Source organism: Telmatherina bonti (assembly GCF_933228915.1).
Source record: "Telmatherina bonti genome assembly, chromosome: 24".
NCBI lineage: Eukaryota > Metazoa > Chordata > Actinopteri > Atheriniformes > Telmatherinidae > Telmatherina > Telmatherina bonti.
In genome coordinates, this window is record NC_136633.1 from 11,385,481 (window position 1) to 11,454,373 (window position 68,893).

Sequence of the window (68,893 nt, forward strand, 5' to 3'; positions counted from 1 at the left end):
CATTTTGCCGTGTTTCTGCTTTGTGCTGCAAACTGAAAACCCAAGAACTGCTAGCTTTCCGCTTCTCCATTGCTGAACCGAGAGTTCTCCGGGTCAGAGCCACAAAAGGCATCTGCAGCCTGCAGCGGTTTGGGAAAGCACGCTCTGACTGCAAAATTAGGGCAGTGTGTACATGTGACAGCAGTGAAATGACGATGTGTGTGCACGTGAGCAAGAACAGAGCTGCAGCAGCACAAAAACAAAACAAAACAAACAGAAAACATGAAACAGATTTGATGGGAAGAACCAGACGCCCTCTGGGTCCTCAGTCGTGCAGACACTGTATGAGTTAAAGCTTACAAAGAAACTTCAATACAAAGCAGAAAGAAAATATAAATTTTCTTTATTCAGAAATGAAGAAACTCGTTAAAACAGTTTGCTTTCTCTGATTGTGTTCACTTGAATTCAGTTTGCATCAGTGTGCGTGCCGATAACAGAGGTCACAAGAGACGGACAGGATTGGATTAATGAAAGGTTGTTTCAGATCTGCCATTTTGACAAGTTTCTCATGTTTATTTCTTCTGAATGAACGAAACATTCAGAGGTTAAAAATGTTCATTTAGAGGCTCGGCTCATCTGCCAGATCCATGATCTCAGTCAAAACCCTGGAGTATCACAGATCCTGTGAGAGATAAGCACAAATCAAAGCACAGATCACAAGGAGCGCATCAGAAACAGCTGGAGGAGCATTTGACAGTAACTGGAAACGGGTCAGATTGAGTTTAAAAGAAGAATTTCACACAGGATGGATCTCTAAAAGATGGACAGGTTCCCCAATCTGAGAAAAACTAAAATGTTCTTCACCCTAGAACATCTGAAGATCCCACTATCTACAGTGTATATTATAATTAAAAGATTCATAGAATCTGAAGGAATCTCTGTGTGCATGGGAGGCAGCTGAAAAACTCATTTGAATTAAAATAAATTGAACATAACTGATAGAATTAGACTTAATTGTATTGAATATAATTGAACTGAATTCATGCGGTATTTAACTAGAGATGGAGATTTTATCAACTGTTAGCAGTTTTAATGGCTCAAAAATATTCAGTAACAAGATTCGTTTAACAAGTCAACAAACTAAAATGACAAAAAATATGTAATAAAACATGCCGACAGATGTTTCCTGTTTTATTTTCTAGTTTTTCCTGTTTAGTTCTCTTGGTTCTTGTTTAGCTTTATTGTTTTCCTGTTGATTCAGTTCACCTGGGTTCATTTAGTAGATTTGTTTCACCCGTGTCTTGTTGTGTTCAGTGTATTTATGCCTTTTGTTTCTGTTCGGTTTTGGGCGGATCGTTGTGTTAGTTAGTCCTGAGTCCCTGTGTTAAAATAAATCAGTCAAAAAACCTGCATCCCTGCATTTGGGTCCACACCTTCACCCCCCACGTCGCCGGCGTGACATTAACAGTGACAGATATATATGTGCACAGTTTTTCACATCTATGTACATGTCTGTGCACATAGAACAGCTTGTGGAGCAACATGGCTTTTGTGTCTTCTGACATTTTCCAGAAGAGTGAAGAAGAGTAATGATATGATGAAGTCAAAGGAAATCTGTGTTCTCGCTTATGATGGAGGACCAGGAGAGCCTGCAGGTGTTGCATTACATTATATATTCATACATTTTGTAGAAAACTCTTATTTCTTCAGCTCAGATCTGTGCATCTTGATGTGATAAGTGTGTATGTGAGTGGGTGGAACACAGCATATTAACGTCTAATGGTGGAACACAAAAACCCACTTCGTCTTCTTTCTAGTGATGTGTGAACTGGCTTCATTTAAACTGTGAGTACTTCATGATTCACCTGCAAATGATCATGACACCCTCAATCCATCTTCAAAAAGCACTTGTTCTGTTTTTCTGCTGCTATAAAGCCTCAAACACCAAACATCAGGTTATTACTCGCCCACACTTATCAACCACCAGCAGCCTTTATCAGGCATCTGAGAGGCGACGATATTAACTGTTAAAACACCTCAGATGTTGGGATTTGTGCACAAGTTGAATGTGAATATTTAAAAGGTGTGTGTTTGCGCAAATAAATTTAGTTTAGTTATTTTCTGCATGATGGTCCTCATCAGTTCTTAGAGACAGGCAAATACAGTCGGTCACCATTCATTAAACAAACATTAAAGGCCTTTTTATGTGCTTCCAGGCAGACGGGTGAACAGTTTTTTCCATCTGTTTTGTTGGTTAATCTTGTAATTTGGTCTGTTTTCAAGAAGCTATCAGTCACTTGATGACTGTCCCTTTAAAACGGAGCAATACCACCAGAAATCATGGTAGCAGTGTTGAGTTATAGAGCTGAAACACAACCAGTGAAAGGAAAAAGAAAACATAGAAGAAGAAGAGGAAAAAAAGAAAAGACAGAAACCACTAAAATAAAATATGCAAAGAAAGTTGACAACAGCAAAAAACTTTGAAGGGGCGCTATGATGCTATTTCTATTTTAATCACAGTTTGAGTTTTCCAGAGCTTACTACGATCGGTTTCCATGGTGATGGAAACTATTGGTTTTATAGCGTTTTTTTTTTTTAACTTTAAAATTGTACTGATGTCCTGGTGGAGGGACTCAGTGATTGGTCATCTACTCAAGGTTGTGCACAATCACGAGAAAGCCACGCCCACCTTTACTGTTCAGTATAACTACTCCTAGCAGTTGACCAATCAGATGCAGCCCGTAAGAAATAGGGCGGAGCTTTCTCCGATGGCTTGTTTCTGACAGAGGCTGATCTACGAGGATCAATACAAAATGAATGAAGGGGTTTGTGAAAAATGGTTGATTATTTCTTGACATTCTGGACTTGCATAATGAAATAAATTAGACTGAAATGTGCAAAATAAAGCCACTTTTAGGTTTATTGTACTATTCCTTCTGGTGTTTACGGATGGTTGTAAACTGCTTAATAATGGTGCTTTATGGCTACCAACTGGTGTCAAAATGCAAAGTGAACTCCAAACTCTCCACTGCCCCCTAGTGGATGAGCTGACTCTGAGATCCACTCCAATCCTCTCTTTTTAGCTATTTAAAGTGTTCTCAATGGTGTCTAAATTGTGATTATAAATATTTTAGCTAACGTTTGCACAGAAGACACTTCCCACCCCAGTCAGGGAGAGCTGGCTCTTTATGCTAGCTCCTCATGCTTGGGAATTTTAAGAGGGAAAGTAGCTAGGTGCTGATATATAAAGAAAGGGAGGAAATACATTAGAAATGGTCTTGGCGAAGCAACTGTTGCTATCCATCATCCTCAGAAGGGTTATACAGTCATTTCAAAACTATTTGGACTCCACAGGACCTGGACACCTTACAGTCATTAAAGAAACCACAAACTCCTCTGGATGCCAAAGTATCTTCGAGCCAAATGTCTGACAGCTAAAGGTTAGCTAAGTTGCCTCATGCTAGAGGTCAAAGACCACAACCACAGCAGCTGATCTTTAGCAGAATGTTTGAAAAAGATAAGAATCAAGGTGTTTTGTTGATCCGGTCCAAGTCAACTTCAATGAACTGAAGCAACACTGGAAAGAGAAGTGGAGCAAAATCCTTCCACAACCATGTGAGAAACTGATGATGTTCATTTGAAGTTGCATTTACTTGTCTTTCCACCTGGTAACGAGCAGATAAAAAGATCTAATTCACCCAATCATGATGTTTCTAAAAGATAGTTAATATAGTCAGCAAATATGTAGTTCCACTTACCAAAGACATCATCTGTACAAAAACTCCTCATGGTGGCCGTCGCTCTGCATGAGGATGCAGTTGTGCTCATTAAAAGTCACAAAACAGATTCATCTCTTTCATCCAGCATGAAATGTTTTGACTTTCTTTGAATGTGTGGCCATGTCACTGTGATTTAATAAATGGAATAAAGAAAACCCAGAAATATCTGCAGAGCTTTCAGCCAGCAGTTATTAACTTTAGTGGATTTTTTTTTTTTTTTAAAGGAAAGAAAAAGAAATCAAGCATGTCTAAGTTTACCACCAACATTTATCAGGTTCAAAGAAGTCATGCTGATGAAGCTGGATCCTGACAAGAAATCAGAGTTGTCATTTATGATAGAGAAAACAAGTGGTTCCATTTGATCCAAAGTGGGGCATTACATTCATTACAGACATGCTGTTAGTATCCTAACTAAGAAATCTGGTACAGTTGTAAACTGTTGTAAGATGCTTGATGCAAATGCATCATTTAATAATACTAATAAACCTACTAGCTGATTAAAACTAGTTGTATTGTGACATTTGCTCCGACACTGATGCTACAATTTTGTCTAAAATAACTGACAGACCTTTGGAAGAACACAGTCTTACCATCCATATCTTTCCTCCTCACAGTTCTGGTACATTTTATGCAACACGTGAAGCTGCAGGATTCATCTAACTGTGACAGACTGGCCGGCTGAGCTTCATCTGCATGAAACAAATGATCTGCAGCAGAAACAGGGCTGCTGTATTATCCTCTATCCTTGAGAAAAATGTAATGAACAAACAATGGTTCATGTATGTACATGTAAATGAATAGAAGAATTGTTTAAACCCTTCAGCATGGCCAACCAGTCAGTCCTGCAGCTCTGTGATGAGCTCAGCTCATGCTGCCATGCAGTAAAGGTCTGGTAACTTGCTTTTTTTCTCAATTAGTTATGGAAACACTTTAAAGATCCACTCTATCATTTTTCATATTTTTATTAGCTGGGTTGACAGGGGTTAACTAACTGGGTGCACACATAGTTAACTTGTTTTGTCACCTTGTTAATTTGCTTTGCTTTACTTTCCTTTTAAGTTGCCAGTTCCTGTTTGGAATTCCCAAGCCTGCCAAAGAAAAGAGTCCTGGCTGGACTGGCGCTCCTTAACACTCTGGGGACGCCGGCATCGTCGGCGATGCCAGGGACCATGTTGTGTTTAATCGAGCATAGCCTTCAAACCATAAAAGATAGAAACTTACTTTTTTTCCCCTCTTAATCGGGAGACTCCGGTATTTCAGACGGTAGTTCCGGCATCACTGTAGCCCATTCATAGGTGATACAGTGTTGTGTCAAAATAGGTGTTCCAATCAGAGCCTTTGTCTTTGGCGCATGACACGTGTTTGTCCAATCAGAGCCTCCAAACAGTGTCAATCACTATGCATCGCGGTCATTAGCAGTCGGATAGCTGCCTTCTGTATTTATAAGGCCGATAAATTAAATTATGAAAACAACAGCTTTTACGCACGCATACCATACGTAATTGCTCAAACAAACATTTGCATTACTCAAGAAGTTTATTTCAACATAAACGACACGACGGCATCGTAACAGATGTATAACTTGGTAACAGATACAGTGTGTGCAGCGGAAAGCTGCTGTACTTCAGTACCTTTAGTCATGCTTCAAAATGATAATACTCTTTATTTCAAGCAATGGAGCCTCATTTACAGTTTATGATATTTCAATTTTTAAAAAAAAAAAAAAAAAAAAGGTATAGGACATTATGGGGCATTGAAAGGTGGTGTTTATTAGCATTTAAAAGTCAGGCGAGGTTTATTTCTCGAAAATACCCTTGGTCCCCAGAGGGTTAAATCAGGCTGAGGTCTACTTAGGCAGTACCATCTATTTTTAGGAGGGGTTTAGGTTCTTCTATTGATTGTTTGTCAGTTGTGTTTTGCATTATTTAGAAATCTCAGATTGTTTAGTTTATTGTCTCAACAGGTTACATGTAACACTATATTAAGTTTATGTTATAGCTGGTATAGAGTATTGTATTGTCTCCTCCCTCGTGTGTCAAAATGGCCTGATCAGCCAGCGTATATATGTGTCCCTTATATATGTGTCGGTTGGGTAGGTCAGTTAGTGTTTGAGTTCCTAATGTTAATGCCTATGTTGTGGTTTGTTTTCTTTGACCCCTTTTATGGACCCAAAGTTACTGCACTAAAAGATTTATTTAGATATTTTTGTGAAATAAATGTAGACATGTTTTTTTTAAATAATTCCTCCTCTGGTTTATTTCGGCTCGGTTCCTTACACGCTCTAAAGAACAAACATGAAACGATCTTGCAGAATAGTTACCATGAAAACCAGCTCTGAAGCCAGCGTGTCTATGTGGGACCAATAAAGGTTAAATTTGGGTAGCAGAAAAGGGTTCCATGTGGGTTTGCCCGTATGGGTTTTAAGACTGGGTTTCAGCTGGGGTCCAACTTTAGGCTCATACAGCTAGCACACATGAAGTCCATGATGAGAATCTCCCGTTCCACCACATCCCAAAGCTGCTCTGCTGGATGTAGATCTGGTGACTGTGGAGGCCGTTGGAGGACAGTGAACTCATCGTCATGGTGGAGATGATGGGAGCTTTGTGACATGGTGCATCATCCTGCTGGAAGTTTCCATCAGAAGATGCTACACTGTGCTCAGAAAGGGATGGACATGGTCAGCAGCAGGTGATTAAACCATGTCCCATTGGTACCAAGGCTGACAACATACTTGCTTTTTAATTGTGCATTGTGTGTTTTTCATGGTTGCTTTTGCATTTTAAAAATATTTTATGTGTATGCCTTCAGAAATTAATGCTACCCCTTTGAGTAACCAGTAAGGGCAGTGCAGAGACCAGTTTGACTTGATCTGGAAGGTCACAGGGTCAATAGCCGCAAAAATGGTGGAAAATTTTGAAGACAAGACTGAGCATGCTTGGTTTAGGGTTTAGGGTCCTTACCTTACTGCCTGTAGCTGCTGTGTCTTTTATCTACAATGACCTCAGATAATAACCTCTTATAGCTATGTTTATTGTTATGATTACACCCTACATATCCTACAAATCTGATCTGAGTTCTCTAATGTGTGTCGTTGTAGAACAATATGTTTTTAACCAGAATTTATAGGTTTATTTCATAAAAATCAAATGACTTTGTTTTTCTTGATGGAAAGTGTGATTAGCAGGGATCAATCTGAGTGAGATTCAGACATGTTTCTTCATTTGAAGCTACTGTGCATGTGATTACCATCCTCTGAATGTGCCTCCATACTCCCACAGCTATTTCCCACAGTCCATCTGCTCACCACATCCGCTAATAAAGAGAACTGCACATGAAGTGTGGAGTGTTACTTTCATTTATCTCTGTGTTTTCTCAGAGCATCGGGGCTTTTAGTGCACAATAAAAAAAAAAAGAAGAAAATAAAAACGGAGATCAAATAAGGACATAAACCTTTATTTCTTAGTTAATTTAAAGTGCAAAAAGTTTACAATTTAATGAGGATCGACTGAATAGTTAGATGATTTTAATTGTTTCGAAACAGGATTTTAAAAAGCCGATGATGCAGTGGAACGAACAGACACCACCTAATGAATAAACCAACAACAGTTGCTGCGGGAGATGTGAGGATCTGCACAGATCAATGAATCCATGGTTGTTATCAGCTCTGTGGCTCACTCTGCTGGTCAATGACACGGAATAGCCGAAGGCTGCATATACCGAGGCGTGCACGACTCGGTGCCTTTGTTGTTCCAGCTCTGAGCAGAAGCCGCTACTCCTCTGCATCACCTGGAGGACATGCAAATGATGAGCAGAGCTTTGTACCGCAGCGATATATTGATGAGGAATGAATGCAGAGTGACAGAGGTTGGCATTCATTCACATTGGGTTACCTTGATCCAAGCTGCAGCTGGTTTAATTATCAGCCTGCATGTGCAGTGGGAGGATGAGTCATTTCTGTGTCTGACTTCTGATCTCAGATTCTTTTCAGCGCTGATGGCAGAGTTAATCATCTCTGGCAGCATCTTCTACAACAACGCCTGGATAATGTCACTGTATGGATTATTTATCGTAGCTGAGAGGCTTTGCTGATTTTTTTCCCCTTGAATAACCACAACACTTTAAATCCAGTTTTCTTTTAATACACAACACACACTATGGGCCAGATCTACTAAGATCCTAATTTCCATGTGTAGTACTTTGCAATCTAGAAACGTGTGCATGGGGCTGAACTATGTTTTGGAGGTGATTTACTGAGACTGATTGTGTAAAATAAAATAAAACAGGATCATGAGAAATATGTTTTGGTGATTATTTCCTCATTCATCCTATAATGGTCACCCATAGGGTGAGAAACACACTCTCCTGTCTCCTTGTTTTGTTTCAATGTCTCCTTCTTGTGATAATAATCACACAGCCATTTGCACAATTACACACACAGACTGTTTGCACATCTTTGGAAACACGTTAAATATAGACGTAGTTTCTAATAGCTCTCAGGTTTGACCGATCACATTGCAGGTGCCAAATTAATACATTTGCATTTTCTCTTCTTAAAACGCAAAATATCTTGTGAACGTGTATATTGTAGAGGTAGGAAAATAAAATCGAGAAATATCAGGATTTTTTGCTTCACAATTTTAAATAGATTTTTTTTTTTTGTTAAAAATGAATTTTAAAATGTAAATAGATTTTTAAATCCTGAAAAAACAATAAAAATGTCAAAAATGTTATGATATAAAATTTTTGACATTTTTATTGTTTTTATTTATCTTTTTACTTGTCCTCCTGGGCATTATAGCAGCAGAATGATGGTCTGGCTACTGTGTTTTTTCCCGAAATGAAATCAAGAAAAATGACGAGCAAAACAAAGCTTTGTACATTTTTTTGTTTGGTTTTAGTTTACAAAAATTAGCAATATCAAGTAATCATGACAATCACAATCTAAATCAAATCAGCACCCAAAAAATCGGAATAGAATCGAATCGGGACGAAAGCATATTGTCACAGCCCTAGTATATTGCATATTCATTGCAGCAGATGTACTAAAAGGATGCAGATTTGCCATTTTGCTGCTTTGAAAGACACAACCCTCAGTTCATGCTGTTAGGAAATAGGTTTGTGCATTTTTTGCATGTCCAATGAGTTTGCATACATTTTAGTAAAAACAAACCTTTAGTAGATTCAGTCCTACATGTACTACGTATGTACTATGTGTACTTTTGCTAATTTTCTCAGTGAAAAAATTCAGTGTCTTTGATGTGTCCTCTGAGTTCCCTCAACCCAGTAAAAGTTACTTTACTGTTCAAATTTGTCTCATCTCTTGCTCTGTGACTTTCTCTCATTTCGTTCTTCTTTTATTAATGACTATCATCTTGTGGTTCTTTGCGGAATCAGCCATGGTGTGCGTTCAAAGCAAGCGGCAACCTCCGGCGGTTAAAAGTGAAGCCTATGCGGAAGTACATAAAACTGCAGTTCCCCCTTCATCCACTAGGGGCTGCAAAACAGAGCAAATCCCCATAGACTCCCATGTTAAAAAGACAGACTTCACAGCAGAAATAAACATGTTTACAGCCTGGTTCAAAAATCCATTTTCAGTTTAATAGGTCAGGTTTACCTTCATGACAACTGTGGGGGGAGTGAATTTTTTTCTAACTTGCCCGTTTAAAAGTGATTTAATATCGAAGTTCTGCATATTTATGGGTGTGTCCTTTTGATTGACAGCTACCCTGCTTCTAGGTTCTCCTGCTTCAAGTCAGGAGAACGTAGAACAACCGCAGTTTTAAGACGGTTAGTAACGTGACTTAGCTTTAGCCAGCTTACCTACATTAGCTGGTTAGCTCCTGTTATCTCCGGGTTAGCTCGGTTAGCTCTTAGCTACAGAAAGCTCGGAGTTCGCTCAATGTCAATCATCCACCATGACGCTCACAGCCCCCCTCTTCGTTCCACCTCTTTGCCCATATTTGTATTTTCCGGGTGAGACGACGCGCATGATGCGGCCAAGATGGCGATGGTAGGTACCGCCCATCAAGCTTCAGTTCAGCTCTTCAGAAACCTACGGGTGACATCACGGAGGCTCCGTCAATCTCTTTATATACAGTCTATGGTTCAAAGCGACCAGTGTGTTGATATCCAGTTGCTAGCATGTCAGGCGATGCATAAAACAAAACTCAGCAGTAAAGTGATCCAACGTCTCTTCAGCAAAAGATGTGAAGTGCAGTTTCTCAGCCTCAGGACATCGCTGGGCAATAAGAACTCAAGGAATGAACATAATAAATGTCACCAACAAGCAAGCCAAAAAAACTTTCTTTAAGGTCAGAAAGTTACATCGTGAGACTTTAACACTGCGTATCATATTTGTCACGAAGTGTCTGTGACATTTTGCTTCACTCTATTGTAAAAACTCTCCTCAAAACCCTGTTTTATATCATCTAAGGGTTCTCCTATGCCCTCTGGTGGATACGTATTGCACTACAGTAATTCTGACATGTACTGTAAAAAAAAACAACAAAAAAAAAATACTATACATATATAAGTGCAAACCAAAGGTTTGGACACACTCATCCTTTAAACGCCTCTGAAATTTCATTGGCCACCATATTTCTGATTGGTAGCTTGTTAGGTTTTTAAACATGGAAACCTGGGGGTATGTTACCTTTTTGGGCTGAGCCTGACTGGTCGCAGTCTAGTGTGCTACACAAAAATGTTACAGGAGAAAAAAAAAACACATCTGCCTTCCATACGACAACTTATCTGTTATTTTCTAGACTTAGGCTTTGTCCGTGCACCATGAGGACGGCTATAGATTGGACTGGACTGCATGCCACCTGAATGCTAAATGCAGACAGTGATGAAGAGGAGAGGAAAATGGAGAGTGTGAAGATGTGATCAGAGGCTGAAAACCTCATTTGTGAAAAATGAAAGGTGTTGAAGGGTTACATATCCTAATGATGAATGAAGTCAAGGTAAAGATACTGAAGGTAAAGAAATGGATGATGATGATAAATGGTGATGAGGAGGAGGGGAGGAAAAGGAGGATACTGGTAATTACAGTGAAATGTCACATTGTCAGTGTGCTGCCAAGAAAAATGTCAAATCAGTGGTTACAGACGTTTCTTCAAATGTCACTTAAAGAGGAAAAACTGGGGAAAGGCTGAATGTGATATTTACACTGAACAGTTAAAGGACATCATACGTGCCTCAGTTTCATCCCCATAAAAAATAATCTTGCACATTATAATTTATTCTTGTAGTTATTTCTTTTTTTTTTTTTTTATTTTAAACATGAAAGTATGTGTACATTTAGAAGAGGGAGGGGGACAGAAGAGCCAACATGGGTTTACACAACTTTAAGGTGGGACAGAGTGTCATTATATTATATTATATTATATTATATTATATTATATTATATTATATTATATTATATTATATTATATTATATTATATTATTAAATTAAATGAGAAAAAGAAAAATATTATTTAAATTATTTTAAAAATATTATATTACATTATATTATATTATATTATATCTTTTTTATGAATGAATGCTCTTCTGATATTCATCACTGTGATGGGGTCTTGATTTACATTTTATTAACAAATTACAACATTAAAATATTTTACCATGTATGCTTTCACTGACTCCAGTTAACTCTGCATTATTTTTGTGCTTTTAAGAATTTTCACAGTTCATATTCACATATTAGCGTTCCCTTAAATACATTTTTTTGGTACTCGCGATGACCTAATGATCAAATCAAATCAAATCAAACTTTATTTGTATATCACTTTTCATACAAAAGCATACCAAAGTGCTTAACATTAAAAAAATTAAAAACAGTTTCACATTTTTAAAAGAAATGGGGTTGGCAACTGCGGTCGTCGAGGGCTACAGAGTTTCCCTGCTGCAACACACCTGCCTCATATCGAAGGGTAATTAGCAGACTTGTGCAGAGCTTGAGTCAGCTAATTGTCTGATGTGTGTCAGGTGTGTTGGAACGGGGAACTATGGACAAAGATGTCATGGTCTGGTTTAGTTTTACAGTCCTGTGATGTTCAGTTCTGGTTTCCTGTTTTATTCTGAAAGTCCCCCCCCCTTATATATTATATCCTGCTTTATTTTCTTTTTATTAGTTCACCTGTTTTGATTTTGTCATTCACTTCACGGGTTCCTCATTAGTCCCTCAGTCTATTTGTTTTCTTTGGTGTTCATGTTATTTGACTTTTCATCAAAACCTTTGTTTTGCACCCGTCTGCCTCCTTCTGTCTCCATCCTACGTTTTGGGTCCACTTCCTCCTGAAGCCATGACAGAAAACTTGCTGATTTAACATCCAGTGTGTAGCTCTATTTCTATACTGTGACATGTCCCAGAGGAAAGCACCACCTGAGTTTCTTCTTTTTGCTTTCAACTGAGCGTCATTGTCACAATCTGCTCATACAGTCAGTGTACCGACACAAAGTCTACGCCTCAGCTGAACAATACCATGTTTTCTGTATTCCTTTCATGTTCTTGTTAGCACTTAAAGTTAATTCATTTTGGTGGCTAACCATCTCAGATTTCCCATCAGAATGGTTGGAAAATAACGGTTTAAATCCTTCCTGTACTCTCTGGCTTGTTGCTGCTCTGTATCCTCTTTGCTTCCTCTCCAACTCTCATTGGGTTTGGTGTTATTTCATTGATTCATTTGCTTTAATCTTAATCAACTGATCCCACTGGTAAACAACTTTTCTGTCGCAGAAAGACCTTGAAAAGAAGAGGAACCACTTAAGTAGCACAGCGTGAAAAGATATCTTTAAAGAAAATAGCTTGAGAGTGGATAAAGCTGGAAGTTAAAGCCTGCGAATAGAGGATGGGTCAGACAACTTAAAACCTTAAATAAACCTGACATACATCTCTACGGACTGGAAGACATGGTACCACCTGGTTACAGCAACGTACCGAAACAGGGATGATTTATTTCCTGCAGGTTTTAGGCGTTTCCCCACTTCAACACACCAGACTGGAAATTCAAGTGTATTCTATTGAATTTTTACATCATTATTTCACTTTTAGTCTCTTTTTCATTCAATATTGCTGCTATAACTTGGTGTTTTCTCCATCTTGGATCAATAAAGTACGTCTGATTCTGATTCAAATAACACAGAAGCTTGTACATGTGCAAAGAGGTCTGCACATGTTTCAACACCAAATTTAATTGAAGTTAAAAATCATTTTTGTACATTTTCTCTACAGGTTTACAGGAGGCAAGAGAGACTTCACAGCTCAGACAAAATATAACAATAAATGAAGACAATCGGTATTTACAGAATTTACAGAGTTTAGAGGAGCTATTTAAATCTAAATCAATATAAGGAAAGTATTTCAAACTACACAGAAGCTACAATTCAGCCACACAAACATGGATTTTGTGTGTTTGCATGAGGTTTAAATGACACGACAGAAGCAGCACAGAGAGGAAATTATACTAAACTACATGGATGATCAGATGCACCATAATTACATATTCCTCATAAACATGAGACTGGAAAAGGTTTTCTTCGTTGTTACTTCTGTTTTGTTGACTTTATTGTTTCTGCAGTGGGTTTTATGTGAAACAACCAGTGAACACCTACGCTATGAAACGTTGCTGGATGAAATGAGAGGCTGCAGTCGTCGGTGGCAACCACCGCTCTGTGGATTCTCCACCATCATGAGCTCAGGAGGCTCGGATCATGCAGGCTGCAAGGTTTTGTTTTGGGACTCAGTGCCTCTTAGAACTGCTTGATGTGATGACGTTTCCACAGTCTGATCCCTGAAATAAAGGAGATGAAAATGATGTTTTATGGGATTGTTTTCAGTGAGAAAGGGAATACCTCGTGGTGTGTGGGATTTATTTCTGTTTCGGTGAGTCGTGCTCCTTTCTTTGTAAGTTTCCTCCTCGGGTTTATTGTGTTCTAGTTACCTAGTTAGTGTTTATTCTCTCGTGTTTTCACTTAATCTGACTTCCTGTCACACCTTGTTTCTTTTCTACTTATTCCTTCAGTGTTTATGTTCCATGTTACTGCTTGGCAAACTGGTTTACAGTCAAACAAATGCTTGCGGATTTGTTAAAGATCTGGGAAGTGAGGAGAGCAGTTGCTGGAGCTTTATGAGAGGAATGTTGTCCCGTTCTGGTCTGATGCAGGATTCTAGCTGCTCTACAGTCCTGGATCTTGAGTCTGGATTTCTGCTCTCATGATGCTCCAGATGTTTTGTACTGGTAAAATACTACATTTGTTTAACCTGCATTTCTGGATTTCAGGGTGAAATGAACCTCTGTCCATCTTTACTTTGGAGAGACTCTGCCTCTCTGAAATGTCCCTTTCATACCACTCATGTTGCTGACAAGTTGCTTTTTATTTGTATTAATTATCTTTCCAGCCTGGAAAGGCTGTTCTAACTTTTTACTCGTGTTGCTTCCATCAGATTCAAAATAAGCTCATATTTTCCATTAAATGATAAAATGTCTCAGCTTCAACATCTGATGTTATGTTCTGCTGTTGGAAACATGAACTGAGGAGAGTTGCTGCTGTTTCTGCTGATATTTTACACAACAAAGTCTTCAGAAACTGGAGTTGTATAATTTTGTTTTCACACTGCCCAGCAGTAGGGTCAGATAATTTTTTTGTTGCAGTTACTTCAGGCTGTCTTTGCCTGTCTTTCGTGTCTTTTTTTAAATATAGAGATTAAATATGATTAATTATTATTATGATTATCAAAAATTATTATGATTATATATTATATGAAATTATTAAATATTAAATTAACTAAATATGTAAGTGAAATAAAATAAAAATGAACACAATACAGTTTTCAATAACTAACTTGTTTAATTACACTTATTTTTTATTGGTATTTTTATTCGTTCAAGGACACTTAAACTCCATATATTTTGTTTACTTTATTTATGTGAGCATTAAAATATATAAATGTATCATTAAATAAATAATAACACCATTATGATATAAATGTGTCATTAAATAAATGAGTTAATCATTAATAAATATTTTATATTAATATGTTTTTTATATTATAACAGCTCTGCATAGATGACTAAATGACCATGTGGAAAATAAAATAATTATTCTTTTCTTTCATTCTAATGATCATTTTGACACATTTTTGATCCAAACCAGTTTTAAGAGTGTTACTGCTGAGTTTCTCCATCAATAGTGGTCATGAGCAAATAAACATCTGAAATCAACAAGTACAGAATAAACTTTAAATATGAGTATTTGGAAGCTTTGAAAACATCAGCCTGGTTTATTACTTGGCTTTGGGATGCTTTGGTATCCAGGAGTCTGAAAGGTCCTGCTGGCTGCTGGACCTTCGCCTTCTGTTGTGATGACACGGACCTCCAGCCGGTACACGCTGGCAGGACTGAGGCCCGACACCTCCAACACATAAGAATCCTGAAAGAGACCAAACAGAGTTTGCAGCGATGCCGCAGAGTAAACAGGATTTAAAAATGCCTCCTTCCCATCCATTAATTCCTTTTGGCTGATGTATCCTGTAGTCTTTAGCCTAGCTTAGCTTAGCTTTCCCATCAAAACTTAACCTCAATGATTCAAAGTGATCTCAGCTATGCTCAGAGGTGCTAACCGGCGGCAGGATCTGGGACTGCGAGATGAGGCTGTGGGGCAGCTTGCTGCTGCTGCGGCGGCTGGTGGGGATGACCTCCATCCATGTCACCTGGTAACCAGTCAGCTGCTGGCTGGGTGGGGTCATGGACAAATCCCAACTAAAATTGGCCGACACGTTACCGGCCCGGATCTGGAAGGAGGCTGTGAGGTTGGCAGCCTTCGCTAGGACCGTCTGAGACAAAATGGCTGAAAAGAAGCACGAAAGGTGAATTTACTTAATATCAGAGAACAAACTGTCCCCATTGCCTTCAAAAGAAGCCAAAACCCAGAAGTCTGGCATCTCACCTGTTTCTCCAGGACATGTGATGGGTTTTGGGCTCTTGGCCTGGATGGTGGCGCAGGAAGGAGTGATGAAGGTGGTGCTTTCTGCAAGAGTATGACTCTTCTTGCTAACTGGCTGCAGAAGGACTTTATACTTACACGTGAAGAGCAAGCCCTGCAGGCTGATATAGTTCTCCTAAATCAGAAAGGAAGGGATCATGGCTAACCAGAATCCAAAATCATTTAATGTGTCTTCATGAAAAAACTATCTAACATTTATTGTCTTGTCCACTAACAAGATTAATAAATAGCATCTTTCCAATCCATGCTTGATATGTGCTGCAAAAGGCTGATGTTTTACCTGAGTTCTGGTCTTCTCCATGGGTTTGGTCTTGTTGTTTCCGCAAAGCTCTGGTCCCCACTGGACCCTATAGAATTCAACTGAAGGGTCTGTAAAAACAAGATACTGTCTTGTTGGAAGTTCCTTGGGTGTTAAATAGTGACAGGGCATCTTTACAAGCACCAATGATTGTTCTTTTTTGCCTGTGAGCACACCAGATCTCAGTTTGATCATCTCCGGTCTTTTAAACTGACCTTCACTCACCATCAACTTTATGAAGTTCACACGTTCATTACCAGTCAACACAAATATCTAATCAGCTAATCACATGGCAGCAACAATTTTCTCGTCAAACTTCAGGTCTCTTAGTTCCAACATGAAATGGTTTAAGCACCACAGCCTACACTAGTATTGTTGCTGACCATGTCCATCCCTTTATGAGCACAATGTAGCATCTTCTGATGGAATCTTCCAGCAGGATGATGCACCATGTCACAAAGCTCAAATCATTTACAACATGACGATGAGTTCACTGTCCTCCAACAGCCTCCACAGTCACCAGATCTACATACAATAGAGCAGCTTTGGGATTTGGTGAAACGGTAGATTCTAATCATGGACTTCATGTGTGCTAGCTGTACAGCCCTAAGTTGTACCCCAGCTAAAACCCAGTCTTGCCCATACGGGCAAACCCACATGGATGTGCAGAAACTGTGTGATGCTTCAAGTCAATATGGAGCAAAATCTCTGAGGAATGTTTCCAACACCTTGTTGAATGTCCTGAGGCAAAAAGGGTCCAACCTGGTACCAGCAAAGTGGTCATGACAAAACCTAAAAATGATGAGGCCATGAATTTGATTGCACACATTCCCTCTTTCTAAACTTTACAAATATAATTAAAAAATGAGGAAATATAATTCCTCTGAGTCAGTTTTCTTGGTGGACATGTACGTACCTGTACTGCTCTGCCAGTAAACATGAACCCGGAGCTGTCCGTCCTGGTAAAATGGGGTTCCCACATCCAGGATGTCACCAGTAGGAATCTTGGGAGCGGCACTGTTAACTTGAGAAGATACAAAAACAGAATATTGGCACACTATACATGAACCTTTTGGTTTGTAAATACAGTTGTGATGACTGTTTTTGTTCCCATGTTCTGATGCAATGTGGTGTCATACTATTTACATTTAGAGTGCGCTGAATGCTGCTCCATGGGGTAAATATATGTTTTTAACCCAACTCCACACTCACTCTTATCTTAGCTATTTTTAGGACTGTTCTTCTATGTTCTGATACTGTTCTTAGAACCTTTATGGAGCCACTCTCCCAGTTTGAAAGGCCATAGTCCTGAATCAATTACCTCTCGCACCATTGTTGCCTTCAATCTCCACACCTTTTCAACTTCTTGGGGTTTTTCCAGCTTCTCATGTTCTTTCCTCTTGAGGTTTCTGTCAATGAACATCTCTACTTCGATCACTGCTGGCTTCTTCTCTACCACCACAATGTTCGGTTGAGTAGTCACCCTCATTTCAGTAGTCTGGATCTTAAAATTCCACAGGATCTTTGCTCTGTCATTCTCCACAACTTTTGCTGGTTTTATATGTTGAACCCTGGACTGTCATCTCAAACTTAGTCCAGATGTTCCTCTTTGAGAGCTACTGTCCTGCAACTTTCAGATACACCCTTTTTCCAATACGCCTGAATAAAATTAGGTTGATACTGGCCTCTGTAGAGCTTGATGACGTGTAGGCTGTGGCTCAATTTAAGTCTATGAGTTTCAGACTGCTACTTTATTGGCTACATGTGTCACAGGGGCTCCAATCTCCAACCCATTTGGAAGGTGCTTCTGAATCCACCAGACACAGGAGGCACCTCATGGTGGATCCTTTACCGACTTGTTTCTCCCAGAATTCACTTTGTACAACATGACAATGAATTTGCAGCAACTGAGTGCTAAAGACTACCCATACATCCATCTTCTGCTGCTTATCTGGGGTCAAGTTGCAGGGGCAGCAGCCTAAGCAGGGATGTTCAGACTTCCCTCTCCCAGCCACATTTGCCAACTCTTCAGGGGGATCCCGATGCCTTTCCATGTCAGCTGAAAGATATAATCCCTCCAGCGTGTCCTGGGTCTTCCCTGGGGTCTCCTCCCAGAGGGACGTGCCTGGAACACCTCACCAGGGAGGCGTCCAGGAGGCATCCTGACCAGATGCCCAAGCCACTTCAACTGGCTCATCTCGATGTGGAGGAGCAGCAGCTCAACTCTGAGCACCTCCCGGATGACAGAGCTTCTCACCCTATCACTAAGGGAGAGCCCGGACACCCTGCAGAGGAAACTCATTTCAGCTGCCTGTATACGAGATCTCGTTCTTTCGGTCACGACCCACAGCTCATGACCATAGGTGAGGGTCGGAACGTAGATCGACTGGTAAATCGAGAGCTTCGCCTTCTGGCTCACCTCCTTCTTCACGACGACAGATCGGCGCAGATGCCGCACCGATCTGTCTGTCAATCTCACCCTCCATCCTTCCCTCACTTGTGAACAAGACCCAGAGATATTTAAACTCCTCCACTTGAGGCAGGACTTGAGTCCCGACCCGGATAGGGCAAACCCCCCCTATTCCGGCTGAGCACCATGGTCTCAAATTTGGAGCCGCCTCACACTCAGATGTAAACTGCTCAAGTGAGAACTGGAGATCATGGCCAGATGAAACCAACAGGACCACATCATCTGCAAAAAGCAGAGACACAATCCTGATGCCACCAAGCCGGATCCCCTCAACACCTCGGCTGCACCTAAAAGTTCTGTCCATATAAGTTATGAACAGAATCGGTGATAAAGGGCAGCCTTGGCGGAGTCCAACCCTCACCGGAAACAAATCCGACTTACTACAATGCGAACCAACATCTGACACCTGTCCAACTCCAATGCCCCCTCCAGGTTATAGAGCTGGTCCACTGTTCTGCGACCAGGACGAAAACCACACTGCACCTCCTCAATCCAAAATTCGACTATCCAGGGATCCCCAAATAGACCTTACCAGGGAGGTTGAGGAGTGTGATTCCCCTGCATTGGAACACTTCTTAAAAAGGGGGACCACCACCCCTGTCTGCCAGTCCAGAGGCACTGTCCCCAATGTCTACATGATGCTGCAGAGGCGTGTCAGTCAGGACAGCCCCGCAGCATCCAGAGCCTTAAGGAACTCCGGGCAGATCTCATCCACCCCTGGGGCCTTGCCACCAAGGAGCTTTTTAACCACCTCAGCAACTGCAACCCCAGAGATATAAGAGTCCACCCTGAGTCCCTCAGCTCTGCTTCCTCATTGGAAGACATGTTGGTATGATTGAGGAGGTCTTCAAAGTATTCCTTCCACTGACCCACAACGTCCCGAGTTGAGGTCAAACTGCTCCCCATCTCCACTGTACACAGTATTGACGGAGCACTGCTTCCCCCTCCTGAGCTGCCGGATGGTGGACTAGAATCGCCTCGAAGCCGTCTGGAAGTCTTTCTCCATGGCCTCACTGAAGTCCTCCCATGCCTGAGTTTTTGCCTTGGCGACAGCTGAAGTCACATGTCGATTAGCCTGTCGGTACCCATCAGTTGCCTCCAGAGTTCCACAGGCCAAGAAGGCCCTATAGGACTCCTTCTTTAGCTTGACGGTATCCCTCACTAATGGTGTCCACCAACGAGTTCTGGGATTACCGCCATGACAAGCACCAATGACCTTACAGCCACAGCTCTGGCTGGCCGCCAAACAATAGAGGCACGGAACACAGCCCATTCGGACTCAATGTCCCCCGCCTCACTCTGGACATGGTTGAAGCTCTGCTGAAGGTGGGAGTTGAAGCTCACTCTGACAGGAGACTCTGACAGACGCTCCCAGCAGACCCTCACAACACATTTGGACCTGCCATATCTGACAGGCTTCCTCCCCCACCATCTGATCCAACTCACCACCAGGTGGTGATTAGTTGACAGCTCTCCCCCCCTCTTCACCCGAGTGTCTAAGGCATGTGGCTGCAGGTCCCGGGGAGGGTGCCACTTTTAAATCTTGCTAGCTCCACAAACATTACCTACCCCAACTTTAAAGCTGCAGGATGGTAGCTCTCAAGAACTGGACTTGGACACCCCATTGTCCATTCTAGTCCATCCACCAGGTGATTGTATTCCGTGTATACCTTATCTGCCTGCATCTTACACCCTGCTACTATGTGCTGGACTGTTTCAGCTGCTCCACAGCTTTTAGTTGGGTTCCTGTCCAGTGTGGTACATCCCAGCCTCTGTCTTTTTGTATTCAGTCCCACTTGTCCCTAATTAGTGTCTTTATTAGACTAGCTCTGTCTAGATACTGTTAGGATTTCTTGGTGTCAGCTTCTTTTTTTAAAGGATTTTTTTTGGCTCTTGTGGCCTTTATTTTATAGGTGAACTGAAAAGGGGGTCGGAGAGAGTGGGGAATGACATGTAGCACTGCGGTGCTGTAGCATATGTGCATAGGGGAGCTACTCAAACAGTTAAACAACATGCCATCCTGATGTCAACTTCACCTTCGTTTCACCTTGGATGGTGACTCTGACACTCACTAGCACCTAGTCTTCCTCCTTGCTCTTAGTGTACAGTCTAAGGAGGCTGGGCTGAGAATGAACCCTTTTATGCATTGTGAAAAGCTTTATTGTCTTGCTGTAAGTGGCTTCATCTCCTGCTTTTGCCAGACGTTTGTACCAGATGGGCATCTGATGACTGATTGGACATACATGATGATTGCCTGGACTTGTAGGTACTTGGCTTTGGCCAACCTTTTTGGTGCCTTCTCATGATTGACACTAGATATATGTGGTCTCCCAAGGCATTTTAATTTGTCCTGAACATCTCTATGTTGCTTATTCTGGTAGCTCAACCCTTCCGTTATAAACATCTTGACCCTAGATGCTGAGTGGGTGTATTTTCCTCTTACTACCCTGTCACTGACAGTATACTTTGGATGGTTCAGTTAACTTGCATGGTTAGGACTCACCACGCTGCGTGTTGAAGTGGAGGACAGCTCTGGGACCTTTGAGCTGAGTTTGTCCCCAGTAGGACACAGCTTGGACCTCCACAGTGTAACTCCTGTTGGAGCGCATGCTGTCCAGATCCACTTGGTTCTGCAGGAACCCACATGTAGAGGTGAGAAGGCAGATTAAAACAAGTAAATAGCTGCAGTGTGTGTCCATTTTTACCTCTCTGACCATCTTCCTCCTCTTAGTCACAGATGAAGCAAAGGAATGTCCGACTGCTGTCCAGCTCCAGCTGACCTTGTAGTGATGGATGGGGACGTCCAGGTCATCAGGAATGTTCCAGCTGATCCTCGCTGACACGGCCCTGCCGGGTCCGAAGCTCATATTGGAAACTTTGATCTCAGTGGGAGCTGGAGGGTTGGATGGATCTGAGGACGAAGTATTGCATTTACAAACATGTCCTGTGATATTTGAAAAGAAAAAAATTTAAACAAATGTCTGACCTCTTTTGGAGTGTATGTGTCTGCTGGGCGTGGTGAAACCTCTGGTACCGTGGGTGTTGACAGCTGCTACTCTGAACTGGTACCACCGACCTGGCCGGATGTCAGACAGCTTCACTCCCTGCTCTGTGGTCTATATGATGGATCAGGGCACACACACAGTGAGATGTGAAACAAACATCTTTAAAGCTGATTTAGGTTCATATCTTTTATTCCCCACATGCGCCAAACAGCCCTCCAGTAGCTGCAGAGGACTAACCTGAGCAACCACCTGCCAGGAAGTGGCTGTGTCTTCGCTAGGCTGGATGCCAAAGTTCCACCTCCTCTGCAGGACGTACACCACCGGATCAGCTGAGATGTTGAAGCGGGAGGACCAGCGCACCTCCAGATGTCCAGACGAAACTTCCGCAAAGTCGAGCTCCTTCATCGGCTTTAGAGGAGCACCTGGATGGGAAACATTCTTTAATCAAACCATGAAAATGCAGCCAGCAAAAGCAAATCAGGGGATTTTTAAATAAAATTAATTGAAAGAATTAATTAATTTGTTTCGATGTATAATTTTTTAATTATTAATGTTATTTATTTATTTATTTAACCAACCATCCATCCATCAATTTATTCTAATCTTTTTAAAAACATTTTTACTTATATTATGTCTTTTTATCTAATTACTCTAGTGTCTTAATTTAAATTTGTGAATTCATCCATTACTTTATTAAAATGTCTTTCATACCTATTTATTTATTTGATAGTACTTGATTATTTTGTGCTCACCCAATGATTGCTGGGATAGGCTCCAGCTTTCCAGCAACCCTTAATGGGATGAAGCAGTTCAGAAAAGGCCTGACTGACTTGTCCTAAACAACTATATCCTATTCATTAATTTGTTTGACTAATATTTCATGTATTTGTTTAAATATCCTAATTGATCTTGCTATGTATTCATTTAAATTATCTTTTTCAACCATTCATTCATTCATTCATACATACATACATTCATTCATTCATTCATACATACATACATTCATTCATTCATTCTGTGTTGATGCTGTTGCTGCCCAAATTTGATTATCCTCTAATAATCATCCAGAATATTCATTAGACAAAATCAAGCTAAATAAAATATTAAAATAAAATAAATAAAACATTCATATGATGCTCTTGCTGTTCTGCTAAAAAGAACTGGTGACCCAACATATTTGTTGAATTTTTACAAAGTTCCTACATCCCTCTGAGAATTGACTCTCTGCAGGAGTTGTCAGCTCTGGCTGTATGAGCTCTGTCCCAGCTCAGTTGGCGTTCCCCATGGCGGTGCAGACTCCTCGCCAGGGTATGAAAAGGTAAAATGAGTTTCACTACATCCATCATGTGCAGAACCTGCAGCGATGCCTGTTTCTTCCTCAGCTTTGATCCCTTTTTCTGACAATGGAGACCTAAGTAGGCCAAGCTCCACCTGATTCAGCCTCACAGCAGAACAGCGTTCCTGCAGGACAGCTTTCAACACCTTAGACTTTCTCATTTATTTGAGAAAAACCTCAGGAGATTATATTTTTTTAGGCTCTTTGCAGTTTGCCTTTTGATTTAGTTTCTCCATCTCAGTTACTTGACGTGCAATTTTTGTTTTTCATTAGTTATACTTCTTGTAAACTGTTCATTTGAATGCCTCTTCAGCCTGTTTTCTTCAGATAGACTCTTTAAAAGTTGATTTTATGTTTAATCTGAAAAAAGTGAATTGCTTAAATGATACAGGAAACCTTTAAATTCACATAAATAGCCAGACTAAATATGGCCAAAAACGTATACAGCTCACAAAAAATAGAAATCAAAGAAAACAAATCTGCCAACTTACATCACCCCATAATTAGCATCTGCACAGTGTAGCATGGCGGTGGCAGCACCATAATGTGGGAATATTTTGTATTAGCAGGGAATGGGGTAATGGTTAGAACTGAGGGGATGATTGATCGAGCTAAATACAGGGAAATTACAGAAGAAAACCTGTTTGAGTCTTTTAGAGATTTAAGACTGGGATTGAGATACACCTTCCAGGAGACAATGACATGTTGCAAAGCTCAGACCTCAATCCAACTGGCAACCTGTCAGAACTTAAAGACTAGTGAACACCAGCCAGATCCATCCAGCTTGTTGAGGTATGGTCCAGTATGTTGAGGGCTGGATGAGCCGAGATCTATCTATCCATTTTCTGCTGCCTATTCGTGGGTACTGGGTCAGCTGTCTAAGCTGGGAAGCCCAGACTTCCCTCTACCCAGCCACGTCTCTAGCTCATCTTGAGGGATCCAGAGACATTCCCAGGTCAGCCAAGAAATGTAATCCCTACAGTGTGCCCTGGGTGTTCCCTGGGGTTTCCTCCCAGAGGGACATTCCTGGAACGCCTCAACAGGAAGAGAGCAGGAGAGCACGACCAGCTGGAAGCAACAGAACCACATCATCTGCAAAAATCCCAATGCCACAAAATCGGATTCCCTCAACACCTTGGCTGTGCCTTGAAATTCTTTTCATAAATGTTATGAATGGAATGATAAAGGGCAGCCTTGGCGGATTCTAACCCTCACTGGAAACAAATCCGACTTGTGGACCAAGCTCTGACACTTGTCGTACAGGGACCGGACATCTCGTACAAGGGGATCTGGTACCCCATACCCCGGAGTACCCGGCACAGGAGCCCCGGGGGGACGACCATGAATGGAAACAAATCCGACTTGCTGCCAGCAATGTGGACAAAGCTCTGACACCGCTCCTACCGCCCATACAAACGGGTCCGGCACAGGCCTTGTCCAAATCCTCAAAACGCATGTAGACTGCTTGGACAAACTCCCATACCCCTCCAGGACCATGAAGAGGGTATGGAGCCGAGATTATAGACAACATTTCTTAGAAATTAGGAATGCATAGTTTTGTGCTTAGGCCACTTTAGCTCTTCAGTTGAATTCTGTCTAATTGTGTCCAAACCTTTCCAGATGTTTTCCCAGCATGTCTGAGTTTGTTGCTTTGGTTCAACTTACCTTTGTAGAGGTCTTTAGGAGACTGGCAGGTGTGACCACAGCCGTTAGAGCAGCATTTCTTCAGGGCGGAGCATTCTCTGTCGTGATCACAACTCTCTACGCAGGCAGCCGCGAAGCCGCTGGCTTTCTCTGGAGGCGGACAGCTACCCTGCTTCTCTGCCAGGACCGACTTTAGGAACTCACAGCTGGTCACACACTCCCAGTGCTTCCTGGGAAACATCCGCTAGATGACGTGGAGACGGGAAATTAGATTCGAGGAAGGAAATTGAGACTTATTAACCTGCGGTGCACACATATATAAATAACACTGACACTTTAGCTGAACTTTTGTCTACCCACAAGTTGACAAGGTTTGTTAGGTTAGTTTGCATTACTGGTACGTTGCTGTTAATGTTTGTCTTACTTATGTTATGTCTTGTAAATGGGATCAGGGCTATAAATGATCATTATTAATTATCACCCAGCAAATATGGCTTCAAATTCATTTAGACAAAAAGTTAATGAAATTTTACTGTCCAGTTTGGCAGGTGATGAATGAAGCTAATCACAATTAATGTCATGATATGAAGTTTCAGGCGTTTTTCTCAGTTTTGGTTTCCTGTTTTATTTTGAAATTTTTCCTGTCCAGTCTCCTTGTTTCCTTTGTAGCCTCTGTTCATAGTTTTCACCTGGTCTCATTAGTTTAATTCACTAAACCTGTTTCTTGTTTGGTTTCACAGTATTTGTAGCCCTTTGTTTCAGTTGTTTGCTGGTTCATTGTCTGTTTGCCTTCAGTTCAGCTCAGATTTTGCGAACAAAACGTCTTTATTCAGCATTCCTGGCTCTGTTCCTGCTCTTGGGTCCTCACCTCTGCCACAACCCTGACAACAACTCTATTTTCAGCTCCATTTTATGCAGCACCATACATTGGCTTTAGTGTGTATGGTGTCATTCGGTGTATTCAGCTGAATGACGAGTGAAACCTAAAATTGCGTTTTTTTCATATCTTACTAGTTTTATTCAGGTTTTTGAGCCTTGGGTTTTAACAGCATCAATTTTTATATCAATTTGCCGTGTATTTTTTTATTTTTGTTTTTAAAAGGCTTAATTTTCATCTAAATCAATTTCTGCTATTTGTGTCTGTGTCAATATTGATGAAAAAGTACCAAAAATTAATGGTATCAAGTTGTAAGGAAAAATGATGGTATTGGCCATTCCTAATTTGTATTATATCATTATTTAAAAGAACAAAAAATACATTTTTCACAAAATAGTTAGGGGGTGATTTTTTTGTGGTGATTCTCCCCCTTACATCTGTATTGTTTTCCTTTATAAAAAAAAAACCAAAAAAAAAAAAAACCTTCTACTTCCATATCTTGATCAACGGAAGCACCAATCAAAATAATCAAATATTAGAAGGCCTTGGGTACACCGATACCTGATGCCGATTGGTGGCTAAAATAGCCATATTGGCGTGCATTAATCCACATTTTTCATTCCATTTTAAAACTGTTGATTATTTTTTGTTCACAAGCGAAGTAGGGATACTTGACATTTTTAATGGATTCAACAGAATCAATTGTTCCCACATTAAATGCAAATGTGGGAATTGTAGTCATCTTTCCAGAGAACAACCCCTCCCACCTCCTCCACAACACTTTGGACAACCTAAGGAGCAGCTTCAGCAACAGACTCCTGCAGCCCCGTTGCTCAAAGGAACGGTACAGGAAGTCACTCCTGCCATCTGCCTTTGGACTCTATAACTCATCTATATCTGTAACATCTCTGTCTCTATCTGCGCTCACATAACATCAATGCATCATCTACCCAACAAACCTGTTCAGTTCAGTTACATTGACTATTAATCTTATTTTTATCTTATGTAAATATACTTCCTACTATATGTGTGTATATAAAGGATCTATAGATATACTATATGTACAGTATTTATATTTCTGATGTTGATGCTGTTACTACAGTTCAATTTCCCTATGGGGATAAATCAAGTAAGTATCTTATCTTAACTTAACTTATGTAGCTGTTTGACTACCAGGGACAACAAATGTTTTTTGTTATTGTGCATTTGTAAGATAATTTATTATTAAATGTTTATTAGATTTTGAGTTGAGAAATTACTTCACACAGAGATAAATGGATAAAAAAAAATTTTTTTTAAAAGATTAATTAAAAAAAAAAGTTTATTAAGACATTTTTGCCATAATGGTGTCCAGAGCTGTCCAAAGTATAGTATAATATAAATGCTATCAAATCCATTTGGTTACTAATGCTGTACCCCATCCTCCTACTTTTTATTACATAGGGAAAAAAAATCTGTTGTTGGTTTTTTTTTTTTAAAAAAAAAGAAAAGAAAAGAAAAGAAAAGAAAAAAAAAGAAAGAAAGAAAATTTAAAAAATAAAATATTTAACCTGACATTTAAAGGGTTAAAATGTCTCAGTGTTTGGTATATATGAGCAGGTCTGAAGTTGTTTGAGTAATTTATTTGAAAAAGAAAAGTAGAAAAACATTAAAGTATAAGGATTTTATAGGACTGTACATTTTTGCCACAAAGATCATCAGGAAGTAGAAAACTAAAAGGGAGCACAAGAGTAGAAAAGTAATGCATGATAACGTACCTCACAGAGCTCTCTGCAGCTGCTTTTCCTCTTCATCTTCCAGGAATCTTTGCAGGGCTCCAGGCACTGTGAGAGTATGATAATATCATTAATTTGAATCATTTAGATGTTGAAGTTTATACATTTAAAAAAAATTACAGGAGCATTGACCAGAATTTTATTAAAACTTTTCAGTTCAAAGATTAGCGTCCTTGTTACATTCACAATCTGTAGGTTTTGCTTTACTTCCTGACTGATTTTGTGGAAGTTTCCCCTGCAGTGCAGAGATACTCAGTTTGAGCCAAGCAGCAACTTCTGGTGGTTTCTGCTGAAGTTCCAAAAACAGCAGTTCCCCGCTCCTCCACTAGGGGCTTCAAAACGGAGTCAATCCCACAGGGGCATCAAACTCCAGTCTTCGAGGGTCGGTGTTTGTTGTTTCCTTCTACCAACACAGCTGATTCAAATTAAATGGATCCAGCAGCTTCTTGTCAACCTAGTTATAAATTTTGGTCAGGTGTGTTGGAGCATGAAGACAACAAAAACCTGCAGGATATACTTTGCCCTCGAGGACTGGAGTTTGACACCTGTGCATAGAGTTGCATTTATTTCTGCTATAGAAAAAATAAACATGCTTACAGCCTGGCACAAAAATTTTTTTTTAGGTTTAATAGGTCAACCTTACCTTCATGAGACTAAATGCTTAGTGAGAGTGGGAAAAACTAATCGAAAAATCAAAAATCGGGATTTTTTTTTTCCTTCACAATTTTAAAATCGATTTTTTTTTTTTTTTTTTTTTTTTGTTAAAAATGATTTTTTTTCCAAATAAAAATTAATCTACTATAAAATTTATGTCATTTTTGTTGTTTCTATTGATCTTTTTATTGTCTTCTTGATCATTATAGCAGCAGAATGATGGTCTGGGTTCTGTGTTGTTTTTTCGTCGTTGAAATCAAGAAAAATGAAGAGTAAAAAAAATTTTGTTAATTTTTTTTGTTTTTAATCCACAAAAATCAGCAATATTGAAGAATAGTGAGAATCGCACTTTGAATCGAATCCGTACCCAAAAAATTGGAATCGAATCGAGACAGAAGCATATTGTCACAGCTTAACCACTTTTAGCAGTCAGTACACTCTAAATGGACATTTCCCATTAAACAAAGTGAATAGTTGCAAAGTGATATTGCAGCATAAGACTAAAAAGTTATAAAGGTAAAAAAGTCCTCGGCTTGTTTCTGGAGCATATCAAATATTAACAGCATGGATCCTCCAAAGTAACTGAAGTCCATGTGAGCACAGGCAGCTCAGGGGAGCCGGTCAACACTGATTGTAATTTCATGCTGTCGTGAGAAACAGTAGGGAGAAGAGGAACAAACAGCAGCATCACAAGGACACAGCAAGAAGCTTCAGGAACAGAAGACTTTAAACTTTTTAGAGACGAGTTGCTGCCATTATATTCAAACTGACCTCCTATTTGCCTTGAAATGATAAAACCTCTCAGGTTTAACATCTGATATGTTGTTTATGTTCTATTAAGAATAAAATATGAGTTTATTGGCTTTATAAATCATTGCATTTTATTTTTATTGACATGTTACTCACAGTTGTCCTCTACGAACTCATTCATGCCTCAAAAAGCACAGTCAGCTCATTCTGCATGTAAGAAAACCAATAGCTCTTTAAGCCTGCAATATTATTTTATGTTTTCAGACATGTTTCAGAGCTCCAGGTTTAACTGGCATATTTAACTGGGTGGGGTGGCGTTATTGGGGTGGGGTTGGTGGGCAGGTTTTGGGTGGCTGGTGTGGGTGTGAATGTGGGATGCAGAGGTTATCATTAAATGTCTGCATGTGAAAGTGAATGTGTGTATATATGAGTGTTTGCATTTGTGTTTGTGTGTTTTATAAGGATATTGGCACTCCCTTCTCTCAGGGGTTTGGTGAGTGGAGGCTATTTGGGGGCACTGGCTGCTGTCGCTTTGGGCTATGGGCTTGGTGGGGACTCAGTGGCCCTGCCCGGGGAGGGGTCCCCAGACATGGGATTGCCTACTGCTGCCAATTTAGACCTACTTAAATTGCTTCATCAAACTGCTTTAAAGTGAACAATAAACCAGCTAATATAAAAAGCAGGCACAGTTCGACCGCATCTCACATGCTGCTCTTTATCTCTTTATCGTACGGATGTGTGGTGTCAAAACAAGAGGTTACAAAATGACCCAGCTTTCCTCCTCCAAGATAAATGCGCGTTTTCCACAATGTCATTTATTAAGTGAAACCGTCTTGCACCTCACATCTTCGCGCCGGTGATTGAGAAATGGTGATGTTTCAGAGTAAAATGCATCCAAAGTGGACATGTCCAAGTGGATTTCGTCTTTTACTGGCGAAATCCACCGGATCTACTTTGGTTTTCAACAATGGATTTCCTGCCTCAACGATCCGCTCCGCTCTGGATTGACGACGTTTCAAAGCGACAAGCAGCAAAAAGCGGAAAGCAGCAGCAATTCAATTCAGTTCAATTCAACTTTATTTATATAGCGTCAAATCATGGCAATGCCATCTCACGACGCTTTACAGACAGAAAAAAAACAATGAAAGCCAATTCATAATAGCCTATATAAGTAAACCAACAGATTGAGTTGGAGGCTCCAACTCAATCTCCCATCCTGAGCAAGCACACTGGCGACAGTGGGAAGGAAAAAACTCCCTTTTAACAGGAAGGAAACCTCATGCAGAACCGGGCTCAAGGACAGGCAGCCATCTGCCTCTGTGTGGTGGGAAGCATTTCTGGGACGCTTCAGAAACACACCGCAGCGCACCTGGTAAAACCAGTCCTTTTTACTCGTATTGTTGCGATCACTTGCAAAGACGCAGCGCAGACGAAGCACGCAGTGACGTGCAGTGAGGTTCAAGGCTGGTGAGGCACTGACTTCTCAAGAGTCAGATTTACGATTTACAATTGTAAGAACTGGAAAAAACAGCACCTTTCCACACAGCCAGTCTTTTCGCTTGTACCACTCAGTTTGAAAAGAACGACTCTTTGACTCAGTTTGAAGCAAACCTTTTAGCTCCAGCATTGGTCTTCCATCGCATATCACCTTCTGTTTGAACTGGAAATCAAGTTTTGAGACATTTTTTAGTGTTGAAATATAATCCTCCATAATGAGATGGATCAGGCAGAGTATTAAATAGCCGCTTGCTTCAGCTTGGCGCCGACTTTCAGTTGCCTCTGCTGAAGACGCTGCAGCTAGAAAGCACCTGCCAGATCGCGTACGCCCCCTTGAGATGAGGCAGAGTACTGCGTTCCTCACCGGCTGACTTTTCTTTGCACTTTATTGTACGATCGGCAAGGATAACTCTCTCTCACATACATAAAAGACATTACACAGACTGTAGAAAGTCATGGTGTATAATTAATATTTATGTAAAGTTCATATTGGCAATAGGCCGAGGAACAGAAACGGGCATGCATCATTCTACCCAGTTTGTATTGGATTGCGCTTTCAGGCGTGAGGCACCGCTCGCCACTGCCTCACCCAGGGTTTCTGCCATGGGTGATAAGTCAAATATGGCAAATTTTTTTTGGAATAAAATGTCAGAAATATGTATGTAGTAATACTGGAAATGTATTTTAAATACAGATTAATGGAAAATATTAACATTAATTGTATGTATTTTGTCCGTTTTTAAATTCATGACAGGTGAGGCACTGCCTCACCTGCCTCTCCTGACCGCACGTCACTGGAAGCACGGCGCTTTGGCGTTCAGTTGTACCCAGGGTTAACTGACCCCATGCTTGGGAATTTATAAAGAGAAAGGCCTTCTAATATGAGCAGTAGAAAAAACAAAGTGGAAAACAGCAACCCACAGCAACGAATGTAGCAGGATGTCTCTCTTTGGTAAACTCACCAGCCATCGTTGGAAATAACTTTATCCGATGTTTTCCACCCGCCTGATGTATTTGTACATGCCCTTGTTAACCAGTAGAAGGTAACCAATCACCGAACCTTATCCCCCGGGACGTCACAAGGATTTCCAAGTAGAAAAAACTCAAACTCAAACATGCGTTTCGGTGATAAAAAACAGTGCCGTTCAAATGTTTGATGAGGATTCAACACTGTAACACTGTAGAAAGTTCAGAAAACTCCAAATACCATAATAGCACCCCTTTAAGCGTTTTTGCAGAGCTTATTACCAACATTTCTACTGCTTTACCTTATTTTCCAAAAAGGAAGCAAATGTGTTTACTCATTTATGAATTATTTTACTTCATCTCTATGCTCACACTGTCAACATTACACCCAGTCAGAGCCAGAAATATGAAACACTGCAGGTCAGTGAGGAAATGAGGAGGAAAAAGTTATTTTCACTTTCTTCTTGGTATGCTGTGAAAAATGTCTGAAAGCATGTCTGATCACCCTTTTCCAGTCCTGCCATCTCCAATCTTTCCAACTTGATCTCTACGAGTGGGCTCTTCCACTAATCCAGACTGACGTTCCCACTCTCACGCCTTTCCCCCCTGAGCCTCAGCGTCGGTTCGTTTTTTGCTCCATTTCATGCCTACATCAGAAATTACATCTCACTACACTGGAAATACATTTGACAAGTAGGAACTTTGTGATGAGGCAGAAATTGGAGGAAAGCACCTACTGGTAGCTGAGAAAAAAGAGATGTGGAAGGACGAATCAGCGCAAATCCTTTCAGTCCTCGTCCGTCCTCAACACCTCATCATAAGCAGAAACTTGTCCATTCATGGACGTACAAAAACATGTCCAAGAAATTCCTCAAAGTGCCTGAAATAAAGTTTTCCATTCTTTTTTTCTTGATTGTTTTAATAGAAGTCAGAGACTTTTACTGTTAATTCACAGCCTATATGACAGCAGTTATTTCAGCCTGTATATGCAGTTTAATCAATAAATGCTAGAAAAAGTAGCCGTAAAGGGTGAATTCTTCGGCAGATAATTGGATGCGGTTGAACTGACACTTTAAATAATGCAAGTAGACTTTGACACTGAAGTCAGATCAGACGATGTGACAGATGAAACGCCCAAAGCTCCATCTTGATCCCAGAGGAGCTTCTGCAAATAAAAACCAGTCTCTGATGATGCTGCAGATTGGATGAAGGAGCTTTGGTTTCAAAGGACACTGAGAAACTCTGATAACATTCATCACATCTACATTTTAAAGGAGACATATTCTACTCTTTTTTTTTTTTTCTCAAGCTGAAACACTTTCTTGTGATCATACATGATACAGTTTGTGAGACATTTCGTACTACTTTATGGTGGAAACTTCACTTAAAACCCTGTTTATACAATCCGATACTTGCCTTCTATCCCCTTATGCAGTGGTTCACAAACTGGGGGTAGGGAGATGCATCCAATGACGTGTAAATGCAAAAAAACTTTGCGATATATTCTTATATCTACACAAGCAGCGTTTCCATTACAGTTTTTCCACTAAATAAAAGTGGTATTTCTAAATTTTGACAAACAACAATTGCTACAATCAGGTGTTTCCACAGATGGCATTTTATGAGACATGCAGTCTATTCCAGGTAGCTAGGTAGCTACTTAGCCAGTTTTGCTATTTAGCCAGGTAGCCTGTTAGCTAAGTAGCCCGTTAGCCAGGTAGCCTATTAGCTAAGTAGCCTGTAAGCCAGGTAGCCTGTTAGCTAAGTAGCCTGTTAGCCAGGTAACATTGTTTCAGGGTTTTCCACTAGCTGTGGAGGATTTGCTATGGCTTTTCAAAGCCCTTCTTCTTTGTTTAGCTTTATTATTCATTCTAAAAATCTGCTTTATGCTTTTACTTGCTAACAGTGACGGTGGTTATATTACTCTGTTTACATTATTTGTTAAAAGAGTTTGATCTTCTTCTCCATCCATACATACTGCACCATCTTTACCTGAATTAAACTGGTCAGGTGACTCCCTACGTCATGCCCGGGGACACGTAAATGCAAAAGGAGTGTTGTTTCCATTAAGTTTTGTGATATAGCTATATATCAACATGTCTCGACAAATCACCTGATGATAGCATGAAGATGTTTTATTATTTATTTGAGACGTTTTTCAAAATGCAGATGTTTCCATAACCGTTTTTAATTGTGAAATTCAAGTTTTGTGTGATTCTACGGATAATGAAATGCGGGCAAATCTGAAAAACCACGTTATGAGAGGTAAAAAAAAAAAAAAAAAAAAAAACATTTGGTGATATTTTAACTTTTTTTTTTTTTTTTTTTTTTTTAGTCCGGTCTTTCCATTACCATTTTTGCAATATTCATGTGCAGTTCTAGGGGTAATGGGAACACAGCTAGTGTTTGAAGCCAGAAAACTAGTGAATTGGAAAAGTAGGTTGGGTCATAAGAGTTTATATTTCTCCGTACTCTTTTACAGGAATAAGTAATGAGTGAGTGGAATAAGTAAATATAGTTAATGACAGAACATGTTGGAAATATTCTTCAGTAGAAGAAGAAATCGCAGGTTTTCATAATGTGTTTATGACATTTAAGTTACGAGTCTAACATGATCCAGATACATGATCTGTAAGAAGGATTTTAATTTTCTGTTTTCTGACTGATGAACATGGAAACTACCTTTATCTATCTGATTACAAAGTGTTTATGTTGCAGCTATTGATGGACATCATCCAGGTACGTTGTTAGCTCAACAGCAGCCTAAGCTAGCTGCCTTAGCGTCTGGATAAAGCTGGAATCTGGTGCTGCTGGACAACTTAGAGCCAGGTCATTAAAGAAAGGCTAAATATGACATGAAAATCCTTAAATTTTTTCCAAGTATTTTTTCATTTAGTCACTTGGAAAGTGGAGATTATTTCCCCACTTTTTTCCTCTGGGACAACTACCAGCTAACAACACGTTCTTTTCTTTTTTTTTCTTTCTTAGATTTAAATGGCTTCCAGTCTTTTGTTGCTCTTGTCTTGAACATAATGTGATTGCTGCTGCAGTTATTTAAAAAGAGAATATTTCCATACCTTTGAGCACTGTTTGTGGTTATGACACCAGCCCAAGGATCCATCACTCTGAGGAGGAGAGTAAAAAAAAAAAGCAGAGAAAGAAAGAGAGAAAAGCACAAATGAATAATTGAATTAAGTACAGTTTAAAGCTGTAATTATAGCTAAGTGCTGTCAAATCTCAGAGAAAAGCAGGATAATTACAGCTATCTAAACAAAACCATAAGTACATAACTCACAGTTAGTATGAAGGCAGTTTTTATGCATCTGAAACAATGCTGTCATTTTTAAAAATCCTTTGAGCTGATGGTGTCCAGCTCCAGATCTCAACTCTGCAGGTTTTCTATGTCTACTATGTCTATGTGCAAAACTTCATTGGTAGTTGGGTCCATTTGGTGAAAGGATACATGGAAAACCAGCAGGATTGTGGCCATGAAGGACCGTCTTTGGACACCTCTGCTTTAAACAGTAAAATATTCAGGAGATGATTCTGACTCAAGAACATCTTCAGTATCAGCATCAGTCTGAAGATCAGATCATCATCTTTTTACCCGCTGAGGTCCGTTTGGTCAAACGCACCTTCATGTCAGAGCCAGTCTGGTCCAAGACAAAGTCACATTAACTTGTAACAACCTTTAACCACCACTGAGCTTTCACCCTCATTCCTCCTCCATCATCTATTCATTCTCTCTCTCCTCTTTCTGTTCTCTCAGCTTCGTTCATTCATTGCTCTATCCTCCCTCCTTCCCCCCTCATCATCCATCCCTCCCTTCACCTGTTCTTTATTTTCACTTTCATCTTCATCATTTTGTATCCTTTTATCTTTCCTTCAATCCCTCACCCATTCTTTCTTTATCATTCCTGCCTTAATCCATTCATCCATCCCTCATTCATTCCTCCATCCTGTCTCGTCCATAAGACCATTCCTCCTTTAATTCATCTATCCTCAAATTTACCACCTAGAAATCTATCATCTAGTCATTCTTTCTTCTTCACCCTTTTATCATCCCATCAATCATCCCCTCATCCATCCATCCATCCATCCATCCATTTATTAGTTTTTCCAGCTTTCCTTCTTCCTCAACCTATCCATCCTTCACTCCGTTATCCATTCATCTGTCTTCTTCCTCTATTATTCATCAACATTTTTATCCTTTTCAGTTGCCTCATCCAGTTATCTTTCCATCCATCCATCCATCTTTCCATCCATCCATCTATCCATCCATCCATCCATCCATCCATCTATCCATCCATCCATCCATCCATCCATCTATCCATCCATCCATCTATCCATCCATCCATCCATCCATCCATCTATCCATCCATCCATCCATCCATCCATCTATCCATCCATCTATCCATCCATCCATCCATCCATCTATCCATCCATCCATCCATCCATTGTTTTTCCACCCTCCCACCTTCTCTAACCCACCAACTTATCTTGTTATCTATCCTCATCCTTCATTTACTTTTTATCCTTCCTTTCCCTCCTCCATTTAGCCATGCTCTCTTCAACTCATCACTCTTTCATCCTTCCTCCTTCATTATTTTCACCTCCCTCATTCATTTATCCTTCCATGTTGTGGCCATCTCACACCTATCTATCCTCCACCTCCATCAGTCTTCATTTCCCTGATCTAGCTTTCTATCTTCCCTCCAGCCTCAATATCATCCGTCCTTCCCATAATACTCCCATCTTCCCTCATGCATTATTCTTTCCTCCATCTTCCTCTCCATCCTTCTGTCTTTCCCCTCATCACTCATTCTTTACCTCATACAATCCATTCTGTTCTCTCTTTCCATATCATTAGTTCATTTTAATTTTCAAGTACTTTCAGGTATCCGCTTGGTCTCTGACATCCTGAGATTGAACCTCCAACCTGAGTCTCCTCCCAGCTGTGAACCATGAGAGACTTCAGCTCAACTAAGTAGAGAACTTTAAAATTCCTCAATACTTTCATTAAACCAGTAAACCCAGGTTTTAACCCAAACCACCCCCAACACAATACCCCTTCACAAGTGAATGTCGCGCCCCAATGAAGTCACACTTGCACCAATGAAAGGAACTTCAATCGGAGGGGCAGAGCACGAGTAAGATGGACAAGAATGGAAAACGTTCTTCCCTCCACCTGAAAAGGATAGGCTTGTCACCATGACAACAATGAAATGCCCGTGTGTACGGCTGTAGTGCTGTAGATCTGGTTGCTAGCCGCAAGGATGGTTGCCGGGCGCAAAAAGTTAAGATATCCCGAAGATAACATGACCTGCTAATTTTGTTCATTTTTACACACATGGCCTTGTGATATAGAGCAGGTACCTACTCCTGTTTATTCCATGCCTGTTTCGCAGAATTTCAACTTTTAAGTTGTATTTTTTTTTTTTATCCTTTTTGTCTTGGACATTAAGTCTGTAAAAAAGGTTGACTTGAGGAACTGAATCAGGGAAACTCTCATATAACTTTCAGAGTTGCACCAGCTGCCTCCTTTATCTCCACCATCCAATAAATAAAGGCGATACAGTACATGACACTTTAAATGCTTTTAAGGGATTCCGAAAGACTTTCCATCATCATTTCCAATCAAATACTTAAATTCAAACTTGCAGACTTGCTATATGAAGGCTGAATAGTCCACTCCACCCTACATGGTTTGGGATGGCCCTTAATATAGTGTGCAAAGGGTAACTATGTGTTGGGCTGCACAAAATGATTTGGTATGGACATTAATTCCACAATTTTTTTTCTATAAAGGTCTGTTTCTCTGGTTTTGTATATTTTTCCAAATTTCCAAAAGATATTTTCTTTTGGTTACTTTTCCACATGTTTAACAAAGATCTTGCTGATAAAATCAGTCTCTAAACGGACATCTGCACCAGTTAATCATGCTTCATACTGTATTCTGATAAATAATCAACTGACTGGCTGCAGATCAGCTTTAGTCGTTTACATACGTTGTCTGTGTCTAACATTAAATCTCTTCATCCCACAGAGAGATGTCCTTCATCCCTTCGAACACCACAGATGGAGCTGTAATACACAAACAGCAGGAGTGTTTCTGTCTCTCTGAATCACATCAGTGATCATCTCACATCATTGTTACACTTCAACCTGCCTCTTCATGCTGCAGCTCGCAGATGGTCCCTGTTTGTGATCATCTGTGATTGACAACAATCTAATTGACTTGGAGCATTGTGAAAGATTTTGTCAAACATTGACTGTTTGCTGCAAAGTCTTTATTCCAGATGACAAAGTGATTCCAGTTTTGGTTCAAAGCCAAAGTAACAAAGGTGTTTATTTCAACCAAACTCTCACTGATCCTAAAAGAGGTATGCTACGCTAACATCAAGACTTTGCTCAGCTGCTTATTATGGGTAAGGATATAAGTTTTATTGAGATTAGTACAGCTAAAATGTTACAGCTTTCACCGTTTTTTTTTTTACCAACGTCCTGTCCTGATCGTTTTCTGTGCTACCTTTTGGTAGTTTAACCATTTCAGTTTGGCTCACCTTGCACCTCTTTGGTACCATTTGGCCCCATTTATTCAGGCTAAATCATTGTGATATCCTTGCTGTATATCCTGGTGAGGTGTATCAATGGTTCAATGCAAATATACAGTTTTATAATGCTGATTTAGAGTATGTGGCTTTGTGGTTGTTCTACTTTAAAATGGCAGCCATAGTGACTCATTGCCTGTGATGGACTGGCGACCTGTCCAGGGTGTACCCAGCCTCTCGTCTAATGATTGATGGGATAGGCTGCAGCTTCCATGCAACCCTAAATTGGACAAAGCGGTTAAAAAAAATGAATGAAAGAGTGAGTTACTCATTGCGATGACCAGGCTGAGGGGGTTTAGATCTGCAGAACAGCAGCAGGGAGAGATCATTGCCTTGGTAGATACTTACTGAAGGTATAATCTGTGCGAATTCTTCTCATCTAACCTCCTACTCTGTCTGACATATACATCCATACTATACAGAAGCGGGTTATTGCCTCAATAGTTTCCTTTTTTGGTTCAATCTTAGGTTAACCACCCTGTTTGGGGTGGTCCATGAGTAGCTGGTTCATTAGTGCATTAACCTTTACAGCTTTACCATTTTCACATTTGTGAGGACAGGTCATGAAGGCAACAACTTCAGGAAAGAAACCCAGACCCACATTTCTCTACTGATATTCACAACATGCTCCTCCCAGTGGATTACAGGGTGTTTCCAGGCCATGGGGAATATAAAATCCCTCATTGTGAGCCTAGTGGTGGAGCCAGACATTTCTACATGAGGGTTGGCAAGACTTTATCAGGGGACACATTGTAAGAAAGGAAATTATTGAGTTCCTTTCTCCAAGACACACCCACAGACACTGCGGAGATAACTGTGGTCACATTGGAGAGAGAAATGAGATATAAAACTTATTTATATCAATAATCTGGATCATAAGGTGGAAATATATACATATATATAGCCAAATTTTGACAAATTACATTTGCAAGTTGTAGGTTTTTGCATTGAATGGTATTCATAAGCCATCATTTTTGTGAACTCTGTCCTGTGAGACAATGGAGATAAAAACATTTTGTGGTTTGAAGCACTTGTGCACTCTTACTTGAAACAAACACGTGACCCCCCCATGTCATGTCCAGTGGCGCATAAATCCTCATTATATATATATATATATATGTGTGTGTGTGTGTATGTATATATACCGTATGAGGGCCATCTGCACCAATGACAGAGAATTTGTACGTGTGTATAGCCTTTTACACTGACATGCTCTGTCAATAAATAAATAGAGCGCAATTGATGTTGAGCCGAGTTAAATTTTGTTCTCTGTGGCAGCGGGATTATCGAAGTGAAGGTTGCTCTTCTGACTGTACTTTGTCAAGACTAATTGAGTCACACTTGAACAAATCATTACATCACGCCTGAGTGGAGCTGCTCAGACAGGACAATGGACGAGCAGGCAGCTCTGCTGTGATAGGAATGACATAATGTGTGGGGATGCCATTACTGGTTTGATACCAGTTAGAGTACTTAAAATACTCTAGAGTGCTTAAAATAAACGACAACTTCAATGACCAACATGAAGCATGATTAAGTAATAAAAACAAAATACAACAATAAAATTCCAAATGAAGAGTTTAACCAATGATAGAACGTATGTATTTGATTGAATTGTATCCTTTATGCACCACAGGGATAGGTACCAAATATGCAGTATACTTAACCAAGTATTTTTTTTTATGCCTAAACCTGACAAAGTAAGTCAGCTTAACTCTGCAAAAGATTACGGTATATGTAGGCAGGGCTCTAAATGAATATTTATCAACCTGCAAAATGTTGGTCAAAATTAATTTTGGTGGGTATAAATGAAAACTGACTGTCCAGTGATAAATAAACACTTCCATGACGTATCACACATTAACAGGTTGTGTGCTTAGCACACATGATGCTGTTTACAAGCTACTTTCTGAACAAAGTGCAGCTAAATGAAGAGCAAATGAGAAATGAGAGATGAATTTACACCCCAAAAAATGTGAAAAATGTGAGTGAAAATTCTGATTAGATGAATTTTAGCAACATAAAAACCTGCTAACTGCTGCATACTTGTCAAGTATCTCGTTTTGGCCGGGAAATCCTGTTTTATACCAGTCTTTTCTGGACCTTACCTACATTGTTATTTCCCAGAAATCTCCCAGATTATGATATTTGGAGAAAATAAACCGATATGAGGAGACAAATCCTGTGAAAAATAAACATGCAGAAATAATATAACTTCCATTTCCCACACACACGGGGCACTGGAGTGCCTTCTCCTTGAAAATAAAGTTTTTATTTGTCTCCAAAGTTGCCAAATGCAACACAGGATGGAAGTCTGACATAAAAAAATTAAAAAAATTTAAAAAACTATTTTTTTAATGTTCCATTAGCTAGACCGGCTAATGTTAGCTAGGCTAATAGATAGCAGCCAGGCTAGCTAAACTTTCCTCAAATTCAAAGGGACAGTTTTTGGTTTTTTTGGGGGTTTTTTTTTTTTTTGTCTCCACTGTGGTGGCATGTAGTTCATGATGATGGACTGAAAAGAAGAGAGCATTCTTTAGACTCCATTAGCTAGACCAGCTAATGTTAGCTAGGCTAATAGATAGCAGCCAGGCTAGCTAAACTGTCCTCAAATTCAAAGGGACAGTTTTTTTTTTGTCTCCACTGTGGTGGCATGTAGCTCATGACATTAGCTAGACCAGGGGTGCCCAAAGTGGGGCACACGGGCCCAAATCGGCCCGCCAGCACTGTCCTTTTGGCCCGCTAGTCGTTGTTCATATTAATACCCTACAGAGCTGGATGAAAAGACTCATCCAGCTCTGTGACATGAACCTCAATAAGTCCAGACTCAGAGGGACCCAATGACATTCTCACCTTGTCAGTGAACCAGGTGCAACCCAACATGGAGAGACTGTTCATGTCCAAAGATCAACTTCATGTGTCCCACTAAGTATCAGCAACTTGCCTTGTTCAGCATGCACTGTTATTAGTTGTTGACATGTTGCGCTTGGTTGCAGTTTAGTGGCTGTAATTATTGTTTCTTGCCCCTCTAACTATGACTTTATTGTTCTATTGCCATATTGATTTTTTTATGTGACATTTTATTTGCCCTGATAGGAAAACAATACACCGTATTAGCTATTGAACATTAATTATAACAACTTTGTTAATTTACTTGTGTTTCATCCTTAAAGCTGCAGTGTTTGGATCGTTTTCAGTTTGGCCCTTGGAGGCAAAAAGTTTGGGCACCCCTGAGCTAGACTAACGCTGTGTCCTAATGTTCACGGGATTCCCTTTATAGTGCACTATATTGTGGTCATGCCATTTTCTGGAGTTATCCAGATGTCCAAAGAGAAAAAACTAGTGCCCTCAATATTACACTCAATGCATCTTGAAAAGTAGTGAGTCAACAGTCAATATTGACCACAATACATTGCGGACTGGAGCTTAAAATGGCGCCAGTGACAGGAAGATCAAAACAAGTTAAAATTAAAACTATAGACCATTCATTTTTTTTACCGTTTTTACTGAATAATTATGTAACAAATAGAATAAAATGCATTAAGGGAAGAAAGTATTTTCACATGAGTATGGATTAGATTTTGGAACAACATCTTCACACTTGTCGTGGTTGCCGTGGTGACAGCTGGTAGTCACATGATCTGTGACTAACAGACTATATAATACACTATAGCGTGCTATATAGTGCAGCTCCATGTAGTAAGTGATAGGTTAGGGACTAGTGCAAACATTGGGACACTTCCTATGTTAGCTAGGTTAACAGAAATCGGTTTCATAGATAAATCTCATATTGACTTTTCTGTTAAAAGATTATTTAGTCGGGGTTTGGTGCAGAAAACTCTCACAGTTCAGCGGCCAATGACTAGACTATTAAAATGTCTCTGGCTGAAGGCTTTGGAAATAACCCTTCTGATTTCTAATGTTTTGTAGTAATGTACTCTCAGGTTTTTGTGTTCATAAATGCAGGCAGTTGCAGAAACAGATTCAGTCTGACTAATCTGTTTCATGGACTAAACCATCATTCAGTGAAATTATCATCGGTCTAAGGAAGTCATCAGTCTGGAGCCTGGAGCAAAAAAGGTAAAAAGGGGGTCATGCAGCATTATATCTTCCTGTTTCTGTGTGTGTGTGTGTGTGTGTGGAGATAGTGTCTGACAGAAGAGAGATCTGCTTTAACAATATAATCAGTATAACAAGCTGTCACAAAGACTTCATGTCTGCTTTTTGTGAATTAGGACAATGACCAAAGTTATTACGTCTCTCTAATTTAACGTTGTAGAACTCACGGAAGAATTTTCATTGCGTCGCATTAAGGTAGTTTTTATAGTTAATGTGATTCTGTTGTGAATAAAACAGATTATGTCTACTAAAGAAAAAGTAGTTTCTGTACACGTACCTGCAGAGGTGTGGAGAGCGCCTCTACACTGTGCAGGCTGAGGCACCGAGATGCACACCTGGCCCTGGAAACACTTTCCAACCAGAACTCATCCTCATCAGCATCAGCAGCATCAGTGCGGTGCCTTCCAGCGTCGACTCCGGTGTTACACAGGAAACCAATCCAGAGAGATACCAGTGGGATGAACCTGGAGGTTGTGGTCAGCATCTTCCTCACTACGTTGAAGAGAAAGGCTGCAGTGAAAGTGTGAGATGCTGAAGCAACAATAAAGCTGGAGAATGCACAGCTGAGGGAGGAGCTACAGCTCCATCCATCACGGAGAGGGTCGGGATGCTGAGAGGATGTGTTTTACTGAAACTGTACAACTTTACACAATGGAGCCCAAAAACAGTCCCAAATGGTCAAACGAGGATGATAATTCATGAATTTATCATTTGTATTTTAGTGATAAATAGCAGAAACGCAGCTCCAAAGAAGTTGTGACGCTGTTTGAAATGTAAATGAAATCAAATGCAAACCTCATGAAGTCCTTTTCTTTTATTTCCAATAGAACATAAACAACATATGACATGTTACAACTGTTGATAGGTGTTCTCAATTATTCTTTTGTGTTTATGTAAACATGTTCATTCATTTATTATGATTATTTTTCTTTGAAAGGAATTTATGTTTGAACGATTGAAGGCTTGTTATTTGGTTCTGTGATGTGAGTTCAGTCAAGAAAGCAACTGTCTCCTGTGTGTTTTTTTGGATGATATTAGCGTGCTTAAAGCTTAAGTCTTAACTAAACACGAAGCCGTTGCGTAGTTTCAACCTGCTAACCCAGAATAAGTCAAAGACTGTGTGTTTCCACTGATGTGATGACTCTGAAAGCACAATGAGTAGACGATCAACTGATACAAGCCATTGGTCTTGGCTTTTGTTTGATGGAAATGAAAAGAATTATGAATTTTGGGAAACCAAATTCTTGGGCCACCTTCGGTAACAAAAGTTGAAAGATACTATTTTGAACCAACCTGCTAACAGCAACTGAGATATTTTACAGTTTCATGGAAAATATTCGCTCATTTTTAATGTGATGGCAGCAACATGTGCATCTCAAACAGCTGGAACAGGCACAACGAAAGGCTGGAAAAATAACTGGCACAAATAAAATACAAATGAAGGATTGTGGTCCGTCGACTTTGTTCTCTCCAGGTTTGAACACGTCGACTATCTCCCATGTTTGTGCAGAATCTAGCGTCTCAGTATCGTTCTTCTTTAACTGAAATAGTCTACAACACGTTTTACGAGCACGAAGAGAGGAATGAATCCAAAAAATCCAGGTCCAGGCACTCAAAGTGGTTAGAATTAAAAGGCCTTTATTAAAAATGAGCAAGAATGATAAAAAAAAAATAAAAAAAAAAATACACCAACGCGTAAGGTCTTTTAATTCTAACCACTTTGAGTTTCCATTTTGTGGATTTAGTCCATCACCAGTGGTTGGAGGGATACCTGCAGCACACCTGCCATCTCCTTTTTCAAAACATTTTACAACTTCAGCATCTCGTTTTTTTTAATCATTTTAAACATATATTGAAAGATGGACTGATTACCTGTCCAGGGTGTTTCCTGCCTTTTCCCAATGATTGCTGGACTTTCACGCAACCCTGAATCGGACTTAGTGGTAAGAAAATAGATTGATGGATATATTGAAAGACCTGGAGATGCAATTACTGACATGTTACTGCATTTAGTTCCTTTTTATAGTGTTTGGATTTATGCGTTTAGCTTATTTTGTCGCGTTTCCCGGTTTTATTTTAACATGTTTTTCCATGTGCTTGAAAAATGTCACACCTTCATGTGGTTTGATGTTCATACTGCACTTTACTCAAGCAGATGCTGGATGCAGACGTTTTGTGACAATGTGACATCACTGCAAAATCTGAAATCTAAGTAAGATTAAAAATCTTAAATTAATTACACATATGCTTATTTTTTTAAAGGTAAGATCATTCTTAGTTTTTATGCCAGAGAATTCCTCTTGTTTTAAGAGTATTTTTACTTGTTTGACAAGCCAATTCTCATGTTCTGTTGGCAGATAATTTATCTTATTTTAAGCAACATTTACCAAATTTTTGTATATTTTTTCTTGTTTTTTAAGGCTGAGTTTTTGCAGTGATCTAACAGCCCAGTTATGCTCCATAAATCTGTTTGTAACGCTGCATTCCTAATATTAGCATGCCGTTAGCCCGAACATCCACAAGAGAACAGTACAGAGTGCAGAGTTCACCTCAGGGTTGCAATGTCAGTGTTAGACAACAGCAAACATGGCAACGAAGGAGGAGATCGTGATAAAAAGGGGCAGGACAGTTGATAGCGATGGTCAGTGCAGCCATTAAATACATCGCTAATTCCTCTTCTTTTTCACTTTAACAGGGTGTAAGGTTTGGAGAACTTTCCCATTAAATCCAGTGTTTTTCCAAAACTCATGTTCAACTGTGTATGTACAGCTCAACAATTCCCTCACACTCTGTATGCTCTGTCAGGGTAAGTAACCACAAATGCCCCAAAAACAGACAGAATTACCAACATAAAGGACACAAATGATGAATGAAATGCATCAACGGATCTGATGAGGAACACTATTTAGCATGATGTGCTTAAAATTAATTAAATAAAATTAGATAATTTACTCATAATTTTTTTTTTTTTTTTGTTTGTTTTTTTCAGGATAACGGGATAATTTATCTCATTATCTCGTGAAAAAATATCATTCTTTTGTTTGTTTTCAGAACCAACACAAAGCGACACACATTCAATCAGATTTACATTCATTCCTAAGGAGACTTAGGAGACTCAAAGCGCCGTCGTGTGTTTGTTTTTGTTTTGGGCTGTAAGAGGAAGACGGGAGAGAATACACAGGGAGAAACTCCATGCAGGTTTCCCCCCAGAAACTTACTTTAATTTGATGTACAGGAATGATAAACATAAATAAAATGTACATTATTAACTTATATTGGATTTTACTGAGTGTGTTTGTGGCTAACTAGGAGAAGTGCTGGTTTTCAGTTTGCTGCAGGTGTTATGGACTTGCAACAGCTCCTTCATATTTTTTGATGTGCCTCTCTGAACATCTATCCTTGATAAATGCATCCGATTTTACTTCTACACTGCAAAAACTCTTAAAAAAAACAAGAAAAAAAAGATACAAAAATGAGGTAAATGTTGCTTAAAATAAGATAAATTATCTGCCAACAGAACAAGAAAATTTGTCTTGTCAAGACTTCCCAAAACAAGTAAAAATATTCTTAAAACAAGAGGAATTCTCTGGCTTAAAAACTAAGAATTATCTTTCCTTTAAAAAAAGAAGCATATGTGTACTCAATTTAAGATTTTTAATCGTACTTAGATTTTAGTTTTTCCAGTGTATTAAGTCTGACAAGGGCTGAAATTGGGATTTATGCGCCACTGGATGTGACATAGGGGGGTCACGTGTTTGTTTCATGTAAAAGTATGTAAGTACTTCAAACTGCAAAATGTTTTTATCTCCATCGTCTCACAGGACAGAGTTTACAAAGATGATGGCTGCATTGAATGAACATCATTCAATGCAAAAAGCTACAAATTGCAAATGTAATCTTTTCATTTTTGGCTTTTATTTGTGGGCTGCATGGTGGGGAAGTGGTTAGCACTGTGGCCAAAAGGTTGCTGGTTCAAGCCTCTGTACTCCAGCTCTCTCCCACTTCCAAAGACATGATGTTAGGTTAACTGGTTACTCTGAGTGTACCCTGCCTCTCACCATGACTCTGAATTGGCCATGATGGCTTTTATTTTCTCATTTTTGACATTTAAACGCAGCTACAGTTACTGCTAATACTACCAATATCTACGTTAATGGAAATATTTAATATATCCATCTGAAATTAATCTGATTGGAGATTCCAGCTGACATGTTTACATGGAAGCTTGGTAACAGATCAGTTGTGTTGATTTTAATGTCCTCATGATGCTTTTTTTTAACCTTTTCACCATCAAAATACTTTATAATTCTTCAGTCTTTCGGTTTTTAACAAAAATGTCTTTTTCTGTTTTGATGCCACCATTGTACGAGTCTTCTCTGAAACCTTATCATGCCACATAATCCCCACATGGTTCAAGCATGTGTAGAAACGTTTCACAAAACCATCAGAATGGGTGTAACAGGGTAAATCTTGCATGCTGATCTGATTGTGAAAACCTCTTGATCAGGTTGAATATTTTTTCTGATCGAGGACGATCAGATCAGCTGTGATGTTTACATGACACATTTTTATTGTGATTGGACATTGGATGGGATTGAAAGTGATCCTTGAACGCGTTGCTAATGTTCTTTCTTGTTCATCCATTTGGTGACTGGAGCTTGTTTCAACGCCAACCACTCTCACCAGTATTCTCTGTTGAACTGGCCTCACTCCAGTCTTGCAGACAGACTCACGATGACAATTAGGGATGTTCGAGATTGGCTTTTTAACCAATATCCAAGATACTAATTTTGTCCAATTCTTCATTTCTCATACTGATATCAACCGATCCCAGTATTTTGGAGCAAGCTGTGCTAAACAAACATGAATATCTGGAAAACTCAATCAAATCAAATCAATCAAAGATACTTTATTCATCCCTGAGGGGAAATTCAGAGTTCAAGCCAGCTTGTCCAAGGTCAGACATACAGACATGTAACATTAATGACTTAAGAATAATACAGAACCAAGCTTAAGCTTAGGCCATGCAGCTAGTTTACCGGCGCTGTCTTACAATAGATAAGAACAGAAATAGATTAGGATAATAGGATGTCGAGGAAAAAAAGGTCATGTAACTCCAGGCCGTGCCAAAAAGATGCAATCCAAAAATACAGAGAAAAAAAACTCATACACTGAAGCACAAACTAAACAAGACACACAAAGTCCAGAAAGGCGGTGAGTCATGTGGGAGTGGACTAGGGGTGGTTGAGGAGGGGGGGACAGAGCGTCTATGAACATGTCTTCTTCCGTTCTCGGGGGGGGGGGGGGGGGGGGGGGGGGGGTTGCGCTGGCCAAAGGCCGCTGGGAAGCCAAATCCAGATATGATTGTTGTTTGGGTTTCAGACGAGGAAAACAATCTGCCCTTGGCCTTGAGTACATAGCCGTTCTCAGGCAGGCAGCTCCAGACAGCCGAATGGGTGGGGGGTCAATTTCCACCGATCCTAGCAGACATCTTCTCCATGTTGTTATCGATTCTGCGGACCAGCTCCGGGACCACGGCCAAATGACCAGTATGGGCCAGACTGGCATCCTGCTTACGGTCGAGTCCGGTCAACGCGAGAGTCTGTGCACTGCTAGCTCGGCACATACCGTTACAGAATTCTGGCAGCCTGCCAGTTGTTGCCAGAATCTCATGGGTCTTGAGGTAGATCAGGACTCCACCAGCGCCAATCAGCAGAATCCCGATCACCAATAATCCAAAGATGTAAACATCCTCCACGTCCTCAGAGGACAGAACCGCCAGACACATCGGTCTCCATCTGGCCCATGAGTCCTGAACGTATCCAGCCAGAACCATCCCCTCAGGACATGTGGGCTCCCCTCTGCCTGATCTTTGGGTTGAGAAAATTTGAGCAATTGCGTTGAGAGACGAGTCGATCAAATCCATGATGTAGTTTGAGTGGAAGTAAAGAAATGTTAAAATAGGCTCAGAGTCAGACAGGACAAAGTAGCAGGCCAGAGTGGGAGGAGAGCGAGGAAACAGGAGCACAGAGAAAAAGCGTCCGCCTTCGCTGAGAGCAGGAGTGGAAAAACATGACATCGCTCATATTTTCTCATCTCATTTTCAATTATAGGAGGCGTAGTTGAAGAGTTTGATATATAATGTTAGCATGTTGTGTAGATGTTGTGAAATTAAAAAAGAAGAAACCAATGCCGATCATTTTTGATATTACATTTTAATGTCGATATTAGCCGATAATATCAGACATCTCGACTTCTTATCTCTCAAAACTGTTTGCAAAATCATTTTTCTTCATTATTTCTTGTTTTCTATTAGTAATGTGTTGCTTTTTTGTTGTGGCATGCCAGGTCATCGTCGTACATGGCAACCATTTCTCAGTTACTCACCTAGTTATAAATAAATGTTTCATGTAAGGATTAATTCCAGCTAAAATAAATTAAATAAATTGTTCTTGTACTTGCTTATTTTAAAATGATTGTTCAGCATCGCAACTGTTTTAGAGTTGGGTTGTAATTGTAAGTTCACAGACTCACTCACTGAACGCACACACTCATACACACACTGTTACAGACACACTTTCCTATCTTTTACCGCTTTCTCCGGACCTCGCCCCTCCCTGGGACCTCACTTCGTTGTTTGGGAGACCCCCACCCACCCATTTTGTGTGCTGTCTGTTGTCTGAATTTGTGCTTATGTTTAGAGGTGTGTTTTTTTTTGTTGCATATTTATCCTTCCCCCTTTTGGTGAAGTGTAGCGAAACTTCTTTTATTCCAACACCCCCCCATCCTTCCTCATGTCATCTTTTCCTCATCCAGAAGGCAGAAAACTTGATGCTTCAGTTCCGTTCTGTAAACTTGTCATAAATGTTACATGTCTGTATGTCAAACTTGGACGAACTGGCTTGAACCTTGAATTTCCCCTCGAGGATAAATAAAGTATCTTTGATTGATTTGATTGACTTTGATTTGACTGATTAATTCTTTATAAAAGGATGCCTGCAGGCAAAATGTAACGGTCACCTTCTAACAGCGAAGAAACGGTGCAATCCCATCACACCTGTACACTGGTTTCCTGCCCATTACAGGATCTAATTCAATATTAATTCCAGTTACTCCAAGATGTTTATAGATGAAGAATAAAAGCTTTTTCAGATGAGCCTCCTTCAGTCATTTTAAATCTTTATTTTTATCATGCAAACATTGTTGCTGTTTTTATTGTTTATTTAAACTGATATTTATTTCTGTCTTGGTATGTAAGGTGAAGATCTTGTTCAGCTTTTGGTTCGACTTGTCCTCCACACAACGTAGAAATGAGCTTCATTTACGAGGCAAAATATTAAAAGGATGACTTATTTAAAATGACCTGTTTCATTGCATCATTAAAGCTGCGGTGAAACAAGCGGCTCTTCTGGAGCTGTAATCCTCTTCCAAGCTCACACCAGAAGGATTAAAGACATCTGAACCAGCAATAAAAAGGATGCCAGAGTTTAATGATTTGTCTTTTAATAATGCTCTTTGAAAAAGCAACATAAAACCTGGTGGATGTCAGCGATGCTCTGCTGCCATCCAGCTTCACTCAGCGGAACTGATGCTGCAGCGTCCTGAAGCCAGCAGACATCTACAGAAGTCAGACGTTCAGAGGTGATTGGAGGTTCAGTTGCAGAGGTCGGTGCTGCAGCACTGTGCGAGTGCGCCAGGTGTTGCTATGTAACCCTGACACACAGCCATGTTTATGCACTGACGGAAGGAGCGGTCTGGAATTAGAAAACAAAGACAAATAATGTTCATTTTCAGTCAATTAATTCAACTAAAGCATTAAAAAGATCTACAATCACAATACTGCGCAGTTAAATTAACATAATCCGTCTTTAATTTTAGATAGTCAGGATATTTTCGTTCCTGCTCCGTTTTAACAAATTAGTAATTATTGGGACGTGAAATATTCCTGGAGGGAGATTGACTCACTCAGAGGGCCTTGGAGAATGACAGCGGCACATGCGTTAGCTGATCCAGAGCAGGTCTGGATGCTGGTTGGGGTACAGAGGTTAGCATCACTGGAGAAGCAGAAGTTGCATCTCAGAGCATCTCCTGAGAAAAACATACAAGAACTGAGCATCTTGTGGAAATGTTTAATATAAACAAATATAAGTACATATTTGTACAATTACAAATATCTTGGGATTAAGGGAGCAGCCTTGTAGAGGAAACATCTGTGGTCATGCTGGATATTACCAGAGGTGTCCCTCAGGGGTCTATATTAGGTCCAAAGTGGTTTATTATTTACATAAAAGGTATTTTCAGTTGCACCCTGAAGTGGTTTTAGCAGATTATAACGCATGTTGTCTGTTCTGGGAAAACTTCTGACATAAGGTGAAATGGAGGTTTGGTAACAATAAATGACAAATCAAGTAAAATAAAACTAAATGAATGTAAAATAGATTTACAGATAAAAACAATCAAAAGAGTTTATGAGTTAAATATCTTTTAAATTATCATTACATATAGTTTTATACTGAATCTATTTTCTCCTTTAATGGGAACGTGTTGGTTACATGTTTGCAAAATTAAGAATTTATTAATGAAAAACTAACTTTATACGTACCGTGGTACAGAACCGACAGAAGAAGGACCACACACACTGCAGCCTTCATGTTTTATCCTGAACAGACAAAAGCAGGTCACATCATTACTTATTTTATAATAATTGTATTACGATTAATAATCAATGATTTGCTGTTTTCTTTTCTCCATTATTTATTTCTTGTTTACATGTTTGTGTACATATAATATGTGAAGATGTATGTTACATTAAGTGTGTTTTTGAGTCTGTAGTGTGTATGTATGGATTATGGTGTTTAAAAGGATTGTTAAAGATAAGAAAATGTAATAAATGCGACTCATTTGTTTTGTTTTTTGACATTCTGTAGATAATAAATGAAGTAAAACAAGAAATTAGCTTTCCAACCTGCAGCTGATTTACATTTTTATTGATCTATTTTGGTTTATTTCTATGTGTGAGAGGCAGATTATGTAAGATTTTCTTCTATTTGCTCCTTTTCATTTTTAACAGCACAGATAAGTTTAAATAGACTGTTTAAAAAAGAATGAAGCAAACAAATCAATAAGCTGTAGGTTTCTACCTGTAAGCAGGAGGACGGGTTGTTCTGGGTTCAGATGATCAGAAGTGAGTTTCCTGGCGTTCAGAGGAGACACGTCGCCTCCTGTCTCGTCTCATACAGCTGCATCACCTGCAGAGTCGGCTCATATAAACCCTCCTGACTGCATCAACATGGAAATACCCGCTGTGCGTAAAAAGGGAAACTTACATAGAATTTACTTCAACAGCAAACCACAAGACTGAGAACTTTACTTTACAAGTCCATAAAAAGAAGATTTAGTGTTTACTGGTTGTCATGTTCTGGTTTTATTGCATGTTTTCTTCTGCAGACGTCAGTTTTTATCAATTGGACTGATAAACTGATCGACTGCAGGGACTTAAATGGAGAGGAATTGATCTGAGGCGGCAGGAATAAATGGATATTACTTTTGCTTAGTTAATTAGCAAAAGCAATCTTAGGATATAAATATCAGTAATATTTTATTTATAGATTTATAGATGTAGCGATATAATCAGCATTCCAATGTTATTAACAAATATCAACGTTAAAATTCAAATGTCGGAAATTACTAGTATTGGTTTTTACATTTTTAATGACATAACTTTTACACAACATGCACAACATATATATATATATATATATATATATAGAGAGAGAGAGAGAGAGAGAGAGAGAGAGAGAGAGAGAGAGAGAGAGAGAGAGAGAGAGAGATTTAACTCATCATAACTCAATACAAGTCATATTTATAAAACTATATCAGAGGTGTCATGTTTAGCTTTCCAGATATTTTTGTTTGTCTGCAAAAAATATCGGTATCAGTTTATATCGGTTTTGGACATTGAGAATTGGACAAAAATCTGCATATTGTATTTTGGTAAATAAATAAATAAATAAACGAATAAATGAATGAATGACTGAATGAATAAATAAATAAATGACTGAATGAATAAATAAATAAATAAATAAATAAATGAATGACTGAATGAATGAATGAATGAATAAATAAATAAATAAATGAATGACTGAATGAATAAATAAATAAATAAATGAATGAATGACTGAATGAATGAATGAATAAATAAATAAATAAATGAATGACTGAATGAATAAATAAATAAATGAATGAATGAATGACTGAATGAATAAATAAATAAATAAATGAATGACTAAATGAATAAATAAATAAATGAATAAAAAATAAATGCATGAATGAATAAATAAATAAATAAATGAAGGAACAAATAAATGAATAAATAAATAATGAATAAATAAATAAATGAATGAAGGAATAAATAAATAAATAACATCTCTAGTTTTAATGTTGGACTTCTACAAGTATCCTTGCAGCCAAACTGCTCCTGTTCCAGACCTGAATGATAGAGTTTGTGTTGTTGTGATCTGGATCACCCTGACTTTACGTCTAAAGCAGGAACATCATCACATCCCAGCTGGGACACCAACATGTCCACATACAGCTGCAGTGATCTGGTTAAACAGATCAGTGTGTGAGAAACCTGCTTTTCCTGCAGTTAACGTGGATCCGCCGTGCTGCGGGGAAAACTGAGGGTTTTTACCGTCTCGTATGTGTTTATCATGTTGTTCTCTGGATCTGCTGAGTCTAAAAGAAACTTTTTTCTCTTACTTCTCTGCTTTTGGTTTCATATTAAATCTTGCATTATAACGGATTTTTAACCAGAACTCAAACGAGGAATTTCCCAAAGTGTCCACATGACACGTTTACGCAACCGCTGATTTAACAACACAATGCTCATTCTGCTGACGCATGACTTTTTATTTAAAGGCAGGAAAACCTGAACCAGCTTGATGGGTCAACATGACTGAGCAGGACTTGACAACAAGGGAGACGAATCATTTGAATCAGCTGTTTGGGATCAGAGGGACCACTAAAACCTGGACTCTCCTGCTTTACACTGCAAAGCATTTTATTTTTAGAATAAATCTGCAAAAACACACTGGTGTAACAGAATGACACAACGTGGCTTTGCGTAACAACTACTTGATATGTGACATTTTGACCCGTAGAGCGGCTGCATGGGATGACCCTGAAACTGTTTGCAGAACATTAATGCACAAAGTGTTTCTGAATGTCTTAAATTCACCAAATTAAGAGAAAATAGTACTTTACTCAGTAGTCACTGGTGAAATCAAGCATTGCAGACAGCTGTGTGTGGTATACACACAAGCAAAGTAAGGAAAACACACACTTAAATGTGTCTATATGTACACAACAAAAGATAAAAGTGTAAAAGAGAAGTGGAGCAGTTATAAACTGTGTAAGAAAACCATGCATGAAAGCCGTGTGAAGTGTCAGTTCACGACCGAATAAATGTGTAGAAACACTGAACGTGTCCTTTAAAGTTCACATTAAGAAAAGAACAGGAAAAAAAATGCTTTTTTTCATTTTTCCAAATGGTTGTAATAATAGTGAAAATAACAACATAATAACAGTGAAATGCTGTGATTTAAAAAAAAAAAAAAAGCACTGCGTTAACAAACACTCACATCATAAACACCTCATATTATGATGTGCCGAAAATCTCCTGGAGATTTTCGGCACATCAGGATGTTCAGAAGCCTCAAACATGACATCATCTAGAGGAGATTTTCGGCACATCAGGATGTTCAGAAGCCTCAAACATGACATCATCTAGAATAAACAAGTGTGTCTGATCGGGAGGAAACAAGTCTTGGTCCTCGAAAGAATCGGGTAGACCTTTGATAAACTTGATATTTTTATTCATTTTTTTGCATTCTCCATATATGCAGGTTACTACAACTCTGATATTTACCATATATGTTTCTCAGTTGATGACAAAAAGGTGAAATAACAGATATTTCAGGAAAATATAAGTATTTTATATCTATATGATATATTTCTTATTTAACCACGCTTTATTTTTTAGCACATCTGGCCAATATTATAGATGTAAATCCATCATTTCTATTTCAGTCTGTTGCAACTTCATTCATCTACTCACACTTACAAAAGATGGCAGCTTTATTTCCACATTTATCACAACTATATTCATCCTAAACACTAAAACTTTGGTTTAACTAACAGCAAAGCAGGTACCTAAAGGGTTAAACTGCAGAGAGGACGTAGGAGTAACACAGATCAGCTTCCGCCTGCAGCTCCAAGGTTTATATTCAACATATCCATAATTATGATTAATTCTGCCTGACTGAGGAGCTGCTGACTGTAATTATATTTAAATATCATTAAGTTAAACTCTGCTGGAGAGATAATTCATTCAGAAGTCCAAACCGTATAATTCCACCTCCTGTTAAGAGATAAGATCAGGTCTTTTGTTTCCTCTGAGGAAAATCCTGAAGGATCCTGAGGACGGATCAATATCACACACACTCTGTTTAAACTAAAGAAAGTTTCTTTCTAGAACAAATATGTTTCTTGATTTTAACAAACTAATAGTAAATATGACATTTTCTTAATTCATTGGAATTTTAAATCTTTCTATTTGTAATAAAACACAATTTATGTCAATATAAATGCATTTTAATATATATATATATATATATATATATATATATATATATATATATATATATATATATATATATATATATATATATATATGTATTTAAAATAATGTAGCAAATTCAATTATTTTAAATATTTAATCCTTTTTAACTTTAATGTTCCTTCCTTTAAAATGTTTCTTCAGAGATTAAAAAGTATTTTCATTTAATCTAATTTAATTAATTTCCATATATACATATATACATACACAATGTGTGACTTTTATAAGGAAAAATCTTTTATAAAGTTGCATATCTCAAAATAAAGTGATAGATAATCTTTTTAAATAGATATATATATATATGTATATATAGATATAGATATAGATATAGATATGTACCAGCAAATAAATACAAAATCTTAAATAATTGTCTTTTAAGTAATAATGAGCATCCAAAGAGTAGTTTCAGCTTTAGTAAAAATAAAAAATAAAAAAAATGATCAAGCCAGAAATGTTGTCATTTTGGACTAACTCTAATTAAATCAAGAACCAATTCTGCCTTATATCCTTTATTTCTATCTGATCTGATGACACCACACGAGACATCGAGATTCAAGATCATCAGGTTTCCTTTCAGTCCTGATCGTTTAAACTAAACTTTATGTTTTCATGAGCCTTGTCAACATCACTTTTATGAATTATATCATTGATCATTATAAATCTTTGCCACAGTATTGAAGCCTCTGAGGAATGGATGTCCTAATTCTCCTCCACCGTGCAGAGATTCAGCTTTTCCTCCTGCCCAGATGGAGAGGTGCTCATCAATCAGCGAAAAGGTTCGGATTTTTCCTTTATGATTCCAATTAATCAGCAGGTAGTAAAGAACGGGAGATGTTACATCATTTTACATGTTGAATTGTCTCAGACTCCCACAAAGCATATGCAGAGGAGCAGCTAATGATCCCTCAGCCGTCGTTAAGCTCTCATCAGTTTCCTGAACAGCGGCGAGCTGCAGCAGTCTGCAGAGTCAGCAGCTCAGACTGCAGCAGGTGGGCTTCAGGTACATGGAAAATACCCACTAAACCTTCACAGAATGTTTCATATCTCAGCTATTCTCACATGTGAGAGAAATGTTCACGTTTCAGAACTTTTAGTTCACTTTAAAAGACATGAGTGGCGACTGTAAAACAGGCGTCAAACTGTTGCAGCTTAATAAATCGATCAGTTTATCAATCAGTTTATTCCAGCAGCAGCATCTGTCACGGCTCATGTGGATGTCAGCTCATCTCTACGTTTTTTTTTTTATTCTTTACTTTACTTTATCTCTCACATGGTCATACAAAAGACAAAACAAGACTTTACAGTACAAAAACAAGCAGATCACCACGCTCGAAAAGGAGCAGAAAAAAGAACATTTCTTGTAATATCTGCCCCTTTTTTTAAAAAAAAAAAAGAAAACATAACACACCAATAAATGGTTGTTGGTTTTCTTAGCGATACTCAATGAAAGAAGAAAAAAGAAAATCATTAATCATAGCATAACGCGCCATATGTCCTAAGTTGTTCACTTTATAAATGAATATGTTTGTAGGGAAATGCAAGTCAGTCTGGTTGTTGCTCTGCTAGCTGAAAATAAAGCTCTCTCTTTCTCTCTAATCTGAAGGTGAAGGCATCTAAAAACGTTTTTTAAAAGTCAGAACATCAAATTAAAACGTAGCATGTTGTTCGGACAATCAGTTAGATTTCAATAAAACACCCAGAATATATGTAGTAATAAAAAGAAAAAAACTTTAACAAAATTATCATCTTTTTGGGGAAGTTAGTGCAAAAGAAAAAAGTCATTAGTCATAAAAAATAAACGCATGAGGACAACATTTTAATGTTGTAATATTTAATGGGCTGCATGGTGGTTTGGACAGTGGCCTTTCTGTGTGTTCTCCCCGTGTATGTGTGGGTTCTCTCCAGGTTCTCCGGCTTCCTCCCAGCGTCCAAAGACATGCATGTTAGGTTGATTGGTTACTCTAAATTGCCCCTAGGAGTGAGTGTGAGTGTGAATGATTGTTTGTCTCTCACACATACACCCATAGTCCCCTTTCACCCACCCACAACCACCCTCACCCATGCCCTATTAACCCCTATAACAGTTAAAAGAAGACGAATGGCTAGGTACATTTACATAATGTAAACATAATAATTATTAAACTAAATAACCTAATAAATTCCGTTTTGTTTTTATCATTTTTCTGGATACACCTTCCCATCTTTCTACTGGAAAGCTTGTGCAGTTTACGCTTCTGACCACTTGGTGGCGGTAATGCGCAAGAACGCGGTTTGCTGAGCGAAGAACAAGCGAAGAAGAAGTCTCACGCCGCTGCATGTTGTGGTTGTAAAGAGTTAACAGATGGCAGAGTTTCTAAGTGTATATTTATTAAATTAAAAAGCGGACAGTATGGATGTGATTTTGTATGTGATAGCGGCTGCTATTCTCGTTGTTCTTATATTGTTTGCGTTGAAGGTTCAGCGGAAAGTTCAGGTCGGTAAGTAGCTTACATCGGTGAGCTAATGTTAGCATGTTGCCAATATTTAGCTTTTATACGTGTACGGTTTGCACATTCACCGTTTTTTTCCCTTGTAAGCCAATTTCTTTTTTTTTCCTTTGTGTTTTGACTAAAACCTTGTTTTTGTTTTATAACAGCTGTAATTCATAAGTATTTTTAAGCTACGTCAGCTCACAGCTGCCTGTTTGCAACGCTACGGGTGCTGCTTTGGACAAACTTGTCACTCAGACTGATCGCATTTTTTTGGCGTTTTTTTTTTTTTTCTAACAGCTTTGATAAATGTAATATATTCTATGTTTTCTTTAGCTGATGAGGATCATCGTAGGGATGTCATCCGGGCAGCAGGGGGTCCTGTGCGGGCTGCTGAGGACAGAGGAGCTGGGATGCCACGGAGGAGGAGGAACCTGGCGGCTGTGATGGCCAATAGAAGACCTCAGAGAGAAGACAGAGGTAAACAGCAGTGGCGGATTTAGGAGATCTGGGGCCCCAGGCAAAGGTAGGCATGGGGCCCTTTGGTAAATATTGCACTTTCTACTCCACTACTGTATATTATTTGCGTTGCTAACAAACAGCCAGTGTAAAAGTCTCTTTGCTGACTGAGAGGACGTTGTATAATGACAGGGAAGGTTTGCTTCACTCGATGTTACGAACTAGGGCTGTGACGATTCGCTTTTGTCCTGATTAGATTTTTTGGGTGCCGATTCGATTTAAATTGCGATTCTCACAATTCTTCAATATTGCTAATTTTTGTAGATTTGAAGCAAAAAAGAAAAAATGTATAAAACTTTTTTTTTTTTTTTTTTGCTCGTCATTTTTCTTGATTTCATTTAGGAAAAAACAACCCAGTAGCCAGACCATCATTCTGCTGCTACAATGCCCAAGAAGACAAGTTAAAAGATCAATAAAAAAAAATTATTTTTTTAAAAATTGTAATTAATTTATTCATTTAAAAAAAAAAAATTTTAACAAAAAATTGTGAAGCAAAAAAATCCTGATTTTTTTTTTTTTTTTTTTTTAAATTTATTTGATTTTCCCGCCTCTAGTACGAACTGATCGTTTATTGTGACAAGTCATTCTTTAAGTTACATATCAACTCATTGACCGCATCACACACACACAGATCACATTATGTATTAGTGCGCGGCCCTATATACCTGAAGGGTGGGCCCCGAGGAACACATAATAATCATTCTACTGACACTTTATTGAATGCATTTGAATTAAAAACATCGTTTATGTTAGTAAAAAGTAACTAAATAATAAATATCCATAAGTGTATGACAAGTTTTATGGGGCCCTATCGAACTGGGGGCCCCAGGCAACGGCCTAGGGTAAGTCCGCCCCTGGTAAACAGCATCATCACTAGCGGTGTGATGATATGCTTTTTTTCCTGATTTTTTGGGTGCCGATTCGATTTAAATTGCAGTTCTCACAATTTTTTTGATATTGCTGGGTTTTGTAGATTAAAAACAAAATAAATGCATAAAACTTTTTTTTTTCTTATTTTTCTTCATTTCAATGAGGAAAATTTTTTTAACAAAAAAAAAACTATTTTAAAATTGTGAAGCAAAATAAAATCCTGATTTTCGATTTTTCGATTTGATTGTCCCACTCCTAATAACGACCCGTAGACTTTAACTTATTTGAGCCCCAAAACATCCCTGATTGTTTATGCTGTGGGTGGATTTCAGAGGAAGAGCCTGTGGAGGACGAGGAGGAAGAGGAACAGCAGAACTTCCAGCCGGCTGCCAAAATTGGAGCCAAGAAGCAGAGAAAGTTGGAGGAGAAACAGGCCAAGAAAGCCCAGAGAGAGGTCAGGTTTAATCCACAACCATCCCCGACTGCAGGATCAGCAGATTTTACTTCACTGAACTTGTGTTTAAATCTGTTTCAGGCAGAGATGGAGGAGAGAGAGGAGAGGAAGAGGATGCAGGAGCTCCGAGAGCAGGAGAAACGCCAGGCCGAGGAGAAGGAACGGCTGCTGGAACAGAAACAGGTGTGGTACTCCCTCATCCGCATCGCTTCTCGTTTACACGAGGAAGAAGCTGAAAGTCTTTGCTGTTGTTTAATCAGGAGGAGGAGGAGCGTCGCGCTAAAGAGGAGCAGGAGCGGCGAGAGGAAGAGGAATATTTAAAGCTCAAGGCATCTTTTGTGATAGAGGACCAGGGAGAGGAGGAGCAGCTCTCTGAGGACCAGGTCAGGCTGCTGCCGTCGTCTTCTAACACCTCTCACTGTGTTTTAATGATAGATGATGGATGTTTGTGTCCTTCGCTTTCAGTCCCGCAGCCTCCTGCAGGATTTCATCAACTACATCGAGGTGAGTCCAGGAGCTCCGTCTTGTCTGAATACAACAATAAATACATTTTACCTGCCTCATCTGTCCGCAGAGTTCCAAGGTGGTTCTCCTGGAGGACCTGGCGTCCCACTTCGGGATGAGGACACAGGATGCCATCACCAGACTGCAGGACCTGTTGGCTGAAGGCACCATCACAGGTCAGTGATGGAAACATCGTGGGAGTTTTAGAGGAAAATATGCTGCAGAGGATCTGGTGGAGAATGTGAGGTTAAAGTCTCCACATCGTGAGAACATGTCCATCCCACGGTGGCAACTGGTTTGTGATCTACATAAAGGGTGATTCCGCTGCTTTTGGGGGTGATTTTAACCCCCTTAGACCAGGTTCTAATAAGAAACTACAAGCATTACGGTGTGTTCAGACCAAACGCGTTTTGAGCGGCAGGTTTCCATGTAAAGTCTATGTGGAGGCGCGGCAAGGGGGCGTCGAGCTTTCTCGCTTCACGTTTTGAGTTTCAGACGCGCGGAACGCGCCAAATATTGAAGAAGTTTTTTAAACTCGGCGCGCGTTCCTCGCAGAACGCATGTCAAAAGTCAGAGATGGACAAAGCTGAACTTTGGCCGCTTGACGCGGGGCGTCAACCAATCAGAGTGATCAGCTCGCAGCTCCTGGAGGATTCCTGTGGTGAACCCAGACACGGGGCTGAGACGCGATTACTCCGTGCAATATTTAGGATAACCATTCCTTGCTACAAAGCTGAATGTTACTGATTTGGCAACATAGCAGGATACGTTGCCCAGCAACGCTTTGTTTGGGGGCGGCGGTGGCTCTCTGCTGAGTGCGGCTCTTGTTGCATTAATACTGACTAACTGCTCTATGATAACGTCCTCTAGCTTTATTTATTAAATAAAACCATACCATATCTGTACTGAATCCGCCATCATTCAAACTGACCGGAAGGAAAGCGCCGCCTCCCTCCTCTCTTTTCCGCCGCGTTTGCCGCTCGCTCCAGACACATAAGCGGCAGACGCGGCAGGAGCGTTTTGGGCGTCGGACACAAAAGTGGCGGTTTAGTGACCAGCGTCGAGCGTTGAGCGTTTTGTCTGAACACACCGTTAAAATGTTCAAATGTGAACTGCGTCATTTTACAGAGCATGAAGCGTGAATTTAGTGCAAACTTCCACAGTATTCGTTAGTGGTGGGAAAATCTCATCAAAAAATTGAAAATTTGGATTTTTTGCTTTACAATTTTTAAATTGATTTTTTTTTTTTTCAAACAAATGAAAATGAACCATTATAAAGTTTTTGTCATTTTTATTATTTTGATCTTTTAACTGGTGTTCTTGGGCCTTATAGCAGCAGAATGACAGTCTGGCTACTGGGTTGTTTTTTCCTCATTTGAAATGAAGAAAAATGACCAAAAAAAAAAAAAAAATTCACACATTTACTTTGTTTTTAATCAACAAAAATCAGCAATATTGAAGAATTGTGAGAATCGCAATTTAAATCAAATCTGCACCCAAAAAATCGGAATGGAATCGGGACAAAAGCGTATGGTAACAACCCGACCACTCATGGAAATGAAGTTTGTTTCGTCTTTTTTAGACTTCATCAGACCAGGTTCTCTTTAAGCTGCATACAGACTCAGTACTTCAACCAGTACTGACTTTTTTTATTTTGCTCTACTTTACCTGCTGTCTGTCAACGGCCGATCTGACGAATAAGTCGCTCTGATAAAGTGACCTGAAATAGTCGTCTGATATCTGCATCTGCTTTCCTGAACGTGATGCGTTCACTGCACCTCGTGTGGCCTCGCAGATCCGCCTTTTGAGCAGATTTTCTGTGGTTGAATCGAGTTTTACACCTCAGCAACGCATCTAATCCAGGCTTTATGATCTGCAGGTGTGATAGACGACAGAGGGAAGTTCATCTCCATCACTCCAGAGGAACTGGACTCTGTGGCCCAGTTCATCCGGCAGAGAGGCAGAGTTTCCATCTCAGAGCTGGCTCAGGCCAGCAACTCTCTGATCAACCTGACGCCGGAGAGTCGCAGCGCCGCCTGACCAACGCTCACATCTGCAGCTGTTGGAAAGATTAAACTGGACTCATGTTTTAATTTGGAGAAAATGAATCAATAATAATAAATGTTTCTATTTAAAAAGATAATCTATCACTTTATTTTGAGATATGCAACTTATAAAAGTCACACGTTGTGCATGTAATGCATCTGCTTTAGTTATCTGGAGAATTTAAGGTAACTAAGTGTTTATTATTATTATTTCTGCCTGTTTTCTTTTTGTTTTGATTGTTTTTTTTTAAAACGGACAAACTGGTTGTGACTGATAAACAAAACAAAATGAACTAAAAACATAAAATCCCAGGAATGAGAATGAAACTAAAAATATTTATTGCACATTATTTAGAAAATGGGGGAAAAAAATGAAGAAATCCTGATTGTTTTTGTCAGTTTCTGTTTGGCTTTATGTGTCCCGGTCTTTCTCCTGGACCCTCTGATTCGGTTTTATCTCCCATGTGGAGGCGGATCCTCGATCCTGAAAGCAGAGAGGACCCCCATCAGTCCAGGAACCTGTTCTCCGTTCGGTGTGAAGCAAGCCGCCGTACCTTTATCAGCACGCCCAGAGGAGCCAGGTCCTCCCTCAGGGCGTCGCACGCTTTGAGCAGAGGAACCCGGTCTGGGTAAAGTCCGGGTCTGTTCGGGGGTCTGGAGGTCGGATCTTCCTGACGAGCGAGCGCGAACGCTCGGACCTCGCTCCTGAAGCGAGCCAGCTGTTCCACGACGGCGTGCAGATTTCCAGATCTGCTCAGGACGTCCTCCTGCACAAAGAGACGCTTTAAAGATCTGCTCTGGAGACGTTCGGACTGAAACGTCGCGTTTTCTGACCCGAGTGTTCAGCAGGTCGACGCCGAAAGCCTCCAGCACGTCTCGGATGTACGTCACCATGGCGCCGAACACCGCAGGGCTCCGATCCGCCGCCTCAGGCTCAACACAAACACACACACACACACACACATCACTGCTGCTGATTCCACTCACTCGTCTGGCTCTAGTCCCAGGAAGCGGTCATAGTTACCATAGAAACCGGTTGAAGCTGGCAGTTTCCATGATAGACCAAATTCATGAGCGCGCCGATGGCTCGCGGCGTGTCGAAGTCGTCCGCCAGCGCTTTGGTCACCTTGGATTTGGCGTCGGCCAGCCTGGAGATGCACGGAAACGTCTCAGAGGGATGCAGAACTGCAGAGCACGAAGACACGCACCGAGTCGTCACCTTTCCCACAGGAAGTCCTCCTGCACGGGCGAACACTGCAGCAGGCCCGCCGCGTAAGCCCGAGCGGCGTGGAGGAAGGTGCGGACGCTTTCCAGAGAGGCGCGAGCCTCCGCCATGCTGCCGTCGCTGTAATCTACGGCTGCAGAGGCCAGGAGGTCGGCGGGGATCAGACGCAGTACGTTTGTTTAGTTGTTTTGTTGTTTTTTTTACCCACCTGATCTGTATTTAGTCAAAAGACAAAACATCCGGAATTCGCTGGCAGAGTAAGACTTGAGAAAATCCTGCAGGACGAAGATGAGAAAGAAACGGCGGAAGATGAAGCGAGACGTGGAGACGGTGTCTGCAGATAGAGGATGTGAAAAGTCTGAAAACATGCAGGAGGTGTGAGTTTATGTTCATCACACAGGCTGATGGCGGCCAATCAGATCGGCAGGAGGCTCATTAAATATTACACGTATCATTTATTCTTACAATATGCAATTACTACATTAATACTGTTTTTTAAATTAAATCTAAGACTGAATAATTGATATTCTTAATTATTTTAATGTGAAATATTTTCAGTTAAATTTATTAAATTGAATTAAATTCTCATTTGAATCATTTTGTAATAATATGTATTTTTTATTTAGAAATAAATCATTAAAAAATTTATAAATAGAATTTTTTTAAATCCGATATAATATTTAATAAAGTGGGGATTATTTTACAACGTGTGATTGGTTGTTTATGTGTTTATTTACACATTATAGAGACTGACTAACCATACTGTTGAAATTGATGTTGTTTGGGTGTGTGTATGAGTGTGTATGCGTCTGAATGTGAGAAGGGAGGGGCTGATGATTTTTTTTTTGTTGTTGTGTTTACTTTTTATATCATATAAAGCACTTTGTGTTGCATTTTATTGTAGGAAAAGTGCTTTATAAATAAAGTTTGATTTGATATAGAAAATAAAAAAAAATAAAAAAACTTTTCATGAAAAAATAAATAAACTCCACATATCCTCTTTAATCTTAAAATTAATTGTAACGGAATTTAATGTGTATTTAATGTGAAAATTTTAATGTCATTGATAAAAGGGATAAAAGATTGGTGCCAAACTTCTTCTAAAACCCCTTTTTCCAACTTAAGAAGCTTATTTTATTTGTTGTTTGTTGTAACTAATATTTGTTCTTTTAAAAGCCCCTTTTTTTTTAGTTCAAAATAAATAAAATTATATAAAAAAATTTAAAAAAAGGCTGAAAAGACTGAAGAAGGCTCACCAGCACCTCTTATTCCTGAAGACACTGAAACAACAAGTCGTCAGCCATGCTGGTGAACTTTTCCTGGTGTGCATCAACCTCTCAGCAGACCCCCTCCTCATCGCACCGTCCATCTCATCACACCACCCACAACCTGACTGCATGTACTGAACATCGCACCAGTCCCTCTGCTTCACCGTTTACTTAGTTATCCTGCTGTTGACACAACTTAATGCCCATTGCACCGATGTTTAAGTTAATATAAGACACGTACATAACATCTAATTATATTCATAGCTTCTGCCAACGCTGGATGTAGATTTAAGGCACGTACTCATCTGTATTGTGTCCTTATAGTACTTATTTCTGTATACTGTGATAATTACTTTATGCCACAGCTGTAAAACAGATACTTGTACATACTGGAGGTAATATATTTATCTTATTGCACTCTGGTTAGATGCCAACTTTGTTGCATTGTATTTGTACATGTGGAATGACAATAAAGCTAAATCTAATCTAATCTAAAATTAATTATCAAATTATTAGATTATTTTATCAACTATATCTTTGACCTAAATATGTGATTAAATAATTATTCTTAAGTTTAAATATTTTCATTTGATGAGATTTTAATTAAATCTAAATTTTAAATTTAATTATAATTTTATATTTTTTATTATAAGTAAAGTGCTACATTATAAAGAATTGTTTTAATCACTTATATTTTTTAACATTTTATTCAAGACTGAAATCACTTCATTAGAGACGTAAACTCATTTATAACAGTTAAAACTACAATATTGTGAAAAATAATTTGCATTTAATGAAAACTTAAATATGTGTTCATGCATACTTGTCTGATCCCCACAAACACAAAACATTTTGAACACATAAATACACATAAACACATTACAAACTGCACAAATATGAATATTTTACCTTCATTTTTACCTTCAACCTCGCAGATATAATTGTTTTTACATTAAAATACATGTACACACATCTCCTGATGCAAGCGGATCAGCTTGTGGATGCATGCGGAGCTCCCCGCATGGTGGTCATGCACATAAACGCACCGTGTGTGTCTGAAACTTAAAACTAATGTGACCTGATCCGTGCCTATCAGGCAATGCATCTGTAGGTATTTGACCCTAAAAATGACCCAATTCGTGAGGTTAAAGCTGAAAATATAAATGTTAACGTTATTTCACATGTAAATAAGCCTTATGTGGTGTTTTTCTGAAATGTCTCACATTTGTTTGTGAAGCTATTTTCCCGCCACAACTGAAAAAAATCCAGATGGTGAAGTCAGGTGAGCTGGACGCATCTCACACCCCGACGGCTGCGTCCTTTTCTGATGTACAATTTACACATCTTTGTGACTGGAACCTCCCAAGAATTCACAAAACTTCCGCTCTGCATGTGTATAACCTTGTTAATTAAACCAGAGAATAAATGAACCAATAAAAAATAAAATAAAATTGAAAGTTAAACTGACCGGAGAGACGTTACCTTAATGGTGATGTAGTTCTTTAAAGATTTAGACATTTTTTCTGTGCTGCCTTTCAGGTGTAAATGGCCTGAAAACAACAGAAACAATCAGATTAACTGAAAACATAATAGAAATATAGATTTCACTAATAACTCATTTGACATGTAGAGATTTACAGCTGACATCATAGAATGGAAATGAAACCATTTCACCTTCTGAACACATTAATTTCATGAAATGTTGGAGCTTTATTTGTGCAAACAAAAGAAAAAAGTAAAATTATATCAGAAATTTAATCATTTTTCATGTTAAAGTAAAGGATTTGATCATTTTACAACTCATGAACCATAAGTTTTTCCCTGCATAAATAGACTAACATAACAGTACGTTTACCCGTCTTAACAAGAAGGCTGGCCTTCACTCCCGTTTGCTCATACAGTTGTGCTCATATTTATTCATTAAAGAAGGAAAAAAACAGCTGTATATATATTTATATATATATAAATAAATAAATATATATATATATATATATATATATATATATATATATATATATATATATATATATATATATATATAAATATATAAATATATATATATAAAAATATATATATATATATATATATATATATATATATATATATATATATATATATATATATATATCGGAAAACTTTAAACACACCTTGGGACAAATCTCTTTTTCTTCATCATTTAGACTCATTTAAGAGTTTTAAAAGGCAGCTGAATATATTTTTCATGTAACAACCTTTTAGTTTCAACATGAGCTCTGATGTCTGCTTTGTAAATACGTTTCATTATTTCACTGGGTTCATTTTAACTGTGAATAAATAGAAATAAACTCGTATTTTTACAGACTCTTTTGTCGATCCTTGCAGCCTAAACCGGCTGAAAACCAAACTTTCATCTGTAAAACTAACCTTCATCACCGCATATGTTTCAAGAAGCGGAGTCACACGCTTCATCTCACTGATAAATCTGGATTTATCATAATTCTGAGTCCCTGCTGGGATTGATGAGGCCTTCAGGATTCACCTGAATGGAGGAAGTAGTTTCCCCACTGCGTGCACCGATGATACGCTTCACTCTGAGCGACCTCATTTTCATGGTGAGGAAAGGCCAGGTCGATCCCTCCGGAGTGAATATCCAGCTGACTCCCAAACACACTACTGAAAAGACACAACCACATGAGGAAAAGCTTATTTTACACGTCTGTCACTATTAATATACTATTACCTCATAAACTGCATCGATCCACCTCGGTGGACTTGTGGGGATGATAATATCTCCCTTATGGAGGCAGAACAGAGCGACATGTAGCGCCCAAGACTAAAGCAGACGGTGGAATTATTCTGGATTTGATCTTTTACTTATAAAACTCCCGGACCACCTTCTTTCATCCATGTTCTACTGTTAAAATGAGGGACATCCATGCAGGAGAGATGCAGAAAAATAAAAATTCCCTTCAATTCAGGATAAAATGAAAATTCTTCATATTTACAGCTCTTTGTGTCCAAGCGATAATGCAGGAGTCTCCAACTGCGGGCATAACGGGCACAGGCCCAGGGGCCCATGTCCACTTGGAGCCCATGTGGGACATATACCAACAGTTTGGACATGAAACAAAATGTACATAAAAGCCAGATAGTTCCACCACAATGTCCAGTGTCTTGTTATTGGTACCACTGGCTGAGAGATGTTAGAAATACCGTTTCACAGTGTATCATTCACAATTTTTACAATGTCGCAGTGGGGAAGGGGGCCCCTGAAATACTCTGGGCCCAGGGGCCTGTTTACTTTTAATCCGGCCCTGACTCCGGTCCTCGTGAGCTACCATCCTGCAGGTTTTAGTCTTTCCCTGCTACAACACACTTGATTCAAATGAAAAGGTTCTCCAGCAACTTCATCTTCTGCACCTGCCTGTTGCTGAGCCATCGATTTGGGTCGGGTGTGTCGCAGCGAGGAACCTGCAGGATGGTAGCTCACGAGGTCCGGAGTTGGAAACCCCTGCTCTACTGGATCTCATAGAGAACTGTTTACATTTTCCAGGTGAATTTACTCCGACACAGTAACTCTGACTGAGTGTCAGCTTTCTTTTGGGACCATGATTACACAGACAGCCCGCGTAGCTGTGGATATACTTAATTTGTTTTCTCATTTCAGGACTTGATAAGACTTGTCAAGAAGAGTTTAGCCTGCTTCTGAATTTATTATGCCCTTAAATCGATCCCATCTCTTAACATACCAAGCTAATTTGGTAGTTTTACCACAAAATGAACATTTCTTATGATATTTTTAGCTATGCCACCCCACAATACAGCTAAAATGATGCAGTCCTTTGGTTTCCATCGCTAGGTCATTCTGTTTATGAACTGGTTTATCATTAATTGGGTCAATGTAGATTATTTAATGGATTTGTTCTAATTAGAGTATAATTGGACTTCAAAGAATAGGATTGATTAGAGCCATACAAATAAAGCTGAGGTAAATATACACCTTGCAACAGTGGAGCATTCAATGTGCCAGCCAGGTCTTCCTTTGCCCCACGGAGAATCCCAGGATGGTTCCTGAGGTTTAGACCGCTTCCACAGAGCAAAATCCCTCGAGTCTCGTTTATTGGAGCTGCCTGGAAAACACGCAGTTTGCTTATGTTCAGGAATGACAGAGTGGGATTTTTGGAAACTTTTTAAATACTTACCAGGCTCTCCATGAGAACCCACAGCTCCAACAAATTTCCCATAACTGTCACCAATGGACTGGACGTCAAAATATACATCACCTGCAATCACATTAACACACACGTTTGAACTCAAGCGCTGTAAACTATAACAGGAGTAACAATGAGGGATTTTTTTTTGTTTGTTTTAATTTCATTTCTTACCTTCTTTTGTAGCATAAGCGTGTCCATTTTTAATGATCCCTTCAATAAAGGCAACAATTTGATTAACATTATCAGTGACTCTCAGATACACCGCAGGAGGAATCACCTAAAAAACAAGGAGAAAATACGCAAACATGACTTTTTATCACTTAAAGGAGAATATCTATGAGCAAACAGTGACAGTAATTCTCAGTCTTTACCAAACAAAAGTCCAAACACACCTTTAAAGATAACATGTCCTTCTTAAATTCTTCCTCATACATCCTGGCGATGATGGCCGGAGAAACATTTTCCTGACCAGAAGAGAAACAAACGCTCTTAATAAATATTGTTTCCATAAAAAAAGACTGAATCTAACCAATTTCAGCTTTTTATTTTTCTCTTTACCTCCCAGCTCCTTCTGATAATCTTGTCATCAATGTCAGTGATGACCATAGCATGGATGACAGTGATCCCAAACATCCTGGTCAGAATCCTCTGCAGGATATCAAACCTGACATATGAACTGGAAAACCAAAGTTGACTCATTTAGCAGATTTAACCACTATGTTGGTGTGTGTGTGTGTGTGTGTGTGTGTAAAATGGTGTGTGTTTACCATGCATGGCCAAGGTGAGCGTGATCATACACAGTGGGTCCACAGCTGTACCTGTCATATATAACACATGCACAGTTTTGTGAGGTAATTAAACATTAATTAAGGAATAATCATGTAGCAAAATGTTTTCCATCCATACC

At 39.3% G+C, this 68,893-nt stretch overlaps 4 protein-coding genes across 4 annotated transcripts in view; 1 reads left to right on the plus strand and 3 right to left on the minus strand.

Moving 5' to 3' along the window:
• Positions 1-632: 632 nt before the first annotated feature.
• anos1a (anosmin 1a) lies at positions 633-43,550 on the minus strand (the record flags this gene model as incomplete). Its single annotated transcript, XM_079264068.1, has 15 exons — positions 633-661; positions 15,045-15,186; positions 15,377-15,603; positions 15,703-15,874; positions 16,040-16,128; positions 16,974-17,081; positions 21,031-21,157; positions 21,233-21,438; positions 21,514-21,643; positions 21,770-21,954; positions 24,534-24,756; positions 27,147-27,212; positions 34,109-34,156; positions 42,039-42,292; positions 43,544-43,550. The coding sequence occupies 15 exons, from the start codon at positions 43,548-43,550 to the stop codon at positions 633-635; spliced, it is 2,013 nt and encodes a 670-aa protein (XP_079120194.1).
• Positions 43,551-49,374: 5,824 nt separating this feature from the next.
• Positions 49,375-50,415, minus strand: LOC306774196 (lymphocyte antigen 6D-like). The gene is made up of 3 exons (XM_079264178.1): positions 50,364-50,415; positions 49,727-49,849; positions 49,375-49,515 (listed from the first exon to the last, which is right to left on the minus strand). Exons 1-3 carry the CDS (start codon positions 50,410-50,412, stop codon positions 49,415-49,417), a joined length of 273 nt encoding a protein of 90 aa, XP_079120304.1. The 5' UTR covers positions 50,413-50,415; the 3' UTR covers positions 49,375-49,414.
• Positions 50,416-56,724: 6,309 nt separating this feature from the next.
• ddrgk1 (DDRGK domain containing 1) lies at positions 56,725-61,406 on the plus strand. Its single transcript, XM_079264174.1, has 8 exons — positions 56,725-56,917; positions 57,245-57,388; positions 58,630-58,751; positions 58,833-58,934; positions 59,012-59,134; positions 59,217-59,255; positions 59,326-59,431; positions 61,135-61,406. The coding sequence occupies exons 1-8, from the start codon at positions 56,830-56,832 to the stop codon at positions 61,293-61,295; spliced, it is 885 nt and encodes a 294-aa protein (XP_079120300.1). The 5' UTR covers positions 56,725-56,829; the 3' UTR covers positions 61,296-61,406.
• Positions 61,407-61,622: 216 nt separating this feature from the next.
• Positions 61,623-68,893, minus strand: part of cars2 (cysteinyl-tRNA synthetase 2, mitochondrial) — a 7,499-nt gene continuing 228 nt past the window's right edge. The window contains exons 1-15 of the mRNA XM_079263905.1: position 68,893; positions 68,754-68,804; positions 68,545-68,662; positions 68,379-68,450; positions 68,158-68,263; positions 67,975-68,055; positions 67,773-67,902; positions 66,312-66,445; positions 65,276-65,343; positions 62,734-62,800; positions 62,520-62,658; positions 62,325-62,448; positions 62,135-62,233; positions 61,855-62,067; positions 61,623-61,784 (exon numbers count right to left, since the gene is read on the minus strand). The exon at position 68,893 is cut by the window's right edge and continues 228 nt beyond it. Of these exons, the coding sequence (XP_079120031.1) occupies positions 61,713-61,784; positions 61,855-62,067; positions 62,135-62,233; positions 62,325-62,448; positions 62,520-62,658; positions 62,734-62,800; positions 65,276-65,343; positions 66,312-66,445; positions 67,773-67,902; positions 67,975-68,055; positions 68,158-68,263; positions 68,379-68,450; positions 68,545-68,662; positions 68,754-68,804; position 68,893 (1,475 nt within the window). The 3' untranslated portion in view covers positions 61,623-61,712. The remainder of the gene's footprint in view (positions 61,785-61,854; positions 62,068-62,134; positions 62,234-62,324; positions 62,449-62,519; positions 62,659-62,733; positions 62,801-65,275; positions 65,344-66,311; positions 66,446-67,772; positions 67,903-67,974; positions 68,056-68,157; positions 68,264-68,378; positions 68,451-68,544; positions 68,663-68,753; positions 68,805-68,892) is intronic.

What these genes read in the sequence shown, in the direction of transcription:
- LOC306774196 (XM_079264178.1), bottom strand. Translation starts at nt 50,412, where the DNA reads ATGAAGGCTGCAGTGTGTGTGGTCCTTCTTCTGTCGGTTCTGTACCAC. An exon ending in TCTGTCGGTTCTGTACCACG is followed by an intron (nt 49,850 to 50,363) that starts GTACGTATAAAG and finishes TGTTTTTCTCAG; the next exon opens with GAGATGCTCTGAGATGCAAC. An exon ending in CATTCTCCAAGGCCCTCTGA is followed by an intron (nt 49,516 to 49,726) that starts GTGAGTCAATCT and finishes TTCTAATTCCAG; the next exon opens with ACCGCTCCTTCCGTCAGTGC.
- ddrgk1 (XM_079264174.1), top strand. Translation starts at nt 56,830, where the DNA reads ATGGATGTGATTTTGTATGTGATAGCGGCTGCTATTCTCGTTGTTCTT. An exon ending in CCAAGAAAGCCCAGAGAGAG is followed by an intron (nt 58,752 to 58,832) that starts GTCAGGTTTAAT and finishes AATCTGTTTCAG; the next exon opens with GCAGAGATGGAGGAGAGAGA. An exon ending in AGCAGCTCTCTGAGGACCAG is followed by an intron (nt 59,135 to 59,216) that starts GTCAGGCTGCTG and finishes CTTCGCTTTCAG; the next exon opens with TCCCGCAGCCTCCTGCAGGA.